This window comes from Medicago truncatula, chromosome 6, assembly GCF_003473485.1.
Source record: "Medicago truncatula cultivar Jemalong A17 chromosome 6, MtrunA17r5.0-ANR, whole genome shotgun sequence".
NCBI classification, from domain to species: Eukaryota; Viridiplantae; Streptophyta; class Magnoliopsida; order Fabales; family Fabaceae; genus Medicago; species Medicago truncatula.
The window spans coordinates 20,259,242-20,331,330 of NC_053047.1; the positions used below are offsets into that span (position 1 = coordinate 20,259,242).

Genomic DNA, 72,089 nt, shown 5'->3' on the forward strand with positions numbered 1-72,089 from the left:
ACACCTCCTTCTTAAATACTCCTCTATTTCGATATCCACTACATGCTCCATGGCCTCGGATTAACCTTATCCAGCGCCCTTACCTCTTTGTTCGAGTGGTTTTCCCCACTAGAGTTGTCAGCACCATTTTTTAAGGTCGACACAAGCTCAAGAATCGGTGATAGATTCTCCTCAAAAAAATACGACCTTGCTTCCTTCCTTTCCACCAGCTGCGTAAAAGGTTGATGAGGTATAACAACCTCTTTCTTCTTACCTTCGTTTGAATTGCACTCTTTATGTAAATCATTAACTAAATCATCAAGCTCCCACTCCCCTTGAACCTCATCTAAATCAACAACATTATTTTGTGGGGCTAAATCTGTCAGTGTAGAATCATGCTCAACCTCCGTCAAAAAAGCTTCCTCCCCTAAGTTACACCCTCATTCCTCCACCAACTTAATTACAAAATTACTCCCATCTATTATAATCTCGGAAGATATATTAACTATCTCAATATGAGGAGTTGAAACAAGAATACGTGCAAAATCCAATCGACCCTTGTCAACCGTACATTCATCTGCTCGAATAAACCTGCTAATTTCGATCACACAAAGTCTAAAAAATGCGTCATTCCACGCTTGAATGGGAACACCATAAACCTGTAACCAAGTACCACGTTCATACTTGACTTTCGTCGCCGACCACTTGTGAATATTAGAAAATAACATGCCAAAAAAAATTAAGTGCTCCATTAAAAAGTTGCCAAATATCTTCGTTATCAGTGCAATTAAGAAAAACTCTATCACCGCCCAAGGGAGTAACAACAATTTTCTAAAAACTTGCGTCCTCGACACATTGTTGTAATGCCAACGTCCAATCCCCATCATGGACCGTTGCAATCATACCAGAAGTCGCCCATTTTCTATCCTCCACTTTTGAATTATAAACCGGTAAAAAATGGAAAGTATTCTTACTAGGAGACTCCATATCCTTGGCATCCGCTGCTGACTCTTTCCCCTCCAACCGTTCCTTCACCTTGACACCACTAGTTCCCTTCCTCTCCGTAATCTTCCCAACGATTCCTTTCCCCTCCTCCCTCGACACCCCTAAATCACCTCCAACTCCCTCGACCAACCTCCTAACCTTCGGCTTCCTCCCCACCGACACCTCTACCTTCTGAATTCTCAACATATTATCTCGTTCAAACCGCCTCTCTTCTCCCTTCGGCACCAACCTTACATTTTTTACTCCCTCACCATGCCTAGTCACCACCGGCCTAACCACCTCTTCTTTGTTCAACAACAGCAGAGTCATTGTGTGCAAATCGATCGAAACGAGCTTCACGTGCCCAAACACGACAATCCCCAAACCACACATTATTCAAAGCCTGTGAAAGTTTAATCTTATTTTTCACATTTACAAACCTAACAAACCCAAATTCCTTACCTCTAGCATTCTAATGTCGTGCAACATAAACGTCAGATAGGATACCACATACTTCAAATGCTTGACGTATACGATACATAGGCAAATTACCCGGAAAGTTAGTAACATAAAAAGAAGCTTTAAAACCTTGTTTATTGTTTGTCAGAACCGCGCCTGTAGCATGCCATTCTGCTGATGCTATGCACCCTACCGCTTTGTAGCTTTAAAACCTTGTTTATTGTTTGTCAGAACCGCGCCTGTAGCATGCCATTCTGCTGATGCTATGCACCCTACCGCTTTGTTGGAAACATTACCGTCGCTTTCTCCTTTTGAAATAAACCAGTCGCTTCTGCCATCTGAACCTTTCCAGTCACGTCGCTCTCCCATGAAAACCCTTGTTGAAACCTGGTGTCGATCTTGTCCATAGCCCGTCGTCGTTCCTCGTTGCCCGTCTGAACCTCTTGACCTGTCTCGTCCTCTTTGTTCCTGTTCCGTCGATTTCCTCCTCCTAGACCTCACCGCAATCCAATTTCCCCTATCCCCCCCCCCCCCAATTTCTTCCTTCTTGGCTGGACCCCTATCCCCCCATGATGTCTCTCTGCCGGAGATATGCTCCGGAGCGGTTGCCCAAAGCTAACCCTAGAGCTTCCGCCTCTCTCTAAAGCCTGATGCCGCATCACATTTTTCCTTTAATCTTTGATATTGAGCAAGACACATACAAAATAGTGACCGACACATTTAGTAAATTAAAACAATTAATTGATGTGGCAATTCTGAATGTTTTGATTGGTTGTGTGTGCAAAATTGTTTTGGACCGTCAACCCATCACTATTAAGCTCATTTTTTTTTAATTTTACCGTTGGATTGTAGATTTATATCATATAGGTCATTTATCTAAAATTTACAAACATCTATAATAATTTGATATGCTTTTGAGATACACAAAGATTAATGGTATTATATAAAAGTGCATAAACCGTTAATTTTGATATATCTCAAATACATACCAAATGATTTTATATATATTTTTTTTTATTTTATAAAATTTCATGAATATGATCTACTTGATATTGTTGAATCAAAATGGGTTTTGTATGATGCCCCTGAAGTTTTGATGCTAACAAAGTATAAAAGAACAGTTTGATATATTTTAATGTGTGTTCAAGTGTGAACGACCAAATAATTAAAATTTAAAGTATCAAATCAAGTTTGAGTTATGAAAGAACAAGAAACAGAGCACACTTAAGAGCAATTGAATTTAACTTTGAATGATACAAGAATCTTAGGATTCAAACTCTCAAGGACTCAAACTGTAACACCCCGTTACCCAAAAGTAAATAAATAATAAATAATCATCAGAGTAATTCACCAGAACGGGTATGCTACATTGCAATATCAAAATTCTTAAATAGCATATGAAACTATTTAATTAAACCACTTAATAAAAATGAAAACATAGCAGTGGAATAGTTTTCAAATCCAACAACAGCCTACGACATTAAAGGCCTTAGCTTAATTCAACAACATTATTCAAAAGACAATAAAGGCTCCACATCAACAAGTTCCAAAATTCGATACATGGAAAAGAAACAACAACAATATAAATAACAGTTCTCATCCCACGTATCAGAGCCCTAGACACGACATTGAGCCACCACCAACTACTCAGGATCACCTGCAAGTTACCCATAGGAAGGGCAACATTTTCAAGCAGAAGGGGTGAGATTCACAACAATAAATATAGATATTAAGATCTTCAATTGAATCTAACACCCTAATCATCAAACACATCATCTTGTAAACATATATATGTGTATAAGTTACAAGCAACAACAACATCCACAATACACCATGATCACAATGAATACATATAAATGCATATTCAATACCAACAACATCCATCAGATAATAACTGAAACCAACAACCAAGACTCATGCAAATGACATGACCACTGCTAAGACACCATCTTAGACTTCTTAATGAAATGCAATATGCATGTGGTACCAAACAGGACCGAAGCCCTCACCGCTTTTGAATGGTTAAAGCATTCATCAGGACCGAAGCCCTCACCGCTGTTGAGCAACTAGTACTCCAGGACCGAAGCCCTCACCGCTGTTTTATGCATATGCCATGGACCTACTTATGTATATCTACATACAACTGACCATGCAATGCAACTCAATATGACTCCCCTTTAATAATATGTATGATTCAACAATTGGCATACATTTCAACCATCATCAGTAATCATTAATCAAGTAGTTCAATCAACCAAAATAATGCATAATTATATATAACCATGCTCAAAAACAACAACATCAACCACTACTATTCAAGCTAGCAAAACAACATTCAGGAACTGTGCAGCTCGCCTCGCGAGCACATCTGCTCGCCATGGCGAGTTCACAAAAACACTAGCTCGCCATGGCGAGTTCAAGGCGAACTCGAGGCGAGTGAAAATCAGGTGCTCTCAGGAAAAATGCCATTTTCTCACTCAAATCCAAATTCTAAGTTCCCTATTCATCTTTTTAGCCTAAAAATTCCACCATTCATCATTAATATCATCTAGGTACCTTAAACCACCCCCAAAACATCTTATAACAACTTTTCAAAAATCAAGTTTTAATTTGGGCTACTCACCATGGCGAGTTGGACTGCTCGCGAGGCGAGCTATGAAGTTGCTCACTCGCCATGGCGAGCACAGCTACTCGCGAGGCGAGCGATGAACTTCTGTACGGGCAGAAAACTGGTTTTTCCCAAAAATCCCATTTTCCTTCCAATCACTCCCCAAATCAGTTTACAGATGAGAATTGAATGTTTCTATGCAACCAAAACCAAATTCTAACATCAGAACAGCAGTATCTACCCCAAAAACCATAAATTCAATTAATACCCTATTCTTCAATTTCACTCCAAAACCTGTTAAAACCAAAATCAGACTTTAAAATCTACACTATTGAAGTAAACCTCACCCTTACCTTAGTTCAGAATGAAAATGCACAGCAAAAATGGATTCCCTTGGTTCTTCTCTCTTGTTCCTGGTTTTCTCTCCTTTGGCTTGGTTTCACGTAAACTGCTTCTGACATCTAATTCTCAACTTCCCTCTTACTTAACTCCCTAATATTTCCATTAGCTCCCCATTAATTTTAATAATTATTAAATAACTCCCCAAACTCCAAAATAACTAATATTTCATACTTATTCTAATTATTATTAAATAAACTATATAATAAAATAATACACCACATAAAACACTCAAAAATCACATATATATATATATATACTCCGCATAAATCACCAAACATCATATATAAAAATATATATACTCCACATACTTCAAATTAATTAAATAAACAACTAGGGCGTTACAACTCTCCCCAAATCACAGAATTTCATCCTCGAAATCTTACCTCAAGCAAACAACTCCGGATACGACTCCTGCATCCTACTCTCCAGCTCCCAAGTCAAACTTTCACCAGTCGCTCCACCCCAAACGACTCTCACAAGAGGTATCTCTTTACCTCTCAAGGACTTCACCTTTCTGTCATCAATCCTCAACGGCATAGTCTCCACAGTCAGGTTGTCCCTAACCTGCACATCATCCCTTGGAATCACATGAGAAGGATCCGCAACATACTTCCGAAGCTGAGAAACATGAAACACATCGTGCAAGTTCGAAAGATGTGGTGGCAAACCAACTCTATATGCCACTGTACCAACTCTCTCTGAAATCTGATACGGGCCAATGAACTTAGGAGTCAACTTTCTCGACTTCAGCGCACGACCAACACCCGTCAAAGGAGTGACCCTCAGAAAAACATGATCACCCTCCTGAAACTCAAGATCCTTTCTCCGCTTGTCATGGTAACTCTTCTGTCGACTCTGCGAAGCTTTCATCTTTTCTCTTATCAACCTGACTTTCTCAGTAGTCTCATGAACCAAGTCCGGTCCCAACACAATACTCTCACCCGACTCAAACCAGCATAAAGGAGTCCTACACCTCCGACCATACAAGGCTTCGAACGGTGCCATACCAATACTCGAGTGATAGCTGTTGTTATAAGTAAACTCAATCAAAGGCAAGTGACTATCCCAAGCTCCACCTTGTTCAAGCACACACACTCTCAACAAATCTTCCAACGATTGAATCGTCCTCTCCGACTGACCATCTGTTTGAGGATGATAAGCCGAACTCAACCTCAACTTCGAACCCAAGGCGTCCTGCAAACTCTTCCAGAACCTAGAAGTCAACCTCGGATCTCTATCCGACACAATACTCGACGGAACACCATGAAGTTTCACCACACTGTGAATATAAATCTCTGCTAACTGCGCTACCGGATAATTGATATTGATAGGAATGAAGTGTGCCGACTTTGTCAACCGGTCGACAACAACCCAAATAGTGTCATGCCCTCTCGGAGTGTTCGATAAACTCGTAACAAAATCCATAGATATACTGTCCCGCTTCCACTCCGGTACATCCAACGGTGTCAACAACCCTGCAGGCTTCTGATGCTCAACCTTGGACTTCTGACAGATCAAACAGGCATAAACGAACTGAGCAACATCTCTTTTCAAACCGGACCACCAAAACAGTTTCTTCAAATCATGGTACATTTTTGTAGCCCCCGGGTGAATACTCAACCTACTCTTGAGACTCTCCTCAAGAATCAACTTCTTCAACTCTTCATTATCAGGAATACAAACTCTACCTCTGAACCTCAGCACACCATGATCATCAACCTTAAAATCACTATCCTCGATATCATTACCTGAAGTCATCAAATCAACAAACTTCAAATCCACTTTCTGAGCTTCTCGGAGAATGTTCAAGAAGTCACTATCAATTTTCAACATTCCCAACTGTATACTCTGAGATGACAATTCACAGACAAGACTCATGTCTCTGAACTGTTCTAACAATTCAAATTCTTTTACCATTAAAGCAGACATATGCAAAGTTTTCCTGCTCAAAGCATCAGCAACAATGTTGGCCTTACCAGGATGGTAATTCAAGCCAAAATCATAATCTTTCAGTAACTCTAACCACCTCCTCTGTCTCATGTTCAGTTCCTTCTGGTCAAATAAATACTTCAAACTTTTATGATCACTGAACACCTCAAATCTGGAACCGTATAAATAATGCCTCCAAATTTTCAAAACAAAAACCACCGCAGCTAACTCCAGGTCATGTGTAGGATAATTCTTCTCATGAACACGCAACTGCCTAGAAGCATACGCTACCACCTTACCATCTTGCATCAGAACACCACCTAAGCCCAGCTTAGATGCATCACAGTACACAACAAACGGTTCTTCTAGTTTAGGCAAAATCAAAACAGGAGCAGTTGTCAATCTTTGCTTCAACTCATTGAAACTACTCTCACACTGAGCATCCCACACAAAAGATTTACCCTTACAGGTCAACTGTGTCAACGGAAGAGTCAATTTCGAAAACCCTTCTATGAACCTGCGGTAATAACCAGCCAAACCCAGAAAACTTCTGATCTCAGTTACCGACTTCGGAGTCTCCCATTGTGATACCGCATCAACCTTTGAAGGATCCACCGCAATACCACTACCAGAAATAATGTGACCCAGAAAGCTCACTTCACTTAACCAGAACTCACATTTCGACAACTTTGCATACAACCTCTTTTCCTTCAACACTTGCAATACAATTCTCAGGTGCTCTGCATGCTCCTCCTCATTCTTGGAATAGATTAAAATATCGTCAATAAACACCACAACAAACTTATCCAGAAAAGCATGGAAGATTCGATTCATGTACTCCATAAAAACACCAGGCGCGTTAGTAACACCGAAAGGCATCACTTTGTACTCGTAATGACCATAACGTGTCCTAAAGGCCGTCTTCTGCATATCTTCATCCTTCACCTTTATCTGATGATAACCAGACCTCAAATCAATCTTACTGAAAATCTTAGCACCAACCAACTGATCCATCAAGTCGTCAATTCTAGGAAGCGGATATCTGTTCTTGATCGTAACCTTGTTCAACTGACGGTAATCTATACACAGTCTCATACTACCATCCTTCTTCTTGACCAACAACACCGGTGCTCCCCAAGGTGAAACACTGGGTCTTACAAACTTCTTATCTAACAGGTCCTCCAACTGTTTCTTCGACTCAGCTAACTCATAAGCTGACATACGGTACGGTGCCATCGACACCGGCTTAGTTCCTGGAACAAGGTCAATTGAAAATTCAACCTCCCTCTCTGGTGGCACATCAGGAATCTCATCAGGAAACACTTCCGGAAATTCATTCACTACAGGTAACCCATCAATCACAGCTTGATTTTCTAACGACAATTGTGCCATTAGAGAATACATCAGAATTCCATCACGTTCAAACTGTTTCATCTGTTTCGTAGACAGAAGCTCAACTTCATCTTCTTCTTCAGCAGAAGAGAAATGCACCGTCTTATTATAGCAATTGATATGAACTCGGTTATACTCTAACCAATTCATTCCAAAGATCACATCCATACCCGTCAACGGCAGACAAACTAAATCAATCACAAAATCTCTACCAAACATAGATATAGGACACCGCAGACAAACAAGAGAAGTGGTTACTGAACCCTTAGCTGGAGTTTCAACAACCATTTCCCCTTTCATATCAGATACATCCAAACCCAACTTATATGCACATTCAATAGCAATAAAATAATGAGTAGCACCAGTATCTATAATAGCAATTAAAGGAGTACTATTAAAGAAACAAGTACCTCTGATAAGTCGGTCCTCATTAGGAGTCTGCGTACCAGTCAAAGCAAACACCTTTCCACCAGTTCTAGTCTTCTTCGGTTCAGGACACTGTGAACTAATATGACCTTCTCCATTGCAATTGTAACAGACAATGTCCCCACGCTTGCATTCAGCTAAACTGTGACCCTTCTGACCACACCTGAAGCACTTCCTATCATCTCTTCCACAAGCATTACTCTTGTGGCCTTTCTCACCACACTTGTAGCAAACAATCTCAACAGGAGCATCTCTCCTCTTGGGCCTCCTATCATCACCCATCTTTTGCTTTCCTTTGTCCGCAGGAGCACTGTAAGGCTTAGGACGATTCTGTTGTCCCTTACCCCTCCTCTCACTCATTATCTTGTAATGAGCTTTGGTGTCTTCTTCATAGATTCTACACCTGTTAACCAACTCAGAGAAGACTCTGATCTGCTGATATCCAATGGCTCTCTTGATGTCAGCCCTCAACCAATTCTCAAACTTGATACACTTGGAGAACTCAGCTGTCTCCGCACTGTAATGAGGATAGAATGTGGCAAGCTCCACAAACTTTGCAGCATACTCTGTGACAGACATGTCACCCTGTTTCAACTCCAGAAATTCAATCTCTTTCTTACCTCTGACATCCTCTGGAAAATACCTGCCCAGAAACTCCTTCCTGAACATGGCCCAGGTTACCACAGCATCATCCTGTTCCAACACAGGCAACATACTAATCCACCAATCATCGGCCTCTTCAGCTAGCATGTGCGTCCCAAACCGCACCTTTTGAACCTCAGAACACTGCATGACCCTGAATATCCTTTCAATCTCCTTCAGCCATTTCTGAGCACCGTCAGGATCATACCAACCCTTGAAAGTTGGTGGATGATTCCTCAAGAAAGTCTCTAGCATCCTGGTTCCATCGTTACCAGTCTCAACCTTAGGTTGTTGTTGAACAACTTGAGCTACAGCCTCAAGTGCAGCAACAAGGGCAGCATCACTACTTCCAGTCATCTCGAGATTCTACACGACAAACAACAACTCAGAACAACAACAAAAAGCAACATTAAAGTTGACACTCTATCCTAGGTGGCTCAACACGACTCTCCTACTTGGCCGGACGGACCAACCTGCTCTGATACCAAATTGTAACACCCCGTTACCCAAAAGTAAATAAATAATAAATAATCATCAGAGTAATTCACCAGAACGGGTATGCTACATTGCAATATCAAAATTCTTAAATAGCATATGAAACTATTTAATTAAACCACTTAATAAAAATGAAAACATAGCAGCAGAATAGTTTTCAAATCCAACAACAGCCTACGGCATTAAAGGCCTTAGCTTAATTCAACAACATTATTCAAAAGACAATAAAGGCTCCACATCAACAAGTACCAAAATTCGATACATGGAAAAGAAACAACAACAATATAAATAACAGTTCCCATCCCACGTATCAGAGCCCTAGACACGACATTGAGCCACCACCAACTACTCAGGATCACCTGCAAGTTACCCATAGGAAGGGCAACATTTTCAAGCAGAAGGGGTGAGATTCACAACAATAAATATAGATATTAAGATCTTCAATTGAATCTAACACCCTAATCATCAAACACATCATCTTGTAAACATATATATGTGTATAAGTTACAAGCAACAACAACATCCACAATACACCATGATCACAATGAATACATATAAATGCATATTCAATACCAACAACATCCATCAGATAATAACTGAAACCAACAACCAAGACTCATGCAAATGACATGACCACTGCTAAGACACCATCTTAGACTTCTTAATGAAATGCAATATGCATGTGGTACCAAACAGGACCGAAGCCCTCACCGCTTTTGAATGGTTAAAGCATTCATCAGGACCGAAGCCCTCACCGCTGTTGAGCAACTAGTACTCAAGGACCGAAGCCCTCACCGCTGTTTTATGCATATGCCATGGACCTACTTATGTATATCTACATACAACTGACCATGCAATGCAACTCAATATGACTCCCCTTTAATAATATGTATGATTCAACAATTGGCATACATTTCAACCATCATCAGTAATCATTAATCCAGTAGTTCAATCAACTAAAATAATGCATAATTATATATAACCATGCTCAAAAACAACAACATCAACCACTACTATTCAAGCTAGCAAAACAACATTCAGGAACTGTGCAGCTCGCCTCGCGAGCACATCTGCTCGCCATGGCGAGTTCACAAAAACACTAGCTCGCCATGGCGAGTTCAAGGCGAACTCGAGGCGAGTGAAAATCAGGTGCTCTCGGGAAAAATGCCATTTTCTCACTCAAATCCAAATTCTAAGTTCCCTATTCATCTTTTTAGCCTAAAAATTCCACCATTCATCATTAATATCATCTAGGTACCTTAAACCACCCCCAAAACATCTTATAACAACTTTTCAAAAATCAAGTTTTAATTTGGGCTACTCACCATGGCGAGTTGGACTGCTCGCGAGGCGAGCTATGAAGTTGCTCACTCGCCATGGCGAGCACAGCTACTCGCGAGGCGAGCGATGAACTTCTGTACGGGCAGAAAACTGGTTTTTCCCAAAAATCCCATTTTCCTTCCAATCACTCCCCAAATCAGTTTACAGATGAGAATTGAATGTTTCTATGCAACCAAAACCAAATTCTAACATCAGAACAGCAGTATCTACCCCAAAAACCATAAATTCAATTAATACCCTATTCTTCAATTTCACTCCAAAACCTGTTAAAACCAAAATCAGACTTTAAAATCTACACTATTGAAGTAAACCTCACCCTTACCTTAGTTCAGAATGAAAATGCACAGCAAAAATGGATTCCCTTGGTTCTTCTCTCTTGTTCCTGGTTTTCTCTCCCTTGGCTTGGTTTCACGTAAACTGCTTCTGACATCTAATTCTCAACTTCCCTCTTACTTAACTCCCTAATATTTCCATTAGCTCCCCATTAATTTTAATAATTATTAAATAACTCCCCAAACTCCAAAATAACTAATATTTCATACTTATTCTAATTATTATTAAACTAGCGTCCAGACGGGCACTCCCGTGCCCGTCTGTCCGCTTTTTCTACCGCGCTAACGCATGTATCTACACAAAAATGATAGGTTGGAAAATAAAATGCTACTTTTGAATAGTAGCTATTCTATGAATAAAGAGATATAAATAGACGGTAAGTGAATAAGAGAGGATTAGAACACACTATAATTGTTATTTATTAATTGAAATAGTTGTAAACATAAGATAATTGACATATCTCACATTTAACACACTTCATATACTATCAAATATGCACACAATAAAATAGAAATATAATGAAACATAAGAAAATTATAACATCAACTTGTTATCTAAAACCTTAATTTCATTGTGATTCCAAATGCACAATTAATCTCTTTAGCCCTTTGCCATTCAAAAAATAATTTCTTTAGCACTTTGCATCTCAGAAGCCTAAAATAAAGCTTTTTACATAATTACTTCATTAAAATATATTTTAGAACATGTATATAATTTACCTTTTGAACTTTCTCCCAACCCTTATATGGTTCTTATTCTCCACTCTATGGTTGAGGTTGGAATGAGTTTAGAGGTTGAATATGGGTAAAGTATACTTGAGTAACACAAAGTAAATATCATATAAGTCCAGAGGTACAAACACAAAAATTGTGTCTTTATTTATAGGTATATAGGAAGAAAAAAAAAACCACATAAAACATAAAACACTCAAAAATCACACACACACACACATATATATATATATATATATATATATATATATATATATATATATACTCCGCATAAATCACCAAACATCATATATAAAAATATATATACTCCACATACTTCAAATTAATTAAATAAACAACTAGGGCGTTACACAAACTTTGAAGACTTGGACTATAAAGTAATGAAGCTTCTTAAAGACTCGAACTCTGAAGGTCACGTTAACATTAGAAGATTATAGCCAGTTTTGTCATCTTTTGAATAGGTCGCTATCAGACTTTGATAGTACAATTTCTCTTTTTCTAACCACATGTAGAAACTGAAATTCTGGCATGTTAGACTTACGATGTTCTATGCGATGTTTCAACACAAGTTATAGAGAAACAGATGTTGAATAAAATGTTTCGAACACTAAGCTAACACAAGACAAGAGAAATGCAACGCGAAAAGTAAAAGGCACATTGAGTTTGTTAACCCAGTTCGGTGCAACGTCACCTACTCTAGGGATACCAAGCCAGGAAGGAAATCCACTAGTGTAGTCCGTATTCAATAGCTCTCAGCAAACTCCTCGTTTTCACTATATGACCTAGGACCTACCCGTACTAACTTCAACTTAGGAACTCCTAGATTTGAGATCCCATCTCACTCCCTTACAACTGATCACAGCCCTTGTGATACTCAAATAGAAAATACAATCAAAATGAAGTTACCTTCAAACAAAACAACTAAACACCATACTTCACAGCTTAGGTGCAGTTTACAAACTAACTAACTCTTTGCTTAAAAGCTTCAGAGTAGTGCACAAATTACAACTCAAACACAGTCTTAAACATGCATCAAGATGATACACGAAAGGCTCACATAAACAGACTCAAAACCCTAGATGATTTATTCTTCAAATGACGGCTTGAATAATTCTCTAAGTCTTCCTGACTTGTTTTAAATACTGAAGCAATACGGGTCAGAAGACTTGTTGGGCTTCAGAACAATCCGATGATCCAAATCACGTACAACAGAACCAGAAAAGGAAACTCCTAATATGTAGGCACACTATTAGGAACATCCTGATCACCTCCAAACTTTTCTAAGTAGATAACACAATCTTAGAAAATCACAAACCGATCTCATCCTGTGCTAAAAACACGCAGCTTGACCAACAAGAATAAAGGCGTGGGTTCCTTAAATAAAATAGCGCGTGCGTAAAATAAGGCAGGGTGCAGGTCAACTTAACCATGCCAGGATATTGGCACATCGTGTTCAACATCTCACATGAATATTTATTTTAGGCAAAAGTGAAGCCAATAGACAAATATCCAACAGAAACAAACAAAGAACTAGTATAGATTTCTCTCTCTCTCTCTCTCTCTCTCTCTCTCTCTCTTTCTTTCTCTCTTTGTCTCTTTCTCTCTATCTCTCTCTCCCTCTCTTTCCCTCCATCCCTCTCTCTTTGTGTCTGTTTTTAAACTGTTGCATTCATTACTAAATTTCAGACTCTAAACTGAAGCTTCAGACTTTGACCAGTTTAAACACTCAGAAAAAATTGAAAAAGCCAACACAGTTCAACTCCCCCTTCATGTGTTTTTCCTCACCTTCAGTTGGTATTAGAACATTGTCTTGTCTGTGCTCTGCAATTAACCGTGTCTTAGAAAAGAACATGAGAAAAACTTCAAAACATGTCTTCTGTCGAATCAAGCTCTGAAGGTACTAGTACTTGACTTCGTATTGGTTCACAAATACAATATGATTACAACAACACTTTTAGCTATAAAAAGAACAGTTATTCAGTCAGACCTCCATCATATAATGGAGATGTTGCTCATCATTTATGGTGGAAAAGTAAGATGTACAGTCATCATATAAGTTGATGATGAGCAATGATACAACATTGAATATGGTGTTGATTTTCTTGATGATCCTGAAGGAATGGTGGTGGATAGAAATAGTTTGACTGAGGCTCAGGAAAGATTTACAGAAATCAACATAATGTTCGTGGAATTCTGGTTGAAGCTCTGTCTTATTCAAAGTATACCAAGATTGTTAACAAATCCACTTCTAAGGTTATATTTGAATGACCATGTTCTACTTATGATCTTTTTAAAATGAAGGAAAATGAAGATATTGAAACAATGTTCTCAAGGTTTAAAACTCTTGTGAATGACCTTCAAGTTCTGAACAAAAGTTATATTGTACGTGACCATGTGAAGAATATTCTAAGGAGTCTCCCTGCCATGGAGACAAGAGGTTACTACCATTCAGTAAGCAAAGGGCCTGAACAAACTTAGCATTGAAAACCTGATAAGTTTTCCCAAGAGTGATGAACCTTATAAGAAGTCTAAGTCTATTACTCTGAATTATATGGGAAAATTTGTCAAATCTCCTCTAGCTGTTGAATCAGAAGAGTAGACTCCTAAGGGAGACTCTAAAGATGGTTCAGATGTTGAAGAGATAACAATTTTGACCAAATTTTTTTAGCACATGACTAAGAAGAAGAATAGGTTTCTTGGTAGATGAAATGGGTCAAAAGGATCCAACTACAAGGATAAGAAGTATGACCAGAAAGGTTGCTTCAACTGCAACAAATCTGACCATTTATTTGCTAACTGTTCAAAGTTGCAAAAGGATAGGTCAAAGAAAGAAAACTCTAAGAAGGAGAATTTCAGAAGCAGAGTCAAGAAAAGTCTCATGGCAACATGGGAAGATCTGTTGGTGTAACCCCTATAGTCCAATAGTTTATGTTAAATTTATGCTATGTATCATGACTTTTATTATTAAATAATATATGGCATTCTTTATTATATTTGTTGTAAGATTAATAAAGTCTCTAGAATAGATAGTTCGTGTAATAGAATATTAAGTGTGACTTAATCATGTGATTACATTATCATAAAGAATGCTATTCTTAAAGCATCAGTAGTCAAGCTTTAATATAAAGGGGATAATAATAAAGTGTAGAGACTATTATGTATGTAGACTGATGACCACACCTCATGGGTCATGAATATGAGATATTAAGTCTATACATATGTATAAATATTAGGAGTAAAATTTATATTGACCCACCGTGAGAATACTACATAGTATGTTATGAAAATTTCATAAGATATTCTCAGAATGATAATGATATATACTACTCTTAGACCTGAAACCACTATGATCCCTAAATTTGGACTCAAGTGTTTTATTGTCATTCAAACGTTGTTTGTAAAAGGCTAACCATAACTTTTGTTAATGAGTACTTGACGAATCATATTGAGGGACATGAGTGTCCAAGATAGGATTTGTTCCTCCTCATAATATGAGATATTTCTTTAAGTTTCTTGATGAAATATGACTATAAAATTGCATGGCCAGGCCAAATGAAGTCAATATCAGATATTGGGCTTATTCGTTATTCAGTATATTTTGGGATCAAGAAATATAAATATTGATCTATACAAGGTTGACAAAATCTATGTCATTTTTCTGAAAACCGTCTTGCAAAGGTTCTTAAACCAACAGTTTTTTGTAAGCCGTTGCCGTTTCTGAAGAAAAGCGTAGCTGAAGGCAAGCACAACGCCTCGGTTTGCCACGCCATTAAAACCATTCTGGTATCCAACCACAACCCTTTTTTTGCATTTTGTTATGGTTTTTTGGCGTAGCTATAGGCCCAATATGTTGTAGTGATTCTTGTCACTATATCGCTCATTGTTTATAATAGTAATTATTATATTTAATATTATTGCCAACGTGACTAGAACCTATAGGATCACACATAATAGAATGGTCAAAAGGATAAATATAAGTTGGACTTATAATGGGTGCGTTTAGCAAATAACGCTAATTAGTTAGTAAAAGACTAAACGAGTTAATGGGCTTACGAAAGTCCAATAGTAAATTCTGACTTGCAGAACACACTTGGAGTTCTATAAATAGAACCCTTGTGCTGAAGTCAGATGACACACGTTTTCAGAAATCCTAATTCTCCCAAACCTCTACTTTTTTCTTTGCTCTGATTGAGATTCTTTTCTGCACTTACATTCTAATCACTGATCATTTCAAATTCGTAAGATCCAAGGAAAGAAAAATTGAAATTTTCATTCCGCTGCCTGTTTATGTAATCGATTTTCCTTCAAGATCTTGATGAAGAAGAAGCCAAGCTGGCATTGATGGCTTCAACATCCTCTGATGTAGAATTTGAAGCTGATTCTAAAGATGAGGATGACTTATTTTCTGAACTTTCTCGTGAAGAATTGATGCATGCTATTAAAGATCTCATTAGCCACTGTCACTCTAAAACAAAAAACAAAAATTAAATTTTTGCAAAAACAATATGATTTAGTGACAGAAGAAGCTAAACACTAAACATAGTAAATGAAAATCTCATAATAAGGAATGAAATTATGTAGAAAGATCAACTTTTCTATGTTCATAAGAGATCTGATAAACCACTTGATAAGCATGAATTTGCTCTTCAACAATTTATCATAAACAACATTGAGAGACGCAAGTAATTAGATGCTATGATTTATGGTGTACACAGGAATAGAGGATAATGAGTTGGATTCTCATAACATACACCCAATCAGAGTATGAAAGCTTCTTGTTCTGATTGTGCACAAATAGGATTGTATTCCCACTTTATGCCAGAAGCTTCAAAAGCTAAGATTTTGAACCAATCAAAACCAAAGGCTTCAGAGTCTAAGTTTCTGAACAAATCAAAACCAAATACTTCAGAGTCCAAGGTTCTGAAGAGTTCAAAACCTAAAGCTATGAAGAATTCAAGATCAAAAACCTTCAAATTGGTAAACAAACAAAAAGCTCAAAATTAGGTAACAAATCTCAAACAAAAAATTGGGCTATGCCACTAGAGTTGAAGATCAAAAGCCAAAACATTGTTTTTCTCTTTCAACCATAGGAATATTAAAAGTTTTACTTTGTCAATAAGATGATGGATCAAAACCTGCTTATGCTTAAATATGTGAGAATTTTACTTTTTCTTTTCTTCAAATAACCTCATAAATTGCCAAATTGGTCCAAACATGAAAATGTATTTACTTTGTCATTATATTATCATTATTTTCGGTACAAATATCGATTACGTATATGTTTAATTTTCTTTTAGTGTCTATATAGAGAAAGACTCACATATTTTGTTCTTTTTAAAAGAAAAAAATGAATAACTAAATAGTATAAAAGATATTCAACCCATCAAATGGTTTAAAATATAATAATATCATTAATGAATTGGTCTAAGTGGTAACGAATTTACACCTAGGTATGGCTATAAACGTTCTTGTTTTCTTGTTTTAGGCCTACCATAAAAAAATATGTTAGATTTTGCAAACAAAAAGGTCACGTATATCCAGACAATTATTAAATTTTATTTTAAACCTCCCTACTATTGAGAATAATTGGCCGGTATTTGGCATGAGGTGCAATCTATGATTCTTGTTTATCAAAAAAAATTATTGGAAATGTTGAACCTACTCATGCATTTTACAGATAAAAATTGATATTTCCACATCAAAGATTGTTAGGAAACACTACGAAATTATTAATATAACCTCATCGACAGTTAAATGCCGATGAATTTTAATCGATGATCGTTAATTTTTTATGAAATTTAGAGTTAAATTTGTCATTTCATGATATTTCTTAGCATGGTGTGATAGACAATTTTCTTTACATATTTCACGACGGAGATCAATCACGGTTAAACGGTACTGAAAACTTTTTAAAAAGCCATAATTACAAGCTACCGTGTCTACACATACCACCTGTAAAATAAAGTATCTCGCTACACTCTTAGTTATTATTGTTTTAACTTTTTAGAAATAAACAAAACTAAGTGTGTATCAAAAATAAAAACTAAACGCGGGTGTGCTAAATATGGAACAAAACAAACAAATATGGGAGGAAGCAAAGCAATCAAAAACTATAATCGTGACCTATCAAAAGGAACAAAACAAACATATATGGGAGGAGGCAAATCAATCAATAAAAATTATAATTGTGACCTGTCAATATCATGTGATCGATATGAACTCATTGAGATTTGAGAGACTACTTTTTGTTAACTATAAAACAATACAAAAATAGACCAGCAATATAATGTCTAAACTATCACAATATTTTTTATTTTAATGAATCACACTCTCTTTATTAAGTTTGTCTAATATATAAATATTATAAATAATTCTAGATGATTGACGTCGGATTAAAACCTTAGGGTATATGCTCCCATGAGTTTAACTCATTTGGTGAAGAATAATGCATAACATGTGCAGGGGCTGAGGTTCGAACTCCAGACACCCCATTTGTTCATTTTTAAGGTGAATTTCTCTAGCCACTAGATTACTTGACAAAAATAAAATAAAATCTTAGAGTATGCTAGTTAGAAAGTCTGAAGTTTAATTCTTTTCATACCAATTTAATGGACTAGTTTAACTTCTTTAAAAAAAAAAAACAAAACTTTCTGACGTACCTTGTGTTAAGAAGGACACTTTGATTTGGTAATATATTCCATTTAGCCTTTTAAAAAAAACTTCTTTAAAAAATATTTTAAATTGTGTAACATTTTTTAATTTAATTCTTGTTACAAAAATGTTTAAGGGACAAAACTGACAACTATATATAGAAATTCAATCGGTGGTGGAAAAAACTATATTTATACAATCGGTGGTTGAAAAAAAAAAATTATTCCATGTAAGACTTTATTTTTTTTTAATACACCCCCTCATGTGAGTCACGTCCAATATTGACATTGGGCTTTATTCACTATATAACTTTCATCCCTACAAAATCAATTTGTAATTGGAGCATGACACTTTTAGAATTCTGCTCTTTAGCTAACACAAAACGCTCGCGCTCAACTGAATTGACCATTATACTCCTGCGTTGGTTAACTCACGCACCTTATGATTCTGCGTGACTTAACTTACGCTGCGTGCGGAACTTAAGTCATTTAACAGCAACACAGAAACACAAGCGCACATTTTCCAACTTCTGCTCTTGCGATTTTTCCCCCTCCAAATTCGAATTTCATCATTCTTGCGCCATTCAAAGCCAATTTCACCCACAATATAAAATAAGTAATGATTATCCTACTTCATTGCAATTTTTTAGTTGAAATTTTTGATTTTTTGAAGAAATTAGACATTTTGAGGTTTTTAGAAATTTGGCTTGCATGTTAGTTTTTAGGATTGTTAGTGATGAATTAAGTTAGGAATTATAGTTTAGATGTTGTTTAGAGTGATATGTGGTAGTTTAGGGTTTAGAAATTAATTGTTATATTTCTTAATTATATAAAAATTGCACTCTATGTGTTTGGTAAAATGTCTCAATGATTTTTTTGTTTTTGTTTTTTTGAATTGCTAATGATGAAATTAGTTAGAATATGATTTGCTAATGTTGATTATAGTATGTTTGCTGCAATGTGGTAGTTTACGGATTGAAATGACATTGCCGAAATATAAGGGTTGTTGTTGTTGTTGAATTGTTGTGCAGATACGTCTCGGAGGGATATGTCTCAGAGGCCTGAGGAGAGGACTGACAGATTTAGGTTAGGGAGAGTGCAGTCCTCTACTAGTAGTGCACGGAGGGAAAAAGGATGCAATACACCCTCCTTTGGCTGGTCTCGGAGAGGGGGCGCAAGACTTGGTAAGGTTGATACTGCGGGGGATCATCGTCACAAACGGGTGCATCCCAGACGGTGGACCCAACACGATATCTGCATAAGCAGCAACATTATCAAGAGTATTAACAGGCACATAATCAGCCTTATTATGAGGAGCCTCAACAATATCATTTTGATGCGTATCAGCAGCATCAGTATGAGGCGTATCGGCAGCAGGATCATCAGTATAAGCCTGATATTGAGAAGGAGCAGCCTTATATGGAGCAGCCTCAGCAACAGGAGAGTGGGGGTCAGGATCAGGGGGTGCCAGCTGTGGAGTACGAGGCTGGACCGGAGGGCTATGGAGGGGGGCCTTCTGTGCCCAAGCTTTTACCTCGCTTTGGTGGACACATGGCATGTACGGTATGGCACGATGCCAATGTAAGTATATTTAATGGTTATTTTACTTATTTTAATGTTTATTTAACTTATTATAATGATTATTTTACTTATTTTATGTTAGAATATATTTAATGTTTATTTTACTTATGATTTATTCAACGGTGCTGTTTGTTTTTTTTTTTTTTTTTGTTTCTGTATTTCAGTTTCAAAAAAAGTGTAGGGTGAAAGGTGTTTCGCACGAGAAGAAGTTGAGCCTTAATAGCTTAACGTTGCCTCAGCCGGGAATACAAAATGACTTGTTTTGGGACGAAGTGAATGCTTCTGGTTTAAGGCCCCTCCTTCTCACTGGTACGATAACAACTTATTTTATGAGCATCTTTACTTTACTATCATATCTTTGTGTTGAAATTTGTATTTAATATTTATACATCGATCATATGATTGTTTTTTACATATTCTTCCTATCAAATCAATTTTTGGTGTATTTATGAAAACTTCAATGATATCTTGTCCCCAATTGAGAGAAAGGTAGGATTGAGAGAGCTTAGGTACTATCAATGGATTTCAGGCAACAACTATGAATGTCAATCTTGTTGATATTCATATGGAGGGTTATCCATTTATATGGTTCAAGAGCTTAGGTACAATTAGAGTTTTTGAAGAAAAATATGATCGTGCTTTGACATATGATAGTTGCTATAATATGTGTCCTAATGTTATGGTGGAGAACTTATTGTCAAATGTGTTCGATCACTGTCCTATTTTTCTAGTTTCTGATCTAATATCCTGCAATAGGAGACTACATTTCCGCTTCAAGTTTGAGAATGGTTGGCTTGTCGATACTTATTTGGTAACTTTGTTTGCGGAAAATGGGTTACTTATGAGGATCAACTAAGTATTCATAAATTGTGTCATATATGATGATGATAATGATGAGGATAACCTTCATGTATTTTTTTTTAATGCCCCGGTAGGTGCAATATTTGGAAAAATTGCTCTCTCTCATCTACTGTGAATACATCCATGAATCAAAATCTCAGGTATGTCAGGTATAATATTTCATATTTTTCAAAATATAATTGTTTATGAAGGTGCGTTGTTTGCATGTACTTTTATGGAGTCTATGGAAGCAAAGGAACAATAAAATATGAAATAATGTGATTGATGCTCAATCTTGTTGTCCAACACGTTCTTAATACTCTAGATTTGGCTCATGATGGGAGCCATCATGTGACATGGAGTAAGCCATTATAAAAAAAGGTCAAATGTAATATAGATGCTTCATATTTAGCTAATCACAATAGAGTGGAATTGGTGTTTGTATTAAGGATGAATGTAATGTTTTTGTTTTCCCTAAAACAAAGTGATTTTTTGTGATGTAGAAGCTACCTAAAACTTTTTGTTTGGGCAAATTGATTTTGGGTTAGATTCTAAGATAGAGATTTTGAGATAAGAATTCAAAAGAGAAAACAATTTATAAGTTTTATGCTGTAATGGTTTATTTTTAAAATTTCAATGTGTTGAAATACAATATTCTCAAAATAAAAGTTCTTTTTTTGACCTTAACAAGTACAATAAGGATATTTGTTAATATTTTTGATAGTTTTATCAAGTCTAAGCTTGGTATTAGCGAAGTTGGTACTGTCATATCTCATTGTAAATCTATATTCTCTCATTACTATAGAAATTAAACACTATTGTTAGATTTGTACGAAGACAATCAAATGAGATTATCCATTAATTCACAAAGACAATCACAATATCAGCTAGTTTACAAATATACCAAACTGTATTAAACACATTTAAATAATTTTTTCAAAAAAATAGTAATAAAATGTTAGGATCCTTTTTACTTAAACAAAACTCAGTCTATAAATCCGATTATATACAGCAGCAGGGCAAAATAAAAAATGGCTTGGGTGGACCACTAAATTATGAAGGTTTTTTTTTTTTTTTTTTTTTAGTACAAACGTTAATTGGAACAATTTTTAGTTGACTGACAACCAAGCTGAGACATGACAAAATTTACGTATACTACTTGTGGAACCGGAAAATAGATTAAAATCTCACAAAATGGATCTATGATTTTTACGGAGATTTAGATGTGCCGAAAACAAAAAACGTCATAAAATTATTTTAAATCTTGCAAAATGAATTGATAATTATCTATTTTTTAATTTTTTGGGTGGACCATAATCTACAAAATACTTCTTCGGATCTCTTTTATAAAAAGAACAACTTTTTAAATTTATTAAATAACTATTATCTCTAATCTTTAATATAATCAAAATACACATGTTCAACATACTTATACATAAAAACATAAAGTAGCTAAGTCGGACGTCATGATCAGGGTTTGAATCCGGATACATTCACTTTATATGTGTGAGTTTATGATGATTTTACCATCTCGTCTATCTATAAAAAAAAAATAGAATGTAGTTTATGATTAAAACCGGAGAAATTATAAATTAATATTAATACTATTAAAAAAAGAATGAGTCCCATCAAATTAAAACTCACTTCCTAGAGAGAGTATAAGAAATGGCGGCTAATAAGACGCTGAATCTCTAACAGAATCTATTTTCAATATTTCTGCCTCCATTTTTTTTATGTATTTTTTTCCACCACTCCTTTTCTTTCCAATCATTTTCCTTCTTTAATTTGGACGACAACAACAATAATTGAAATAAAATTATTCCCTTCTAAACTTTCTTAATTTATGTTTTCTTTGACCAATTTCACTCTTTCTTTTACTTTCTTAATAACTATTCCTTTATTTATTTTTTTATAATTTTTTGGCTACTAAGAAAAGAGGAATATAATCTGAAATTCTATCGAGAAGTAAATAAAGTTTAACTGAATTTATTTACCAAAAATAAAAGTTGAATCTTCAAAAGAATTCTTATATTCACTCTCCTCTACTCCTAAAATAAGAGGCACAATAATCTAAAATTTTATGGAGAAGTAAATAAAATATAATTATAATTATTTAAATAAAATATCGAACTCAAGTTCTTTTAAATACGTTTATATTCATTTTATAAGCTTGTTATTGTGACTTTTTGGTTTCATTTTTAAATAAATAAATATTTATATTTGTAACATTTAAGGTGTTAGCTCTTTAACTTTAAGGTGTTGAGTTCAAACTCCCATACAATTGTAATGTGACCATAAATGTCACTTAAATAAATAAAATATTTACTTTTTAAAACAAGATCTAAAACTAACAAGGCCATAAAAAAGTGAAGTGTAGTATACAGGTTGCAATGCGTACAACTATACACACATGCGTCCACTTCCAATAAAAAGTTGTAAAGTTTACAGAATTATTTTAAAAAAATTCACGATTTAATCGTACAAAGAACGTAAACTAATAAAATATTTAAAGCAGAATGATTGAGTTAAAATTTTTGATTTATTTGAAAGATAATAAATTATAAAATAACCAAATAAATAATAAAATAAATATTTCTTTTTTTTGTTAATTTGTTTTTTTTTTTGGTAAGCTTTGTTTTTTTTTTGAACAATCAAAAATGGAATTAAATTAACAACAAGAGTCTCAATAGCACAAGATGTGCCACAAAGACTACTACAGAGTTCAGTACAATAACAAAAACAAGTTAGCCAATACCCAAACATTGTAACGGGTTTGACCACCAACTAAAAGTGCCAAACAAAAAAGAAGCGTTTCTAGCTTTCAACCAACCTAGAGACAAATATTTAACTTTGTCAAGCAACCTGAGTAAAGGAGTAATAGAAGCATTGAAACACATATTGTTACGTTCAGTCCATAAAACCCAAGCACAAAGAAGCCAAATAAGCTGGAGAAAAGACTGAGAAGCCTTATTGCCACCTGTTGAGTGAACAAACTGAACAAAGTGATCAGACAAAACATTAGTGTCCACTCCAACAAAACCAATCCAATCACGAACCAACGACCAAAGTGAAGCAAAATACGAACAAGAGAGAAACAAATGTTGTGCCGATTCCAAGGCACCGCAACCAGAAACACACAAACCAGCTTCTGTTGGAATTACACCTCTATAGATCAGATTCGATTTGGTAGGCAACCGATCACGAAGAAGCCGCCAAGCAAAGACGGATACCTTCAAAGGAACCTGTCTGTGCCAAATCATCTCCGCAGCCGAGTCCACCAACGGTAAATCATTAGAAGTCAACACGGCATAAGCCCCCCGAACAGAGTAACCATGTGAGGGTTCCGGGAGCCACAACCATTGATCTGAAACATTAACAAGCAAAAAAACATCAAGCAGAAAAGCCCTACACTCCACTAACATCTCCTCCTCCCACGCCCACAATCTCCGCCTCCACTGCCACGCCTCACCACCCTCCTCAAAACCAAGAGAAAACATATCTGACACTGAAACATATTTATTAACAAAAAGCTCAAACAACCTACGGAAACGAACACACAAAGGAATCGACCCCAACCAAGTATCAATCCAAAAAAGAGTATCAATACCATTCCCCACCTTCTTGCTAACACAATCCTTAAACCAATCCCCCCCAACACCACCATCCCCATCCCTAATCCTCCCCACCTCCCGCCACCAAGAAGAACAACTCTGGCCCCCAACCTCCAACCTCCCACACACCTCGCCATAACGGGCGACTAAAACTCTATACCAAAAACCACCCCTATCCACTAACATCCTCCAACACCATTTCCCTAGTAATGCAACATTAAACTCCTTCAACTGTCTAACCAGAAGTAAATAAAGTCTAACTAAATTTATTCACAAAAATAAAACTTGAATCTTCAAAACAATTCTTATATTCACTCTCCTCTTCAAATCCTAAAAAAGAGGCACAATAATCTGGAATTTTATCAAAAAGTAAATTAAAGATAACTATAATTATTTAAACAAAATATCTTTTTTATTTTGAAGAAACCAAAATAAAATTTTATAATCACAATATAGTAGTCCCGAAAGCACAAGGCGTGCTTAGAGACTACTCAAAGAAACCAAGAGTATCAGAGTTACAACACAAGCACCATCAGTTTTAGCCGATATCGAAACAAACAATATGGTTCGACCACCACGGTTGAGTACCATACACAAAAATAGGTTTTATAGCTTTCAACCATCCTAAAGACAACATATTAACCTTGTCTAATAAACGGGGAATAGACGTAACAACATTATTAAAGAGGCAATTATTTCGTTCATTCCAAACAACCTAGACACACAGAAGCCAAATGAGTTGCATAAAAGAGCGTCTAGCTTTACCAGCCCCTGTCAGAAGAGTACATTGCAAAAAATGATCTGAAATGTTATGATTATCTACCCCGCAACAACCAATCCAATCACGCACCATATGCCATAAAGAACCAAAAGTATTACACACAAAAAAAGGTGTTGTGCCGTTTCAGGAAGACCGTAACCAGCGACACACAAAGTTGTCTCAAGCGGAATAACCCCTCTAGTCGCCAAATTATGCTTTGTGGGAAGTCGATCACGAAGAAGCCTCCACACAAAGACTGATACCTTCATAGAAACCTGTTTATGCCACACGAAATCCAATGTTGGATCCGTATCCAATGCTTCACGAGTAGTTATTAAATTGTAAGCACCTCGAACTGTATAAACCCCTGTCGGGTCTGGGAGCCACACCCATCTATCTGAAATGCCTGGATACAAGAAACATCAAAAAGTAAAACCCTATCATAAAAAGGAACTCCGCCTAACCACCTATCATACCAAAACGATGTAGCAGTCCCGTCACCCACCCTTCGCCTCACATTCTCATCAAACCACAAACTACCACCAACACCGCCCCATTCCCTAATCCTACCAACCTCCTGCCACCAACAAGAATCACTCCGGCCCCCAACCTCCAATGTAACACCCCGTTTTCCCAACATGAAAAATAATGCATAATAATCAGAGTATTCAACTTAAACAGGATGTCACACTTCTTTAAAAGATAAATAGAGTAAAATTACTATTTATTTAAAACATCTTTTATCAATAATTCAAATTACAACGCAGCGGAAAAACATTTCATTATTCAATAAATTGATACTACGACCTCAACATAAACAACTTCTTAAATTTAATTTGGTGGATTACCACTTCTTAAATTTGGCAGACGTCATGACCCAGATTCGACCCTAGAACCTTACAATTGTGTGTAAATTTAATTTGGTGGATTACCACTTTATAAAAAAAAAAAACTAAATAAATAAACATTCACATTTCTCACACTTAATTAGTTCTATAGCTTCAAGGTGTTGAGTTGAAACTCCTTCCAATACAATCATAATATAATCATGAATGTCACTTTAATAAATAAAATATTATATTTTTAAACAAGATCTAATGCCAACAAAGCTATATAAAAGCGCACTACCAAAAAAAATCAATCGCTACCAGAAAAGCTATAATAAAGCGAAGTGTAACATACTTGTGAGGTTGTAAGGCAAGTACAACCACTAATACTCACACGTGTCCACATCAAACAAATTATTCAAAAAAAAAATCATGATTTAGTTGTATAATGAAGATAAACATTCACCCTGACCGAAAAAAAAAGAAGATAAACATTCACATTTCTCACGTCAAACATTCTATTTAATTTTAGATTATTTGAAAAAAAATTAATAATATAATTAAAAACAAAATGATAGAGTTTAATTTGCTAATGAATTCCATCAAAAAAGAATTAATTATGATCATACTTTATTTACTTTTCAACTGACTTCAATTACTTATTTCTTCATTTTTTTTTAAATGAGAAAGTTAACCAAAAAAAAATGTTTGATTTATTTTTTATTTTTTTAAACAAAAAATGCTTGATTTATTTGAAAGGTAAAATTAGTGAAAAAAATATCCATATTTTTTACACAAAAAAAAATGATATTTCAACATCTTTTTAATGATAAATTTTAAATAATTTTACCTCATACTCACATTTTAATGATATCTCTCTTTGTTTTTCACTCTAAAAGAGAAAAAAAAAATATTCATAAAAAATTGTTAGAAATGGTCGTACAAATATCACTGCTTTTTTTATATTTATATGGATATACATAAATATATAGATTATGGTTGTTGTCACATTTTTTTTTTTTTGTAATTGGTTGTTGTCACATGCTATATGCTCGGTGGTGTTCTGTTATCTAGTGTTGATTCATTCATGTTCCTTTCTCTCTCTCTCTCACTCTCTTTTTTCTGTTTGTTTAGTTTATATAATAAATAAGCTTCTACACAAAAATTACACGACAATATTAAAACCAATCCGAAAGAGAAAAACTTTCTCGTTCCTAAGCTGGAAAGACACAACAGAACACCAGTATGTATGATTGTTTCATTCGATCTCAATTACTTTTGATTTTCAATTCATTCATTCTTTTCATGTTTTTGGTTCATATGTTTCAATTCTTACATCATGTGTCTTTTGTTAATGTTTGTGAATTTGTTCCATGAATATCTTATTTTTAAACTGGTATCTGGCTCGAGGACCGACTAATATGAAGGGACCAATTTATAGCCAGAGTGAAGTTTTGTATGGACTATGAATGTTATTTATGAATGAAAATGACTTGTTGAGGTATGAATATTTGCAGATTCATATTTTGGAGGATCAAAGTGGTTGCTGCAGCTGGTGTTGTGATTCAAAAGCTTAATTTTTGATACAGCAACCTTTGTAAGTGTTGTATGTTAGTCATGAATTAATTAATATCATGTTATGTTGTGTTTTGTATGATTGAAATAGTTGATTGTGAAGTGAAATTGTTATGGAGTGTATTTTTTTATTTTTTTTCATTAATAAAATGAGAGACCCTTTTTATTTTTATTGGTCTTTAACTCTCCGGTTTCTGCGGAAAGGGACTATGGTAAACTGGAGTTCTCCTAGGGGTAAATAAAGTGTGACTAATGATTATTTTTGCCCGGATTCAAACCTTAACTGAAACTTATTAACCACTTGAGTTCAAACACCTCGTTTGAGAGACCATTTTTAATTGGTTATTGATTTAATTTACTTTCATTGAGAAAAGCCGTTTTCGATGATTGCAGGAAGAGATGGTTGCCTTTGGGAAGAAGTTGAAAGATAGACAGATTCAAGAATGGCAAGGGTATGTATCATGTTTGCTCTTGTGTTTTTGAGGGTTTAATTTTTTTTTGTTGAATATTAGTCTTAAAGTAATGTTACATTAGATTCATAAGTTTGATTTTCTTTTTTTTGTTATGATAGATATTACATAAACTACAAACTCATGAAGAAGCGAGTAAGGCAATATGCTCAACAAATTCAACATGGGACACTAGATCGGCGACATGTTCTCAAGGATTTCTCACGAATGCTGGATAATCAGGTTTTTGTTATTTCCTTTGTTGAATGCTTTATGATGAAATTGTAGAGCTCAAATTGAATTCTGCTTATATGAGTAAATATCATATCCGAGTAAAATGAATCATAGCTGTTGCCTGACATTAATTTTGCTATATGTTGCTGCGAATCGTTTAATTTATATTTGTTTCAATAATTTTTTTTTTTTTTTTTTTTTACTTTTGTAAAAATTCAGATTGAGAAGATTGTCCTTTTCCTGTTGGAGCAACAAGGGCTTTTGGCAAGCAGGATAGCAAAGCTTGGAGAAATGCATAATGATTTGCAGGAGGAGCCTGAGATACACAAAATAGCTGAACTAAGAGAATCTTATAGAACAGTTGGACAAGAACTACTAAACCTACTCTATTTCGTAGAGATCAATGCTGTTGGGTTGCGTAAGATATTGAAGAAGTTTGATAAGCGCTTTGGTTATAGATTCACTGATTACTATGTCAAAACTCGTGCAAATCATCCTTATTCTCAGCTGCAACAAGTGTTCAAGCATGTGGTAATATATCCAGTTCTAAAATGGCTTTCACATAATTATATTCAGAAACCGAGAAATTCTCTAATACATATTTATTATAAATATAAAAATTTGTTTTTATGAACGAAAATCGACTGAAGGATATGCAATTTGTAGGGAATAGGTGCTGTTGTGGGAGCCTTATCTCGCAATCTTCATGAGCTTCAGGATCGTCAAGGGAGCTACCTATCAATCTACGATCAGCCTGCTCTTCCTCTCCAGGTTTTTATTCTCATATCCTTGTCCTCAAAACACTAATCTTGTTTTATATTTTCTTTTCCACTTGGTGCGTGTTTGGTTGTGCGGTGACAAAAAATGATTTTGAATGATTTGGTTCTGTAAAATTGATTCTGGCTAAAATTGAGTTGAATATAAAGGGATTTATGTTTAAATACTGTATGTAAAAGTAGGTTGAACAATAAACTTGAGGCTAGAAATGAATTGTAGAAGGCTAAGCTCAAAATTCTTGCTTCAAGTTTGAATAAGCTCTAGATACCAAATCAATTCATCTCGAGAACATCCAAACATGTCAAAATCAATTCAACACTTCTGGAATCAGCTCTAGATACCAAATCATTCTTCTCGAGAACATACAAACATGTCAAAATCAATTCAACACTTCTGGGCTCCTCTAAAAATAGAACCAAATATACACTTGATCTGTTAATGCATGCTTTATTAACTGGTTAGGGAACAGCACAAGCTTGGTGTTGATTATGCATCATCTTTACTTGGTTTTATATGCAGGATCCTGTGGTTGATAAGATAAACGCAGCTGTTGATAGGTTATCCAACTCAACAAACTTTCTTAACTTTTTGGCACAACATGCACTCATTATGCAAGACGACCTTCCTACCCCTTCTGAGGAACATGTTGATGATGAAAAATACCATTTTATGTCTCTTCTGCTGAACTTGGCAAACACATTTTTGTATATGATCAATACATATATCATTGTTCCTACAGCAGATGATTACTCTACAAGCCTTGGTGCTGCGCCAACGGTTTGCGGTATTGTTATTGGGGCAATGGCTGTTGCACAAGTGTTTTCTTCTGTGTATTTTAGTGCATGGTCGAACAAATCGTACTTTAGGCCTCTTGTGTTCAGTAGCGTGGCTCTTTTCGTCGGAAACATCTTTTATGCATGTGCATATGATGTTCATTCAATATGGATTCTCTTACTCGGCCGTCTTTTTTGTGGGTAAGCAATATTCTATTGTCTTAATTTTCTTCCTGTCATTACCTGATGAACATAATTTATCATAATGTTCCTTTTTCCTTTTAAATATCTTAAATTTCTCTCAGCTCATCACTAGTTTTATTATAATTTTCAGTAACCCTTAATAAGACACCTCATTTAATTAACTCCAAGGAAAAGCTCATCACAATTGGAATTTTGAAAAAGGATAAAAGAGAGGTTTCAAAACAGGAATCTTAATCTCAGAAGCACGAACATGGACACTAGCACGACACCGACACTGACACGTTGATGTTGATATTAATTTGAGAAAATGAAAGTTGACGTAATGTAACATGTGTCGATATTGTGTTGGTGTCAGACTCTAACACGTGTCGGAAACCGGACACGGCTTCAATCTGAATTGTCCGTGGTACATAGATTTTATATACCATTATTTTACTGGTACATGAAAGTTATGCTCTTTGCTTGATATGAGTTCCAAATGCACTGATCTGTGTATGACATTATAATCACATTGAAGACCTTTTTTATGATGCTGAAAACACTTGATTTCTTGTGCAGATTGGGTTCTGCCAGAGCTGTTAACCGGCGTTATATTAGTGATTGTGTTCCACTGAAAATCCGCATGCAAGCATCAGCCGGTTTTGTTAGTGCTAGTGCTCTCGGAATGGCATGCGGTCCTGCATTAGCTGGCATACTCCAGACTAATTTTAAGATTTACAATCTTACATTTAATCAAAATACCTTGCCTGGGTGGGTTATGGCTGTTGCTTGGCTGGTATATCTAGTATGGTTATGGATCTCTTTTCAGGAACCTTCTCATTTTGCTGAAGAGAACCGTACACCAAATCAGTCAAATGTTGGTATGTACTTTTATTGCCTCTACATGTTGATTATTGTTTAACATTTTTATTAAATTTCTCCTTGTATGATTACATCATCTTAGACGACGTTCTGTTTCATTCGGTACTACTCTGACTACCTCTCTAATACATTTACTTCTAAATCAATTGAATGGTTAATTTTGTCGGGATTTAGAAGTTCAAGTATGGTTTCTTTTTGTTGAAAATGGTAGTCAACAAGTCATTGTTGTCACCTAAATCAACGACCTTTACTATCCATATCTATAGAATTATACTTTTTCGATTTGTATGTGAATTGGTCCTTGACTACCTTAAGCATTTTTTTGACACATCATCCTTGTAACATAGCAGGCATATTGTTTTGGTTGCTGCACAAAATTTCTGATTTCATTATTCAATTTACTCGCTACTCGAGACTATTCATTGTGATGACTTATAAGATGTTTTGTTAGTTTATACTCTTTGTCAAGTTTGCTCTTATTTTTTTAGTTTTTATTGGTGTTTGTTGTTCAATTTTGATATGCTCCACAGCAGTTCTAAAACCCGTAATACTAACTTTTTAAGATGTTGTTCTTTAACACATACACTACTTTTATACAATGTTGTCAGTCGCGGATAGCAGATTGTTAAAATTCCGCTATGCAATAGTGCTATAGCCACAATTAGACAACATTTGTACGAAAAGTGTATCCCATAACAGAACAATAAAATGAATTTAACCCATATATAAATTATAATACTTTCTGCGTGCTCTTCCCTAAACCATACCGTGATGGGAGCATCATTAGGTTGCCTTTTTTTGAGTTCTATGATTCTGTTGAATAGCAAAATAAAAAATAAAACTTTTTTTCTCCCTGTGCAGTAGACAATGGTGCAGTAGACAATAGTGCACTAGAAAAAGGCCTAAAACAACCATTATTAATTACTTCGGATGATAAGATAGACGAAGACATTGACCAAGATTATGATGATAGTGAGGAAGCTCCAGAGGAATCTCGCCTTCCGGCCAATTCAATTGGATCGGCATACCGACTCCTTACACCTTCTGTAAAGGTTTGTCAACTCATTCTCGCTTTTATGATATTGGACTTCTATAAAGTAATAATGATTTCATTAGATACACAATTTTCTAATCATTTTTGAATTGATTACTGGTCCCTTCAGTGTGCTGATTATTTATTTTAGGTTTTTTTTTACAAGATTACCATGTTTTATATAAGATTTCTTGCAGTGCTATTTATTATATAAAATTCACCATGTTCCAATGGAAGATGATGATTGGATGAAATGGAATGTTAAATGCTTTACCTGACCAAAGTTTTGTAAAAACTGCAGGTTCAGTTATTGATATATTTCATGCTTAAATATGTAATGGAGATTTTACTATCTGAATCTAGTGTCGTCACAACATACTACTTCAACTGGTCAACCAGCACAGTTGCAGTTTTTCTTGCTTGCCTTGGCTTGACAGTTCTTCCTGTAAACATTGTTGTTGGAAACTACATAAGCAACATGTTTGAGGACAGGTAATCTTTTCTAAATCATCGCATACAATTTTGTAACTTCCATTTCTTTTTTTGAGAAATTATAAATTATAGATCGAGAACAGCGGACAAACAGGCATGTCTTCGCACTAGTTTCTAATGAAGTCCATGATTCATTTGATTGTCATATATAATCACGTTTCTTCTGTAATTGAATTTACCTAAAGATGTGTTGTGATGCATAATGCATACCAATGATCGCTAAAAAAGCGAAGGAAAAAGAAAACACCCTATAGAGATTATAATGTTTACTCTTTTCAAAAAAATGAAAGAACCATGAAGAGCCTTAATGTGGTTGAAAATTGTATTATTTTTCATATTGGTCTGAGCGGTCATATTTTCTATCTGTTTTAGGCAAATTCTGTTGACATCAGAAATAATGGTTTGCATAGGAGTTCTACTCAGCTTCCATGTAATCTTTCCGTATTCTGAGCCGCAATACATCTGTTCGGGTCTCCTTCTATTTGTTTCTGCTGAAGTACTGGAAGGTAATCTCTTATTTTTCCTTATATTTTAAGATTTTACGCCAGATTATATTGTAAAGGTGCAAAGAAAACATGAAATCTTGTCCCAACAAGTGAAACCAGTAACTATAGTGATGGACCAAAATGACTACTTTAACATACGGGACTATTTTGACTAACATAGTGCATAATCAGAGACTATTTTAAAATTTCGATACATTAGAGACTATTGTGACTACTCGTTACACATTCAAGGACGTAAATGACTATTACCCTATTTTTTCATTATTGTGATTGATATGGTTAAAATGATATTGTAGTTAGGAACTGATTTGATTTGTTTCGATTATTTTTCTGGTTTTTCTTGAGTAAAGCATAATTTGACAATATATCATTGATTCTAGGTGTGAACTTGTCACTGCTTTCACGTGTCATGTCATCGAGGCTTTCTCGCGGAACCTACAATGGCGGTCTTCTGTCTACCGAGGCCGGAACAATTGCTAGAGTAATTGCTGATGCTACCATTACCTTGGCTGGATTTTTGGGTCAAAGTAGGCTCCTTAATGTCACCTTGCTTCCTTCACTCTTCATTTCAGTATTCTCTATCATAGCAACCTGCTATACCTACAATTCCTTATACTGATCTTTCTCAACAAGACCTCATTCCCTGTCATTCAAGTCTTTTATGGCTCAAAAAATTTGGAAAAAGTATCTAGGTTGTTATTTATGTAGGTTGTTTCAATGTGAATTTTGGTAAAATGGATTGTTCAGTTGTCACTTTAATTTTTCTTTGATGATTTGTTACTTTTGTTGTTTGAGTTATACTTATGTTTCTTTTTCATCCTTTTTGTGATAGTTAGGTTTAGGATGAATTAGGGATGTAAATGAATTGATGCTAGCTATTCATGAATTAATAAATTTGTTTTTGTTTTCTCAACTAGCTTTTTATTTTTTTTTGGTGATGTTCAGAGTTTGAACCCCGGACCTTGCATATTTTATGCATTGTCTTTACCGACTGAAGTAAGCTCACGATGACTTTCCCTTGCATATTTTATGCATTGTCTTTACCAACTGAGGTAAGCCCACGATGACTTTCTCAAGTAGTTTGAGATAAGCGTTAAAGGAGTTGGATTTCTTAATTCAAGCAATTAATTATTAACACTTTCCGTTAAAAAAAAAAAAACTTATTTTGTTTTGGTAGAGGTAAAGAGATTCAAGTGTGACCAAATCTTCACTTAAAGATTAATATAATAGAGTAATGTTATTTGTACACATTGTCAAACATTAAATGTGAACAGATTTGTTACGTTATGGGAGTTAGTTAATTCCACCGGACCCAACCCTTCTTGATAGGGAATACTATTTTGTTATCTCAATCAATGTAACTTTTTTCTTGACAAGTTATTTTTTATTTTTTTAAAATTAATTAACATCTAACCTTCACTTATTATTTCTTATTTCTTACTTTTATTTCTTTATTATTCTTGTAGCATCTAGCTTTTTTACTTACAGTTAAATAGAAAAGTTGCTTTGTGTAAACAAGGTTTTTCCCAAGTTGTCTTGTCTTTGAAAATTGTGAGTAATATATTCAATCTCTAGTAAGATTTACCCAAATTAGTAAATTTATAAGTGTGGTAAAAGTTAATTTGTGAGTATCACTGATAAATTTATTCATGCAACTAATTTTTATTGATTATGTATAAATTATTCACAATTCTTCAAAGAAAACGTAGTTCATAAAAAAAAAAATCAAAATATAAATGGCATGCATGTGACTTGACTTCAGAAGAAAACAAAAACCTAAAATATGGACACTTATATTTTGCTTATTATTGCCATGTTCTTGCCCCATCATGCATGTTGTTTCTTTTTTGGTTGAGACCAAATCCCCCAATAATTGACACTGAGATATGCTTGTCATTGCCATGATCTGATAAAGCTTGAAAATTATTTTCTAATTTTTAATTTTCCATACCTTTTCGATATATGCAACATATTTTCCAATACTCTTTTTTCAACATATTTCTTTGGCAAAATGTTTCATGAACATCTAATTTTCCACATGTGAAATCTGGTTAATCATGGACAATACAAGAATATGGTTGATTGAGTATAATATATGATTAATATAGAACACTTTAAAAATTATGACATTAATTGTGGTTGAGAGATTATGTAGTTGAATTAACCACATATTTAACCATGAATTTTCCTTAAAAAAAACCATGAATTCAATCAATCACATACTCGTCTGAATTAACCACGTTTTAGAACGTGATTAACTAGATGACACATGTAGAAAAAAAATACGTATAAATTATTGAGAATGATTGAATTTTATCCAAATGATTTAATAGATGTGTCGGAAGTGGCGTTACGCCATCAACTTAAAAATTATGTTACAAATGTTCGATTTGACCCAAAATTTGCTAAATTAAAAGGGCTTTCAGATCTTTATGCAAAACTTGTGAAAACAAATTAATGCAGCACATATGCTATGATTATTATATCAAATAATGTTATTTCTTATTTTTAATATAGTTTACATTATTTATTTTTTTGAGGGAAATAAAATTTACATTATTGTTTCTTTAAAAATTTAGCCGCATATGTATCAAAACTCTGGATCCGTCCCTGCTCACTCTATTCACAATTAATGTTTGTGAGATAACCATCAAATATTGTTAGATTAATAAATGTAATTTTTAATCAAATCAAGAAAATTAAACGCATTTAACAAGTATTATTGTTAACAAGTGGGAAATAATGTTTTTTTTTTTAATTATAATCAAGGTCTGTGAATGTGGATGAAAGTGAGTGTATGGTTTACTGGTGTTGGTTAATGACATAATAATGTAGACATCTACTCTCTTTTGATTTTGACAAACATTTATGTGATACAAAATTGATCATTAATGAGTGACCACATATGTAACTAACTAATACAGACAGGGACGGAGCCACATTTGGGTCCAGCCAGGGGATGCAAAGTACTATTATTTGTTTATGGCTAAAATATGGTTTTGGTCCCTGTAAATATGCTTCGTTTTGGTTTTAGTCCCTGTGAAAAAAATTTGCTGTTTTTGGTCCTTGCAAAATATTTTGTTTTTGAAAATAGTCCCTCCAGGGACTATTTTCAAAAGTAAAATATTTTGCAGGGACCTTTTTAAAAATCAAAAGATTTTGCAAGGACTATTTTTCTAATAAATGAGTTCAGTTATCATGTGCCACAAAAGTGGGGTCAGGGACCAAAACCAAAATGAGACATATTTGCAGGGACCAAAAACAAACAAAAAATTACAGGGACTAAAACCAAAATGGGACATATTTACAGGAACCAAAACCATATTTTAGCCTTTGTTTATATGTAAGATTTAATTTAACTAACAATGAAGAAATTGTTAAGTTTATTTTCAGAAGTTATCTGGGTTGGAATTCATAATTTTTCCTTTATATATAAGTTTTAAGATAGTATTTATCACTTTACCTACTAATTATGCATTCTCTGATTCAAGATCCTGACTACACCACAGACAGAAGCTATAGATTTGTAATTATCGATAAAATAATAGTGTATTAGGAGAAATATACTATTGATTTTCGAAGGGAGCAAACAAAGGAGATGTTCTATAATTTTTTAACTATCAATAAGTTGAAACATTCATTTACAGCACTTGTTAACATTTTCCATATTTAAATTATTATGTTTTATGGTAACGAGTGAAATAGAAAGAGTCCAATTTTTTTTTAACTAAAGGTTATAAGTTATTGAAAATTGCTTTTTTCACATTGATAAGTTTACATTGACACAAATAAAATACTTAAAAGCTCCTAGTGGCAGTTAACAACCGTTTACCAAGCCGGCAACAGTTAACTGCCAATGGGTTCAACGGTAATTAACTGCCGCCTGCGTGTCTGAAACATTTTCCAGTAACTCATTTTCCAGTGTCTGGCAAATTTGTTCCTAACCAAATCCTTTGATAACTAAACAAATTCATCTAAAATTTTCATCCAATAACCAAATCCTTTGATACATAAACAAATGCATCCAATATTTAACAGGAACAAGATAAAATTAAAACGCAAGAAATAATATAAAAGGTACATCCGAAAATGTCATAGAAATACGAAAATGTACGGAACATGTCATAATTATACATCACCATCATCATAGTCAAAAAATACATAAAAAAAAAGCCTAATCAGAATCAACCCTGCTGCCTACCATGCCTCTGCCCCCTGCGCCGCCTGGCAATCTGATACGTATGGGCAGGGCGACCAGTACTGGCTATCTGAATCACCTCTTGGACAATCTCCTCTTTAATCATCTCGTCGTTCCTTGCCACAATATCATCAGCTATATGCACCACATCTCAGATGATCGTCAGTGTGTCACGTGTCTCTCTGGCATGCTCGTCCTCTATGATTTGCTCCACGTTCACCGGCCTGGGAGGAGATCCTTCATCAGGTAGGAGAATACAAGGGTGAGAGACTTTGGCATACCAAGCCATGTAGCCATGATCATGCTTCCATGCTCTCTAACACCTATGTACCCAATCAGGGTAGAACCACACTTGAGCGTCTAGCAACACAGTGTTTAGCAACTACGTAGGCATCTGAGCTACAGATGACGGATGTATGGGAACGTCTTGTACAAACTCAAACTGCCTCTATACCCGCTCAGGTAAATGACGGTACACCCTCTCATTCCTGCACATCATCCATCCCGAGTAAGTGCACAGAAGCTGAACAGGGCGCACTCCTCTATGATCACCATAAGTACAAAACCTCACATCATTCACCTCTAAGCGATCAAGCCATAAGCGGTAATGGTGCATATCATTATTCCCTCTGCTAGTAAGCCATTTCCCAGCACAAACCTGGCAAATGCTCCAAAATCCATCCCTGCAACAAAAAAATAATACACAAAAATAAGTATTCGAGTTAAATATTAAATAAATCTAATACATTATAAAAGCTTCACACAAATATTTAAATTAAATCCTAAATAAATGTAGTCGAACTTAGGAAAAAAATAATCTAACATGATGATAAAAATTATAAAAGAAATTCATAATTAATCGAGATAAATATTATATTATTACCATAAGAACAGCCGTACAACCGGCCATCGTTCTGTTATTCAAAGAACAGAATCATCCAGATAATCGTTGATGGGATAAAACCGCAAGTGCACGGTCTTACCGAAGTAGTAAAAAGATGAATATCGTTCCGACAGGGAGTTATGAATTCAATTAACTTTAAATAATAATTAGACCGAAGGTTTAGAATGTAGAAAAGTTTGTATTTTTAATTAAAAGAAAAATAACAAAAGAAAAGATAAAAGTCTTGGCATTAGTGGTTCATCTAAATAACAAGTCCTTCACAAACCAAACTATAAGCTTATAACTTTATGTTAGACCTAATTTCTCAAGACAGTTTCTCTTTTGTTCCTTTAGCAACCAAGCCTATTTCGCTAACTTGATTACTATTAGATTTTGGTTCCTCTAACAACCAAGCCTATTTCGCTGACTTGATCATTATTAGTTCCCTTGAAGATCGAAACTATATGTCTCAAAGATTTCAAAGACTATTTCGTTGCCTTTGAAATCCTTGTCTAAATTCACTTGTTCGAATATCAAAGCTCCACTTTCGTTTTATGAATTGATATTTGAGATGATGGATAAATAATTATCAAACCCTCTACTTTCGTTTCCACAGTTTGATAATGGTTGATCCATGTTAAAGCGGTGAATTTAGATAAGAAATTAGGGTTACATAAGATTAAAACTTAGAGCTTGGTTTGATTAGGATTATGTCATTTAGACTTATCCAACAATCCCAAGACAAAGAGAAGTCTACTCACTAATGTTCATCGTAGACATGGAGAAGAAGAGAGAAAACATAAAAGTAAATAACAAGAAAGTAAAAGGAACTTTTCTTAGAAAGACAATTGTCACATATTGCATTCCAAGAAAAGATGAATATTTGTGATGGCTAGCTACTCTATTTATAGTTTACATTCGACTTAAAATTTAAGCAATCACTAGAATGTTCCACAAGTAAACTAAAACAGAGTAGCTTAAAATCTAAGCAAAAGCAGCAAAAGCGATTCTGGAGGGTGGCACGGCCGTGCCAATGCTAGCATGGGCCGTGCCAATGCTAGCACGGGCCGTGCCAAGCTTCTGACTTTGGGGAGACATATTTTGTCTTCGAATCTTCCTATTTTCGTACCGAATCAGCTCCAAATCCCTTTCTTTTGCTCCAAGACTCAATCCATCAAATATTCTTTCTTGAAATATAATAAAATGCAATTTGTAGTAAACTATCTCAAAAAGAAAATAATACTAATATAAAATAGAATAAAATCTAATTAAAACTAAACTAAATAACATATAAAAACAGATAATAAATGACTCATCAAACTCCCCCACACTTGAATCTTTGCTTGTCTTCAAGCAAAAGGCATAAACATGGTAGCTTAAACAAGATTACTTCATGACAATTTAATTAAAACACATGTCTCCTCAAAGGCTTTAATTTCAAGTGTACACTAATCACAAACTCAAGCATTCTTTGTAATCCTTTTTCAACCCAACAATCAAGTTTCAAGTGAGTGTGTGTGTAGTCCAACCCTTTTCTTGCTCCTGTATAAGATAGATATTATGACATGTTCTAATCCTATTACTAAACCAACCAATAAAAACTCTTTCTTTATTTCATATAAGAGAGATGAGAGTATTTGTGATCCTTTGATCTTTGCCATTTACACATTTCAACACACTTTATTTAAGGAAACAACACCTTCACGTAGGAAGTCGGAGGGCCTACCCCCTTCCCCAATCTAGATTCAATGTTGCCCCTTAAAACGTCATCTTCACGTAGGAAGTCGGAGGGCCTACCCCCTTCCCCAATCTATATTCAATGACGCTTTTTAAAGTTTCTCAAGATAACACCACCTTCACGTAGGAAGTCGGAGGGCCTACCCCCTTCCCCAATCTAGATCCAATGATGCAACCTTGAAATCAATTTGGCTTTTTGGCTTTTTATAAACTCTCTTATACTAACTTATACAACTTTTACTTTGAGAATTTTTAAAGGTCAACATACCACTAAAATTAAAATGCATTTCCTTAAAATACCTATTCATACACTTACTCAAGGGAAGCAACTTTGTGTTTTTTCTCATTGGAGAATTTATTCGCGTTAAAACAAGATGTGGGTATATCAAGAAAAATTAAAACATAAGAGTTTACTTTCATGTACAAGAATTAACCAATTAAGAGGAAACAATAAAAAATTTATGTCATGATATTTTTCAATAAAAATAAGCTACTTAACCATGCCTTTCACAATAAAACAGAACAAAAGAATAAAGTTCAAGGGAGTTTGGAAACACTACGACTAAAGACACTTTATTAGGCTCCCCCCACACTTAGGAGAAGCATTGTCCTCAATGATTCAAAATAAGAGAAATAAAGAAGAAGAAGAAGAAGAAGAAGAAGAAGAAGAAGAAGAAGAAGAAGCAGAAGAAGGAGGAGGAGGAGGAGGAGGAGGAGGAGGAGGAGAAGAGAGGAGGAGGAAAGCTCACATTTTTCATTAAGTTCTATAGGGAGGACCTTGGAGGTGAAAATGGTGCATCATGTTCCGAAACATTTGGTTATTTTCTTCGGATATGCGGTTGCCCCTTAGGACATTATTCCTTAGTCCCGAAAATTCAACACCTTGCCTTAGTTGCTCGGTGCTTATCCTCTCGACCTCGGTATGCATCCATGTCCATCTTGCATTTTCATTGGTTTCTCCGGCATCATGGTCATGGTGCTCCTCATCATGGTGCAATTATGCACCTTCCTCTTCTTGGTGCACATGTGCATCTTCCTCGCCTTCATCATCGTGTTATCATGTACCTGTGGATCATCAACAACATACAACAAATTTTCTTCCACCTCGGTGTTAGTCCGAGATGGGTTAGAAAGTATAATCAAAATAGGCACATTGAGTTTGACTGTGTAGGACATGGGTGGACGGGGCTTAATGAAGTTCATAAAGATAAGGGTCTTTATGTTAAGCCTATTGTTTCCCTCAATTTTGGTAATCCCTTGGTCCTCACCCACTCCCAATTGCCTAGCTATGTATGTGATGATACCACCCACAACTATCTCTCCCCTACTATCAGACCTATTACCAACATGGGAAAGGTAATCAAGCAAGTAAAAGCATGTGTTAATGGGGTGGTTTGTTAAGCATGGCCCAAGACATGAAGAGTTCATTCGTCCTAGTGGTCCCCAATTCGGTCCTACCCCAAATAGTGCAAGTCATTACCCTTTGAAGGGATCTTTGTTTCAACGTGTGTTAAACTGCCTAAGCTCGGTGATATGTTCCCAAAAGGTGGCGGGTTGATAGTCAGCCGGCTTAAGACTTTGATTCCAAGAGTCGTGGATGAGCCCCGCGTTAGTGAAGCCCATCTCATCACAAAAGTGTTGAAGAGACATCTCGTAATCAATGTTCATAAGCCGGAAAGAGATTCTATGATTAGGGTTATCAAAATTCATCCTATCCTTTGTAAAAACAATTGAACTTAAAAACTCATAGGTGAAATTTTCATAACCCTGCATAGGTCGTAACTTAGCAACCCACCCTAATCGTCCTAGAAATTTAAACACATTGTCTCGAAGGCCTAGTGTAACCAAGTCATAATTATCAGGGTACCTGCAAGGATGTAAAAGGTTTAGAGATGAGATTTTTATACCTATCCCTTTGCTTGTTGTCCTTGAATATTATGCCATGATTCTTTGCCGGTACTTGCTTCTTTGGGGGAGGTCCTCTTGAAGATTTTGCAACTTCTTTTCAACTTCTTTTGGAAGCCATAGCCTTGACCTTGGTTGGAGTTGGTGTGGTTTTGGTGAAGGTTGGGTTTAGTGATTGTTTTTGGTGGAAGAGGTTGGTTTAGTGACGAGAGAAGGTTTAAGTGAGTTTTATGGGTTGGGTTGTGGAAATTGGTGATGAAGTTGTGGGTTTTGGGTGAGGTTAATGGGGGCTATGAATTTGGATGATTTTTGGATTGAGTGGATGAAAGTTGTTTTTTGAATGAAAGGTTGTGGTTGGAATGGTTTTAGTGGTTATGAAGGTTTTAGAGAGAATATGGAAGGATGAAAGATGTTTGGTTTGGGGAATGAGGGAAGAAAAATGAGGTTTAACCTTACCTGGGGTCTCGCACGGCCGTGTTGAGGTTGGCACGGGCCGTGCCAAGTTCCTGGAATTGGCTTGGTTTTGGAGAGGCAAGGTATGGCACTGCCGTGCCAGTGTGAGCACGGGCCGTGCCAAGGTTCTAGGCTCCGGGATTTCAAAATTTTTCATTTTCTTGAATCGTTCTTGGACAATTACCTACAAAATAAAAATAAAAAAAATAAAAAAAAACAAATAAAACAAAAGCAATTAAATGTGTGGGTTGCCTCCCACGAAGCGCTCGTTTAAAGTTATTAGCTTGACGATCAAAGGGTTTCTCTATCCTATACCCAATCTTTCACAAAGGGACAATGGCATCAAATTGACATTCTCCCCCAAGTCGCACATGACTCTTTCTATAATCTCGGATCCTATGACACATGGTATGGAAAAATTCTTGGATCTTTAAGTTTAGATGGCAAATTGGCTTGAATGATTTCAATAAATTTCCTAACCTGCCCATCTAGCTTGAACTCATCAAACCCTTGTGGGAAAGGAATTTTTGGTTCATACTGTGGTGATTTGTTAGGCTTTTCACTCTCTGTCACAACTTTCTCACTTTGTGGCTTTTCACTCTCTACCTCTAATTGTTTACCATCCCTAAGTGTAACATCATTCGGTTGACCCTTTGGTTTAGCCTTAGGTTGGCTCGGAAGGATTATGGAGGTTTGGGAGGGAGAGGCTACTTGATGGCCTACGTGAGGGATTTGAATCTCTATCATTTTGTTGTGAGTACAAAGAGAATCTGCTTTTGAGGAAAGCCTATCGAGAGAGTCCTTCAAATTTCTAGCTTGGATTTCAAATTCTTTGTTGTGCCTAGAGTTATCTAATACACGATTTTCTAGCAAAAGTTCCAAGTTGGATCTTTGAGGGACTCCTTGGTTATTTTCAAAACTAGGTGGTGTTGTTTGTTGTCCAAAAAGATTTTGAGGGGTTGGAAAAAATGATCATTTCTAAACCCTTGATTATATTGAGCATAGTTTACTTGCTCAGGACGTCTAACAATACTACCTAGTTGACCAGTATGATCAAATATTTCATAACAAGGAGGCAAAACAGGGGAAGGAGTCCAAGGATAGTAGTTTTGAGCCATGCCTGAAATTAGAACGGTTCAAAAACAAAGAATAATAAAATAAAATAAAAGAGAATAGGATGGATATATATATATATATATATATATATATATATATATATATAGAGAGAGAGAGAGAGATAAATATTATAGCTGAAAAAATAAAATAAAAAATAAAAAAAAATAAAGAAATAAAAAATAAAAATAGAATTAAAAGTAAAAATGGATAAGAAAAGGAAATAAAATAATATATATATATATTTTTTTTATTTATTTTATATATATATATATATATATTTTTTTTTTTTTCTAGACTAACCACTATTAAAATGTTAATCTAATTACAATAACTCCTCGGCAGCGGCGCCAAAAACTTGATGGGATAAAACCGCAAGTGCACGGTCTTACCGAAGTAGTAAAAAGATGAGTATCGTTCCGACAGGGAGTTATGAATTCAATTAACTTTAAATAATAATTAGACTGAAGGTTTAGAATGTAGAAAAGTTTGTATTTTTAATTAAAAGAAAAATAACAAAAGAAAAGATAAAAGTCTTGGCATTATTGGTTCATCTAAATGACAAGTCCTTCACAAACCAAACTATAAGCTTATAACTTTTTGTTAGACCTAATTTCTCAAGACAGTTTCTCTTTTGTTCCTTTAACAACCAAGCCTATTTCGCTGAGTTGATTACTATTAGATTTTGGTTCCTCTAACAACCAAGCCTATTTCGCTGACTTGATCATTATAAGTTCCCTTGAAGATCGAAACTATAGCCGTGCCAATGCTAGCACGGGCCGTGCCAAGCTTCTGACTTTATTTTGTCTTCGAATCTTCCTATTTTCGTACCGAATCAGCTCCAAATCCCTTTCTTTTGCTCCAAGACTCAATCCGTCAAATATTCTTTCCTGAAATATAATAAAATGCAATTTATAGTAAACTATCTCAAAAAGGAAATAATACTAATATAAAATAGAATAAAATCTAATTAAAACTAAACTAAATAACATATAAAAACAGATAATAAATGACTCGTCAATCGTACAGGTAAGCTAAGGTCATCCCTCCCCACGACCACTTCCCCAATCGAATTCTGGGTCACTGTCTCCTGTGTCTACATAGGCAACTTTCTCCCTTTTTGGGAACCTATTTGTTCGGGCTTTCTCAGCCTTAAGCCTTTCGACTTGTCGAACTATATCTGCTAATTGTGCCATATCCCTAAGGTATTGAGTATCCATATTCTTTCGAACGAAATAATCAAGGCCACCAGCGGCCATCTCAACCAATTCATGTTCTGGCACTGAAGTGAAACATCTAGCCATAAGAAGACGAAATCTATTTAGATAATCGTCAATTGACTCGTGCGTTTTTCGTCGAACGCTGGCTAGTTCCTTCAAACTATTCTTAGATTGGCCCATGTAGAACTACTCATGGAAAACTTTTTCTAATTGATTCCAACTAAAAATGGAATGAGGAGGCAATGTTGTAAACCAAGTTAAAGCATTTTTTGTCAAAGAACTTGGGAAATATTTCTGTTTCAAATTTTCATTATTTTCCATCTCACCGGCTTCCATAAGATATCGAGCAGTGTTCGACTATCGACTCATTAGTCTCCCCAGCAAATTTAGTGAATTTGGGGACTTTCCAATTTCTCGGCAAGTCAGTCTCTAACACATATTCAGATAAAGCCGATACAAAATTGATGTAAACCCATGTTAAAACCGTTCTGGGCTAATAAGGCCTCGACCACATTGGCTATGTTATTTTGGCCCTCATAATTGTTTCGACGTGCCTGCATGAACACTTGATCTGCATCTTGGTGCCTATTCACCACTATTGGTGGCCTTTCAGGCTCCTATTGGGCCTGTGGTTGTATCCTTTGTGGTTGTGCTTGATTTTCAGGCACTTGGTTAACTTGCCTAACTGTAGGGTTTTCCACCGCCACAACATTTGTATTTTGAGGCACTAGTGTAGTTCGCGCTGCAGGAGCACCAAAGAAATTGGCAATTCGCTCCATTTGGGCGGACAACGCTTGGTAATTGTTATTGGTGTCTCGAATTAATGGGTTGATTATTGCACCCAATTGTTGAGTCACCAGGTTGACCATTTCATGGTTAGTTTCTTCCATTTGTTGCCTTAAAGCGGCCAAGGAAGCATTAGTTAGTGATCGTTGCGGCGTTCAATAAGAAACGCTCACTCCAGGATCAAACAACTGGGTCATTGACACGCTCAAATTCTCCGAAAAAGTGGATGGGTTCGTTTGTAAGCCTTGCATTAAGGAGGTCGGCATACCATAAGCCATATTTCTACGACTCGTGCCAAAATTCCAAAGGCCCTGTGTTGATGTATTTCCTAATGCTGGGATAGCCTGCGAAGTCTGTGCCGCAATCGAAGCCGGCGGAATGGCCTGAGTGGTTTGTGCGGCCATCGTCGATCCTACCGGTTCTATTACGATTTCTATTGTACTAGTTTGGATCGATTGTGTACCACCTGGTGGTACTGGTGGGTTGGTTGTTGAACTGGTGGCATTTGATGCCGCTGCGCCCGGAGGGGGAGAAGGACGCGACATTTCAGGAAGTTGTTTTTTATTCCTCAATCGCATACACAATGCAGACCAACAATATTACTAGTTTAAATTTCAAAAGAAAATTTCTAAACAAAATCACAAAATGTCCCACCGGGTGTGCCAATTTGTTTACACTGAAATTTGGTAAACAACCGCTGGTTTAAAAATATTTACTTGCAAGATCAATCAGTAAATCTTAAGGACATATTGTGTTTGTTATTTTCCAGAAATTTAGTATTGTTCTTGAAGAACTTGATAAAAGAAAGTAAAAAGCAATCGAATTCAACCCAATCGAATTCAATCGGAGTTATGTAAAACGAAAGTAAAATAGATTGCTCAAAAGAAACAAGTAAATTGTAAAGACGTTTAAGAAAATAAACTTAAATTGCATTGATTGAATGTAAATTGGTACACATGTTCATACATGCAACTTGTGACTCGTTTCTCTCTTCCATGCAGATAATTTGAGTGTAAGTTTTGTGTATGATTGGATTGTGACCGTTTTCTCTTGCGAGAAACTACTATTTATACTAATAGACATAACTACCTATGTTTGAATTTAAAACTACAACTGCTATAAACTAACCAACACCCATATATTCGATTTGAATTTTCGAATATGCGCGCCTTGGAAATATCTGCTTATTTGCCCTTATCCGAGAAAAACTGCTCTTAGATAATCCATTGGACTGAAACGCGTGTATCGAACAAATCCAGTAAGCCCAACTTCGATTAAGAGCCAGAAAGTATTTCTTCACTTCTTCGATTATAAGTTCAACTTTAGTTTGACTGCATTTATGATAGCCTTTTAAAATATTGGCTAACACATGCCCAACAACTTGGTCATCAAATCAATCCCATGGTCCCGGTCCATTGCCTCGTCATGTTCCAGCATGCGGCCCTGAATAGGAATGTGGAGGAGATTATACACATCGTCCAAAGTGATCGTCATCTCCCCCACAAGTCACTGCTGCTCATCCTCATTCCTAGCAATATCTGTACAAAACAATTTAAAAATAACATAAATACGTGGACAATGTAATTAGGCATTTCCTAAAAAGTATATACTTTTTAGTATATACTTTTTAGGCATTGAACATAGCATAAAAATCCAAACAAGTAACATGTAACATATCACAAATTAAACTTAGGCATTCATACAAATCCACACTTAGAATCATTCAACAACTTAGACATTTATGTAACATACCACATTATTTCATTCTTCAAACTTGCCAAAAAAAGCAAAATCCAAACTTATAATCATTATAACTTATATACATTATAAATTTAACCAATTTGCAAAAAAATAACACAAAAAAAAAAAAGCAAGAATATCTCACTTAGGCATTTCATCAAACACCTTATGTGCATTCTAAATTAGGAGCACAATTAGTGTTATTTGAACATCTAAACAACTACATTGTACCTAAACCTACTCTAAACAACAATTCCAGCATAAACAATACATTAAAACATCTAAATTATGCTTAATTTTCAATTTTCTAACCTAACCTGAAACTACCTAAAACTAACATTTTGCTCAAAATTATAAACCCTAAACAAACTACATTGCATGTAAATATGAAGGAAAAAACTTACTTGTGAATTAATTGAAGAAATTGGGCTCAAATTTGATCAAATGAAGTTTGGAGAAATTTGGAAGAGTGTTTTTAGTGTTTGTGTTTCTAGAAAATGGAAAAGTGATGATTCTTGTCTTGTTTATTTGCATAACTCAACGGTAGTTAACTATCGCTTAGTGCCAACGGCAGTTAATTGATGCCGGTTTGTAGAACGGTAGTTAACTACCGTTGCAGGCTGTAAGGTCATTTACTTGTGTAAAAATGACGTTTTTAAAGTCAGAAGAGCAATTTTCTAAGTTATTTAGGCCAGAAAAGCCCATATTTTTAGACATAATAGAAAGAAAATTGTTCTTTAGCTCCCTTGGATTGCTTACAAACCCCTCAAAAATATGAAAATGTTTCCTCGAATCCTAACCCTCAAACCTACGCTGTAACTTTTGCTAGATGTTGAACCTATAAAAAGTTCGGATACAAGTTTCAGTCTTTTTGCGAAACTTGTATCTCAAATCACCATACCGCGATTGATAAAAACTTTCTACACCTATTTCGCATCAAAGAACATGTAATACATCTTTTAAACCAATCTCGTTGTCATTTTGCCATTTTTGAACGCGTAGTGAGACAAATTTGGCGTTATGATCTGATACACCATCAAGTCGTAACTTCTGATCAATCCATACTAACATGGAAATATAATATTTTCTCTGCAATGCCAATTCTAAAACACTAGATACTTCATCACAAACAACTGTGTTTCAAGAAACACTTAATTTATTAAACTGGAATTAAAGTAATTAAAATAGATAAATTGCAATATTGGTGCCTGTAACATAAAAGTACATATACTTTTGGATATTCTATTTAATTAAATTCATGCTGAAATCCCAAAGTTTCTTTGCCAAATCAGTGTCTTTTCCCAGTGAGCTTGGTTCAGCCACATTACTGTCACAAAAAAACTTTCCACTAATACCCTTCACTTTTGGGTTCAATGCTACATAGCATGTTGTTGCTGCTCCCTACAATGAGGTTAAAATTGAAACATTAATGTAGACAAAAAAAAAACCACAAATTGAATAGATTATCAATAATATTCAATAGATCAAATTACACTGTTGAAATACCTGTTGGATAGTTTTAACTACAATTTTCCCTAGGCTTTTTCGTAGATCTGTATGATTCAGAGAGAAACATAAAAATCAAACTTAGCAACTTACATAAACTGAACGGAAAAATAGTGCAAGAAAGCAATATCAATAAAAATAATCTTGTAGACAACAGAAGCTGATACCAATTGAGGGAGATGGGAATTTATTTAAAAAAATTTGATAATTGATAAAAACTAAATGGTAGTATTAGATTTTAATGAACTTCGATTAAGATCGAATCAACCAGTATATATGAGTTTGATCTCTTGCTGAAACATCATTGATTAAACTTTACTTACGTTTCCTTAGCAAGAGCCCTACCCCCTATATACTAGAGGATAAATAATGACCGGATAAATCTATTCTAATCTATTTTATTCTTTTATAAAATAAGGGCAAAAATATGGTTTTAGGCTCTGCAGATATGTTTCGTTTTGGTTTTAGTTAATGTAAATTTTTTTGTAGTTTTTGGTCCCTACAAAATATTTTTGTAGTCATCATGTACCATGTGTGCAAATCATCATAAAAATGGGACCAGAGACTAAAACCAAAACGAGACATATTTGCAGGGACCAAAAACTAAAAAAAAAAATTACAGAGACTAAAACCAAAACGAATTTGCATGGACTAAAACCATATTTTAGAAACAGATGGCATTTTGAACAGAACAACCTGTAGGGATATTTACCTAGCGGCATAGTTTGACCAACCTCACGACTTACAATATTGGTGCCAATACATCCTGGATGAAGAGAATTTGCAGTAATACCAACCCCATCTTCCTAATCAAGATGAAACAATTAGATATATTAGTATTTTAAAGAAAGTGAATGAAGCAAAATCAGAGAACTAATTTTACACAAATAAAAGAAAAGAGAGTCGTCCCCTAAGTTTAGTTCAGTTGACAGAGGTCGAAGTTCGAACACTGGACACTCCAACCTGATTTAAACACTTGCGGGATTGTTCGATATAGATTATAGAAATAATTTATGACATGTCCACAAGCTGATTTCGGTTTATTTCCATAAGCTCTTCATGATAGCTTATGAAAACAGTTTATAGTATATAGGCTAAAATATGGTTTTAGTCCCTGTAAAAAAAAAAAAGTTTTTGGTCCTTGCAAAATTTTTTGTTTTGACTATTTTCAAAAACAAAAATTTTTGAGGGACCTTTTTAAAAAACAAAATATTTTAAAAAACAAAATATTTTGCAGGGACCAAAAACTACAAAATAGGTTCAGTCATCATGTGCCACGTATGCAAATCATCACAAAAATGGGGTCAGGGACTATTTTAAAAAACAAAATTTTGCAGGGACCAAAAACAATTTTTTTTTTTACAGGGACTAAAACCAAAATGAGGTATATTTGTAGGGACTAAAACTATATTTTAACCTAGTATATATATGAAAATACTTATAAACACGTGCTAAAAGCAGTCAATTACTTTATTTAACCAAACATTACCTAATAGATTATGAAGCTACTTATAGAACCGGTAATGTAGAGTGCAGAAGACCATAATTCAAACTTTACAATGGCATGATCATATTGTGGTACATACATAAAATGCAAGCAATATTATCATACCTTGAAATTTCTTGCAAGTTCATTGGCATGTAAAATGTTAGCAAGCTTAGATTGACCATATGCCCTCCATCTTTGGTAACTGGACAAAAGGAAGCAAAAATAATGAATTATTAAATTGTATTTCTTCTTACTAAACACACCACTATAATTGCATCTTCATGCTTAATTAATTTCTGCATTCAACTAACGTTTGCATAAGTCTATACTACTAAACTATATCCTTTCAAGGTTGAACTAGGCTATGATAAAACTAATTAGGGAGTCTAAGGAGCATGCGAGCAACAACGAGTTAGCGACGGGCATGCATGTTTGGAATCATGCACGTTGGTCTTGACGAAATCATGGTGGCTTACTGCGATTCTGTCAAATTCACTGCAAATCCAAATTAACATGATCCGAGTGACTTTGACTCAACCTTGAATTTTTCACAACTGGTTTCAGGTAGAGACTTTCCCTTATAACCTTATATCAGCGACATGGGACAACAATAAATTTATGCAAAGTAAGCCAAAATGTAACATCATTTGTTTAACTCATTCCTAGTTGATGTCAACAAAAATGAATAATATAAACCTAAAATTGACAATAACTTTTTTATATGTTAATGATTTGTTTTGCCCCGGTCACAAGATCAACCGCACGTCAACACGTGGCCAAAGATACACAGCCTTAGGACTCCACACTCAAAGGAGCACGCCAGCACGCGTGCACTGTGCCACACAAGAGTGCGCCTTGCACGAGGATCACCACACATGTATCCTGCTCCGCTCCTAATCATACGCCGCATAACCAGAGACGGTTATGACCAAAGCGCGCCTATATAAGGGTGAACTTGCTTCACCCTCAAGGTACACATCACTTTTCACAACACTTCTTACACACTCTTTCTCATTTCCATTACTCACGAGCGACTTGAGCGTCGGAGTTCTAGCTGTCTGCAGGCACCTTTTGTTCCACCGGAAAGACTCATCGCCGCCGTACCGGAAACCGTTACCGTCACATCGAAGCATTCTCAGCCGCCGTTGCTACTCAAACATTCTCACCGGCCAGATCATTATTAACAAATATTTGAGCACAAGTTCCAATAGTATGTATTAAGGATTCCTATTTTCTTACCTTGATTCATCATTAATGTTATCAAAAAGGATTCCTTCATCATATGTATAACCGTGACCATCAGATGAGACATTAATAATTCTTCCTTCTTTCTTGCTTTCATTTGCTGTTTTCTTCATAGTGTCTAACAAAAGGTTTGTTAAAAGAAAATGACCTGTGAAATAAATAATAAAAATTAAATAAGATTGTTTTCACTCTTCTCAGATTATACATCAAAAGTCCTCGTGAACTTAACTCAGTTGATAGGAACAATGCATAATATAGGTAAGGTTCAGGGTTCGAACCTCGGCCACAAAAAAAAAAGATTATGCATTAAAAAAAAACATTAAAAGAGTTATATAACTAAATATGAGTCAATTCTTACATACCTAAATGATTTGTGGCAAATTGTAGTTCAATGTTGTCTTTGGAGAGTGTGAAAGGTGGTGCACAAATTCCTGCATTGTTTCTGAGAATTACAACAAAAAAATAAAAACAGAAAACCATTACTACATGTATTTCTTTGAATAATCATAATCAAGGTGTAAAAGGAGAGACTAACTTCCTTAAGAAAAACTAAAAGCTACATTACAACTCTGTCACATATAGCCTCTTTTGTCATTTTCACATGATTAAGAAAAGTAAGTACTGTATTTCTTAAGGGAAATACTAACGAGTGTTCCAGAATACTTCTTAAGTATCTTAAGTGCGTGTTTGGATGGAGGGTTTAGGAGGGGAAGGAAGGAGAGAGTTTACTTTTCATTTTTAAATTACTGACACTATAAAATATTTTTTAAAAAGTTGACATATATATTAACATGATAAACGATCATATGATACTTCAATCAGACTAAATTTATTTTAGAAAAACATGTTATATAGTCCGTAATTTAAAAAAGAAAATAAACCCTCCCCTCCCTTCCCCTCCTAAACTCTCAATCCAAACACACTTAAATGGTAAGACCCATAAACAAAACATGTTTAACATTGATAGTAAAGCTCATGTAATAGTTTTCTTACATGAGAATGTTCAATGGAAGAGAAGAGGAATTGAATTCTGATGCAAATTTTCTAACAGATGCCATTGAACTTAAATCTAACTCCATTACATCAACTTTAGCTTTAGGAATCTCCTTAAGTATTTCTTCTCTAACAATTTTTCCAGCATTAATATTTCTCACTCCCATAATCACATGAACACCACGCAAGGCAAGAACTCTTGCAGTCTCAATGCCAATACCATGTGTTGTTCCTGTATCAAAAAAATATGTAATTAAGGGGGTAGTTAACTTGATTAATAATACTATTTGTGCATTTGGACCAAAATTTGTTAATTGTTATTTTGATGAACTTGATTTTGAAAATTTGACATGGTTATAATACGTTGGTAGTGAATTTATTTATTGTTGGAAGTATTTAATCTTTTATAAGCTTTTTTTTGTTCTTGTTAAGTAAAGTTTGGAAGCATAATAGAGTTTGTCCACAGTAATCAATAGCAGAAATTGAAAGATTTGGAATAGATTATTACCATTATTATTATTTTTTTAATCTTTAACAAGTGTCTTTAGAATGCTAAAACATACACTAACATGACCCGTAAAATAGAACCGACTCTTTTAAATAGTAGACTTAATTGAATGTTTGATGAACTATTATGTTTATTTTAGGTTTTAAGTTGATCCTCTATATTTTAAAGTGTCAAGTTGACATCTTCCATTTTAAAGGTTTTAAGTTGGTATAAAACGTTACTCACGTTGGAATAAGTTAGTCCGTTCCATGACATAATATTGAGTTTAATAAAGCATAAAAAATTAAAAAAAAAATTAAAATTGATTTTTTAATAAGTTATATTCCCTCACACATGTTGACCTTTAAACGGCAAGTTACAGAAGGGACTAACTTATTTATTTCTAAGTGAGTAACGTTTGAACTAATTTAAAACTTTTAAAACAAAAGAGACCACCTTCAAACTCTTAAAACAAAGGGGACTAACTTAAAACTTTTAAAACATAAAATACTAACTTAAAATCTAAAATAAACATTACGAACCAAACATGCAATTAAACTTAAATAGTAATTTAAGGTTCGAAAGGGAAGCAAGATAACAAAATTAAATGGTGTCCCGTGAGCATAGCTCAGTTGATAGAAGCATTATTATATGCAGGGGCCGGAGTTCGAACCTCGGACACCCCACTTATTCACCTTATAAGATAAATTCTAGAAGCTAGGCTACCTGACAAAAAAAAATAAAAAAATAAATTGTAAGTAGAAATGTAGATGTAAACCTGTAACAATCGCAGCAAGACCACTTCCATCGATCCCATGAGTAACTTCCTCTGCAGTGGAAGATAATGTAAACTCAGAAGGAATAACTTCTTCTGCAGAGGATGATAATGTAAACTCAGAAGGACTCATGTTGTGTGTAAGGTATGTGAAGAGTGAGAGTGGATAAAAATAACAATGTTGTATTCTACTTAGTTATGTTTTGCTAGCAAGAAACCAAATTTAATATGACCGGTCCAATTTAATGTGAAGTGCTGCTAGCGTGTAACCCGTGGAACGCATGCAAGGAAAATAACGCTAACAACTTCCCCAAGAAATAATGATAAGGACAAATATTTTTTTTTTTTTTTTTTTTTTAAGGATGATAAAGGCACTTGTTAAGCACATTCAAAACATTCAAAAAAGTGAAATAATTGTTAAATTTCTTGTAAGAAAATTGCTTTTTAATCTTTCAATATATTGAATACATAATTTTTAAGATAAAATTACTATTCTAAACATCTTATCAAATGTTTAAGAGCGCTTGTTAGCATTTATTTATATATATATATATATATATATATATATATATATATGAGGTATGCTACAACACACCTTCTCATTTTTTTGAAGGTGTGTATTAGCAAGATACAACTTCATAAGTCGGACAAAAACACCATTGCTTCTAAATTAAAAATAAATAAAATTAAGGATAGGAATGTAATTGTGCTTCTTTTGTATCCTCTCTCTCGCTTCTCTTCTTCCCCAATACAACATTGTTAGCTTGCTATCTAACATATCAGGAGCTTACTACTATTCACGAGCAAAAAAAGATGAAGATCACTCTTTTAAGTTATGAATTTAAAACGAGAAACTAATCAAGATGCCGAGTTCATGACTATTTTTTGTCTCTGAACTAACTAATTAAAAAAAAAAAAAATCTGAATCCACTTTTAATAACAAAATTCTGGATCTGAGTGAACCGTGTTCAATTTCTCCCAGCAATCGACATTAGCAGTTCCGGTAACGGCTTTGGTGACGCCGAATCGGAGATATGTGTGAGGAGTGTGTGCGTCAGAAGAGGGAGGATTGTTCCGAGGAAAAGAACCAGACATCTGTTATGTGTCTGAGTTAGCGTCCTTCTTTTCCAAGAAAGATGACACAGGACATCTGAGAAGAGAATTAGCTTTTCGATGGCAAGATGTGTGGCGGCGGCGTTAACTCACCGAATCTCCGGTAGTCTCCGTTATTTCATCAGTGCATTTTGAAGAAATGGGAGGGATGAGAAGTGAGAGAGAGGATACAAAAAGAAGCAAAATTACATTGCTACCCTTAATTTTATTTATTTTTAATTTAAAAGCAATGGTGTTTTTGTCCAACTTATGAAGGTGTGTATCTTGCTAATACACACCTTCATAAAAATGAGAAGGTGTGTTGTAGCATTCCCATATATATATATATATAGTGACAACTAGGCTACCTATGAAAGAATGGTGGGTAATTTACCCCAACCAATACACATTAGCCACATAAGCATATTTTTAAGTGATATTCATGAACTATCTTGACCCCACCAACAAATTGCTCATTTTTATTGGTTGGTGGGCAAATTACCCACCATTCTTCAAAGGTAATCTAGAAAAAACCATATATATATAGAGAGAGATAGAGGGCATTTCAAATGAGGGGCGCGGTTATGGTGCATAAGGAAATCCTTGTGCACCCTGCATAAATTCAGAAATGCTTTCTATAAGTTGTACTCCAAAACCATTAGATGTACTTAATGGTTTTCAGCACCCTGCATAAGAATTTCCAACACCCTGCATAAAATTATGCCAAAACCATTTTGCTGTGAAAATAGTTTCTGTGAGTTGTACTCCAAAACTATTTTTAGATTTATGCAGGGTGCATAAGGGCACCATAACCGCACCCTGTATTAACCTCATTAAATTATCAAGGAGAGTTTACTACAAACTCTATATGATTGAATGAATGAACAAAAACAATTTTATAACAAGCAAAGTCGTCAAGGTAAAAGAAATGAAATATTACCACCATTTTCTCCATTGATAAATTCAAGTAAATCCTCGATTGGGCGTTTATCGTCCTGTCTCTCCACCACCTTAACGTCCGAAAACACATGAAGTCATTTAATATAATTTAAAAAGAGTGTTCGAAAGAGAGTGTAGATAGCATTACTCGATCCAGTAAAATATATTTTTCACCAATGCAAGTCCATGTCGCCATCAATATCAACGGAATTAAAAAGGTAAAACATACCTTACATAGATTTCTCTGTCTTACTCGTAGAAAAATCATAGCCGTCAAGTGTCAATGTTTGTGTTTTTGGTTATGATCATATACCTCATGGATCTCATCATTGTGTATGTTAAATATATCAGAAATCTCTTCACGAGTTTCTCTTTCAGTTTTTTTGAAGGAAAAGCAAGTTCTTTGCAAATCATGTCTTCCAAAAGCAGCAGTTTAAGGTATACAGCGGCAGTTCCTAGCTTTACTAGCGTCTTTGGATCTTTTGAAGAAATTATTTCATCAAATACTTTGCACTCATATCATAGTAGCAATTAAATGCAAATAGTCTGTTTATTAAGTTTTGCTACTACAAAAAATTTAAGGCTAAACTTCATTTTCGTCTCCTAAGTTTTAAAATATTTCGATTTTGTCCCCTATTAAAAAAATGATAAAATTTCGTCCCAAAATTGCTGAGAAGAAGTCACATGTCCAAAAAGGGGTCATAATCGCAACTTTTTGAAAAGATAAGGGGTCAAAATGCATATTTCCCTTATGTTAGGAGTTCAAAATAGCATATTTACTTAAACATAAGGGGTCACTTTTGTCATTTTTTTTAATAGGGGTCAAAATTGCAATATTTTAAAACTTACGGGACGAAAAGTACAGTTTAGCCAATTTAACTATCAACAAAAATGATAATAAAAAGAAAATTAGCTAGTTTGTAATTTTGATATTATATGAAAGTTGGCAACATCCCATACCTTTTTCTTGTATAACCTACAATAATCAAGTATCAAATCCAAACTTGTTGAAGTGACACAAGGTGTAAGTAACACAGCACAATTTTCTGAAAATCCCTTTCCATTTAAAACAACTTCCGAACAAATCATTGCTACTTCTTTCTCTACTTGTTGAGAATAGCCATCCAAAGTTTTAATCCAAACATATGATTTAATATATGCATTATAAGGGAAAATAAAATCAATAAACTTTAGGTAATGAGAAATCACTAAACTAGTCATTCAATAAGTGACATTTGAAATCAATGTATATCTCACCACTTAAATTCTAAAACTTTGTATAAATTTCGAAATACATAATTGTGGGAGAGAGATATACTCATCGGTACTGAACTGTTTTAATGTGTGTGTCTATATATATATATATAGACACATATAACTGTTTTCTGATAAAATTACATTTGTCGTCCCTTAACCTAATTTTAAATAACAATTTCATTCTTTATCTTTTTTCACTAGTTTTTGTGGTAAAATTGCATATGGATTTTCAAGCATCAAATTTAAAATTCATGTTAAAGCATGAATGAAGGACCATATATTCGAACATTAAAAGCTCATAAAAGAATTTCTTTAAAAAAAAAAGAAGAGTTCATTCAAAATATAACTATAAATTTAAATCTTAAATATCATATGCAATTTCATCAAGAAGACAAAAATAACCTCAAAAATATATAAATGACGAAATTATCATGTGAAATTAAGTTAAGGGAAGAGTAATTTTGCCTTCTTTTTTTTCAAAATATATACATGACACCATGAAAGACATGGATGCGGATCAAGTTAATAACAATATTTTTGCTAATAACAAATTAAACGCAGACACAATGTCTTATTCGTCGGGCCTTATTTAGATGAAGACAGTCATAGATGATATTGAGAAAATCGAAAAAGCTTGGGCAGTGTATATTCAGTGGCGGAGCCAACAATATTTTTATGGAGGGACCATGTATTTTGGGTGTATTTATTTTATTTTTTTGAAATAAGTGTATCTATAAATATATTATCGTAATAAAAATATATATAAAAAACCTATTCCCCCTTTTTTTGAAATAAGTGTATCTATAAATATTTATTTTCTTATTGGGGTAACAACCTATTCTCCTTATTTCCCCTTTTTTTAATAATATTTATGAGTGCATCACATATGATTAGAGATTATAAGGTAAGGGCATACGTGCTTGGTTGAAATGTCTTACGACCTCTTTGATGCCATTAAATTCTTAATTCAGCAAAAAGAAATAAATGTAAATAATAACAGAAGTTTTTTTTTTTTTTTTTTTCATGAAGTGATACTTGACCAAGATTAATTTATTATTAAACAGAAAATCTTCAACAAAAAAAAACCTACCATTAAGTGATATCACACAACAGAGAAAATCCAAAGGAAAATCTACATAAATATTTAAAGAATATAACATGCAATTTTTTCCAAGATATAATATCAAACTAAAATCTACATAAAAATTAATAAAACTAGTAAATCAAACAAGGTAAATACCTCTTTTCGTTCATGTAATATTAGCGAATTCCAGTTTTAGTCCACGTAAAATAAAAGATTTAGATTTTGTCCCTGTAATTTCAGATTCTTCCACTTTTGGTCCCTCCTTTCATCATGTCAACATAAATAAAGGTAGTAAAAAATAGAATTAATCCTAACCATTAATTTGATCTAATGGCCATTATGTACTCCTCTCACCCTCTCATTTAAATAACCCTCTCATTTGAGGGTGCGGTTATGGTGCATAAGGAAATCCTTATGCACCCTGCATAAATCTAAAAATGGTTTTGGAGTACAACTCATAAAAATAGTATTACATAACTAGAATGAACTATAATAGGAATTTGGCAAGAATCCAAACCAAAAAATATCGGATTAAATGTTGGTCACCAAAGGTTCCTCCTTTGGAGACGAACTTAATTTAAACTTTATTTTAGGGAAGTAACCTGTTAATTAGGTCCATGATCATTATAAAAATAGTATTACATAACTAGAATGAACTAAAATAGGAATTTGGCAAGTATCCAAACCAAAAAATATCGGATTAAATTTTGGTCACCAAAGGTTCCTCCTTTGGAGACGAACTTAATTTAAACTTTATTTTAGGGAAGTAACTTGTTAATTAGGTCCATAATCATCATAAAATTAGTATTAGATAACTAGAATGAACTATAATAGGAATTTAGCAAGAATCCAAACCAAAAAATATCGGATTAAATTTTGGTCACCAAAGGTTCCTCCTTTGGAAACGAACTTAATTTAAACTTTATTTTAGGGAAGTAACCTGTTAATTAGGTCCATAATCATTATAAAAATAGTATGACATAACTAGAATGAACTATAATAGGAATTTGGCAAGTATCCAAACCAAAAAATATCGGATTAAATTTTGGTCACCAAAGCTTCCTCCTTTGGAGACGAACTTAATTTAAACTTTATTTTAGGGAAGTAACTTGTTAATTAGGTCCATAATCATCATAAAATTAGTATTAAATTACTAGAATGAACTATTATAGGAATTTGGCAAGAATCCAAACCAAAAAATATCGGATTAAATGTTGGTCACCAAAGGTTCCTCCTTTGGAGACGAACTTAATTTAAACTTTATTTTAGGGAAGTAACTTGTTAATTAGGTCCATAATCATTATAAAAATAGTATGACATAACTAGAATGAACTATAATAGGAATTTGGCAAGTATCCAAACCAAAAAATATCGGATTAAATTTTGGTCACCAAAGCTTCCTCCTTTGGAGACGAACTTAATTTAAACTTTATTTTAGGGAAGTAACTTGTTAATTAGGTCCATAATCATCATAAAATTAGTATTAAATTACTAGAATGAACTATTATAGGAATTTGGCAAGAATCCAAACCAAAAAATATCGGATTAAATGTTGGTCACCAAAGGTTCCTCCTTTGGAGACGAACTTAATTTAAACTTTATTTTAGGGAAGTAACCTGTTAATTAGGTCCATAATCATCATAAAAATAGTATTACATAACTAGAATGAACTATATTAGGCATTTGGCAAGAATCCAAGCCAAAAAAGGTAGGATAAATTTTGGTCACCAAAATTCCTCCTTTGGAGACGAACTTAATTTAAACTTTATTTTAGGGAAGTAACTTGTTAATTAGGTCCATAATCATCATTAAATTAGTATTAGATAACTAGAATGAACTATAATAGGAATTTGGCAAGTATCCAAACCAAAAAATATCGGATTAAATTTTGGTCACCAAAGGTTCCTCCTTTGGAGACGAACTTAATTTAAACTTTATTTTAGGGAAGTAACTTGTTAATTATGTCCATAATGATCATAAAAATAGTATTACATAACTAGAATGAACTATAATAGGAATTTGGCAAGAATCCAAACCAAAAAATATCGGATTAAATGTTGGTCACCAAAGGTTCCTCCTTTGGAGACGAACTTAATTTAAACTTTATTTTAGGGAAGTAACCTGTTAATTAGGTCCATAATCATTATAAAAATAGTATGACATAACTAGAATGAACTATAATAGGAATTTGGCAAGTATCCAAACCAAAAAATATCGGATTAAATTTTGGTCACCAAAGCTTCCTCCTTTGGAGACGAACTTAATTTAAACTTTATTTTAGGGAAGTAACTTGTTAATTAGGTCCATAATCATCATAAAAATAGTATTCATAACTAGAATGAACTATAATAGGAATTTGGCAAGAATCCAAACCAAAAAATATCGGATTAAATGCTGGTCACCAAAGGTTCCTCCTTTGGAGACGAACTTAATTTAAACTTTATTTTAGGGAAGTAACTTGTTAATTAGGTCCATAATCATCATAAAATAGTACTACATAACTAGAATGAACTATATTAGGCATTTGGCATGAATCCAAGCCAAAAAAGGTAGGATAAATTTTGGTCACCAAAATTCCTCCTTTGGAGACGAACTTAATTTAAACTTTATTTTAGGGAAGTAACTTGTTAATTAGGTCCATAATCATCATAAAATTATTATTACAAAACTAGAATGAACAATTATAGGAATTTGGCAAGAATCCAAACCAAAAAATATCGGATTAAATTTTGGTCACCAAAGCTTCCTCCTTTGGAGACGAACTTAATTTAAACTTTATTTTAGGGAAGTAACTTGTTAATTAGGTCCATAATCATCATAAAAATAGTATTACATAACTAGAATGAACTATAATAGGAATTTAGCAAGAATCCAAACCAAAAAATATCGGATTAAATTTTGGTCACCAAAGGTTCCTCCTTTGGAAACGAACTTAATTTAAACTTTATTTTAGGGAAGTAACTTTTTAATTAGATCCATAATCATTATAAAAATAGTATGACATAACTAGAATGAACTATAATAGGAATTTGGCAAGTATCCAAACCAAAAAATATCGGATTAAATTTTGGTCACCAAAGGTTCCTCCTTTGGAGACGAACTTAATTTAAACATTATTTTGGGAAGTAACATGTTAATTAGGTCCATAATCATCATAAAATTATTATTACAAACTAGAATGAACAATTATAGGAATTTGGCAAGAATCCAAACCAAAAAATATCGGATTAAATGTTGATCACCAAAGGTTCCTCCTTTGGAGACGAACTTAATTTAAACTTTATTTTAGGGAAGTAACTTGTTAATTAGGTCCATAATCATCATAAAAATAGTATTACATAACTAGAATGAACTATAATAGGAATTTGGCAAGTATCCAAACCAACAAATATCGGATTAAATTTTGGTCACCAAAGGTTCCTCCTTTGAAGACGAACTTAATTTAAACATTATTTTGGGAATAACTTGTTAATTAGGTCCATAATCATCATAAAATTAGTATTACAAAACTAGAACGAACAATTATAGGAATTTGGCAAGAATCCAAACCAAAAAATATCGGATTAAATTTTGGTCACCAAAGCTTCCTCCTTTGGAGACGAACTTAATTTAAACTTTATTTTAGGGAAGTAACTTGTTAATTAGGTCCATAATAATCATAAAAATAGTATTACATAACTAGAATGAACTATAATAGGAATTTGGCAAGTATCCAAACCAAAAAATATCGGATTAAATTTTGGTCACCAAAGGTTCCTCCTTTGGAGACGAACTTAATTTAAACTTTATTTTAGGGAAGTAACTTGTTAATTAGGTCCATAATCATCATAAAATAGTATTACATAACTAGAATGAACTATAATAGGAATTTGGCAAGTATCCAAAACAACAAATATCAGATTAAATTTTGGTCACCAAAGGTTCCTCCTTTGGAGACGAACTTAATTTAAACATTATTTTGGGAAGTAACTTGTTAATTAGGTCCATAATCATCATAAAATTAGTATTACAAAACTAGAACGAACAATTATAGGAATTTGGCAAGAATCCAAACCAAAAAATATCGGATTAAATTTTGGTCACCAAAGCTTCCTCCGATGGAGACGAACTTCATTTAAACTTTATTATAGGGAAGTAACTTGTTAATTAGGTCCATAATCATCATAAAAATAGTATTACATAACTAGAATGAACTATAATAGAAATTTGGCAAGAATCCAAACCAAAAAATATCGGATTAAATTTGGTCACCAAAGGTTCCTCCTTTGGAGACGAACTTAATTTAAACTTTATTTTAGGGAAGTAACTTGTTAATTAGGTCCATAATCATTATAAAAATAGTATGACATAACTAGAATGAACTATAATAGGAATTTGGCAAGTATCCAAACCAAAAAATATCGGATTAAATTTTGGTCACCAAAATTCCTCCTTTGGAGACGAACTTAATTTAAACTTTATTTTAGGGAAGTAACTTGTTAATTAGGTCCATAATCATCATAAAAATAGTATTACATAACTAGAATGAACTATAATAGGAATTTGGCAAGTATCCAAACCAAAAAATATCGGATTAAATTTTGGTCACCAAAGGTTCCTCCTTTGGAGACGAACTTAATTTAAACTTTATTTTAGGGAAGTAACTTGTTAATTAGGTCCATAATCATCATAAAAATAGTATTACATAACTAGAATGAACTATAATAGGAATTTGGCAAGTATCCAAACCAAAAATATCGGATTAAATTTTGGTCACCAAAGGTTCCTCCTTTGGAGACGAACTTAATTTAAACTTTATTTTAGGGAAGTAACTTGTTAATTAGGTCCAAATCATCATAAAATAGTATTACATAACTAGAATGAACTATAATAGGAATTTGGCAAGAATCCAAACCAAAAAATATCGGATTAAATGTTGGTCACCAAAGGTTCCTCCTTTGGAGACGAACTTAATTTAAACTTTATTTTAGGGAAGTAACTTGTTAATTAGGTCCATAATCATTATAAAAATAGTATGACATAACTAGAATGAACTATAATAGGAATTTGGCAAGTATCCAAACCAAAAAATATCGGATTAAATTTTGGTCACCAAAGGTTCCTCCTTTGGAGACGAACTTAATTTAAACTTTATTTTAGGGAAGTAACTTGTTAATTAGGTCCATAATCATCATAAAATAGTATTACATAACTAGAATGAACTATTATAGGAATTTGGCAAGAATCCAAACCAAAAAATATCGGATTAAATTTGGTCACCAAAGGTTCCTCCTTTGGAGACGAACTTAATTTAAACTTTATTTTAGGGAAGTAACTTGTTAATTAGGTCCATAATCATCATAAAAATAGTATTACATAACTAGAATGAACTATAATAGGAATTTGGCAAGAATCCAAACCAAAAATATCGGATTAAATTTTGGTCACCAAAGGTTCCTCCTTTGGAGACGAACTTAATTTAAACTTTATTTTAGGGAAGTAACTTGTTAATTAGGTCCATAATCATCATAAAAATAGTATTACATAACTAGAATGAACTATAATAGGAATTTGGCAAGAATCCAAACCAAAAAATATCGGATTAAATGTTGGTCACCAAAGGTTCTCCTTTGGAGACGAACTTAATTTAAACTTTATTTTAGGGAAGTAACTGTTAATTAGGTCCATAATCATCATAAAATAGTATACATAACTAGAATGAACTATATAGGCATTTGGCAAGAATCCAACCAAAAAATAGGATAAATTTTGGTCACCAAAATTCCTCCTTTGGAGACGAACTTAATTTAAACTTTATTTTAGGGAAGTAACTTGTTAATTAGGTCATAATCATCATAAAATATTATTACAAAACTAGAATGAACAATTATAGGAATTTGGCAAGAATCCAAACCAAAAAATATCGGATTAAATGTTGGTCCCCAAAGGTTCCTCCTTTGGAGACGAACTTAATTTAAACTTTATTTAGGGAAGTAACTTGTTAATTAGGTCCATAATCATCATAAAATAGTATTACAAACTAGAAGAACTATATAGGAATTTGGCAAGAATCAAACCAAAAAATATCGGATTAAATTTTGGTCACCAAAGTTCTCCTTTGGAGACGAACTTAATTTAAACTTTATTTTAGGGAAGTAACTTGTTAATTAGGTCCATAATCATCATAAAATATATTACATAACTAGAATGAACTATAATAGGAATTTGGCAAGTATCCAAACCAAAAAATATCGGATTAAATTTTGGTCACTAAAGATTCCTCCTTTGGAGACGAACTTAATTTAAACTTTATTTTAGGGAAGTAACTTGTTAATTAGGTCCATAATCATCATAAAATAGTATTACATAACTAGAATGAACTATAATAGGAATTTAGCAAGAATCCAAACCAAAAAATATCGGATTAAATTTTGGTCACCAAAGGTTCCTCCTTTGGAAACGAACTTAATTTAAACTTTATTTTAGGGAAGTAACTTGTTAATTAGGTCCATAATCATATAAAATAGTATTACATAACTAGAATGAACTATAATAGGAATTTGGCAAGTATCCAAACAAAAATATCGGATTAAATTTTGGTCACCAAAGGTTCCTCCTTTGGAGACGAACTTAATTTAAACATTATTTTGGGGAAGTAACTTATTAATTAGGTCCATAATATCATAAAATATATTACAAACTAGAATGAACATATAGGAATTTGGCAAGAATCCAAACCAAAAAATATCGGATTAAATTTGGTCCCAAAGGTTCCTCCTTTGGAGACGAACTTAATTTAAATTTATTTTAGGGAAGTAACTTGTTAATTAGGTCCATAATCATCATAAAATAGTATTACATAACTAGAATGAACTATAATAGGAATTTGGCAAGTATCCAAACCAAAAATATCGGATTAAATTTTGGTCACCAAAGGTTCCTCCTTTGGAGAGAACTTAATTTAAACATTATTTTTGGGAAGTAACTTGTTAATTAGGTCCATAATCATCATAAAATTAGTATTACAAAACTAGAACGAACAATTATAGGAATTTGGCAAGAATCCAAACCAAAAAATATCGGATTAAATTTTGGTCACCAAAGCTTCCTCCTTTGGAGACGAACTTAATTTAAACTTTATTTTAGGGAAGTAACTTGTTAATTAGGTCCATAATCATCATAAAATATATTACATAACTAGAATGAACTATAATAGGAATTTGGCAAGTATCCAAACCAAAAAATATCGGATTAAATTTTGGTCACCAAAGGTTCCTCCTTTGGAGACGAACTTAATTTAAACTTTATTTTAGGGAAGTAACTTGTTAATTAGGTCCATAATCATCATAAAAATAGTATTACATAACTAGAATGAACTATAATAGGAATTTGCAAGAATCCAAACAAAAAATATCGGATTAAATTTTGGTCACCAAAGGTTCCTCCTTTGGAAACGAACTTAATTTAAACTTTATTTTAGGGAAGTAACTTGTTAATTAGGTCCATAATCATCATAATAACTAGAATGAACTATAATAGGAATTTGGCAAGAATCCAAACCAAAAAATTCGGATTAAATTTTGGTCACCAAAGGTTCCTCCTTTGGAACGAACTTAATTTAAACTTTATTTTAGGGAAGTAACTTGTTAATTAGGTCCATAATCATATAAAAATAGTATACATAACTAGAATGAACTATAATAGGAATTTGGCAAGTATCCAAACCAAAAAATATCGGATTAAATTTTGGTCACCAAAGGTTCCTCCTTTGGAGACGAACTTAATTTAAACTTATTTTGGGAAGTAACTGTAATTAGGTCCATAATCATCATAAAATATATTACAAACTAGAATGAACAATATAGGAATTTGGCAAGAATCCAAGCCAAAAAATATCGGATTAAATTTGGTCACCAAAGGTTCCTCCTTTGGAGACGAACTTAATTTAAACTTTATTTTAGGGAAGTAACTTGTTAATTAGGTCCATAATCATCATAAAAATAGTATTACATAACTAGAATGAACTATAATAGGAATTTGGCAAGTATCCAAACCAAAAAATATCGGATTAAATTTTGGTCACCAAAGGTTCCTCCTTTGGAGACGAACTTAATTTAAACTTTATTTTAGGGAAGTAACTTGTTAATTAGGTCCATAATCATCATAAAATAGTATTACATAACTAGAATGAACTATAATAGGAATTTGGCAAGAATCCAAACCAAAAAATATCGGATTAAATTTTGGTCACCAAAGGTTCCTCCTTTGGAGACGAACTTAATTTAAACTTTATTTTAGGGAAGTAACTGTTAATTAGGTCCATAATCATCATAAAATAGTATTACATAACTAGAATGAACTATATAGGATTTGGCAAGAATCCAACCAAAAAATAGGATAAATTTTGGTCACCAAAATTCCTCCTTTGGAGACGAACTTAATTTAAACTTTATTTTAGGGAAGTAACTTGTTAATTAGGTCCATAATCATATAAAAATAGTATACATAACTAGAATGAACTATAATAGGAATTTGGCAAGATCCAAACCAAAAAATATCGGATTAAATTTTGGTCACCAAAGGTTCCTCCTTTGGAGACGAACTTAATTTAAACTTTATTTTAGGGAAGTAACATGTTAATTAGGTCCATAATCATCATAAAATTAGTATTACATAACTAGAATGAACAATATAGGAATTTGGCAAGTATCCAAACCAAAAAATATCGGATTAAATTTTGGTCACCAAAGGTTCCTCCTTTGGAGACGAACTTAATTTAAACTTTATTTTAGGGAAGTAACTTGTTAATTAGGTCCATAATCATCATAAAATAGTATTACATAACTAGAATGAACTATAATAGGAATTTGGCAAGTATCCAAACCAAAAAATATCGGATTAAATTTTGGTCACCAAAGGTTCCTCCTTTGGAGACGAACTTAATTTAAACTTTATTTTAGGGAAGTAACTTGTTAATTAGGTCCATAATCATCATAAAATAGTATTACATAACTAGAATGAACTATAATAGGAATTTGGCAAGAATCCAAACCAAAAAATATCGGATTAAATTTTGGTCACCAAAGGTTCCTCCTTTGGAGACGAACTTAATTTAAACTTTATTTTAGGGAAGTAACTTGTTAATTAGGTCCATAATCATCATAAAATAGTATTACATAACTAGAATGAACTATATAGGAATTTGGCAAGAATCCAAACCAAAAAATATGGATTAAATTTTGGTCACCAAAATTCCTCCTTTGGAGACGAACTTAATTTAAACTTTATTTTAGGGAAGTAACTTGTTAATTAGGTCCATAATCATCATAAAATAGTATTACATAACTAGAATGAACATATAGGAATTTGGCAAGAATCCAAACCAAAAAATATCGGATTAAATTTTGGTCCCAAAGGTTCCTCCTTTGGAGACGAACTTAATTTAAACTTTATTTTAGGGAAGTAACTTGTTAATTAGGTCCATAATCATCATAAAATAGTATTACAAACTAGAATGAACTATATTAGGCATTTGGCAAGAATCCAAACCAAAAAATATCGGATAAATTTTGGTCACCAAAATTCCTCCTTTGGAGACGAACTTAATTTAAACTTTATTTTAGGGAAGTAACTTGTTAATTAGGTCCATAATCATCATAAAATTAGTATTACATAACTAGAATGAACTATATAGGAATTTGGCAAGTATCCAAACCAAAAAATATCGGATTAAATTTTGGTCACCAAAGGTTCCTCCTTTGGAGACGAACTTAATTTAAACTTTATTTTAGGGAAGTAACTTGTTAATTAGGTCCATAATCATCATAAAATAGTATTACATAACTAGAATGAACTATAATAGGAATTTTGCAAGAATCCAAACCAAAAAATATCGGATTAAATTTTGGTCACCAAAGGTTCCTCCTTTGGAGACGAACTTAATTTAAACTTTATTTTAGGGAAGTAACTTGTTAATTAGGTCCATAATCATCATAAAATAGTATTACATAACTAGAATGAACTATAATAGGAATTTGGCAAGAATCCAAACCAAAAAATATCGGATTAAATTTTGGTCACCAAAGGTTCCTCCTTTGGAGACGAACTTAATTTAAACTTTATTTTAGGGAAGTAACTTGTTAATTAGGTCCATAATCATCATAAAATAGTATTACATAACTAGAATGAACTATATAGGAATTTGGCAAGAATCCAAACCAAAAAATATCGGATTAAATTTTGGTCACCAAAGGTTCCTCCTTTGGAGACGAACTTAATTTAAACTTTATTTTAGGGAAGTAACTTGTTAATTAGGTCCATAATCATCATAAAAATAGTATTACATAACTAGAATGAACTATAATAGGAATTTGGCAAGAATCCAAACCAAAAAATATCGGATTAAATTTTGGTCACCAAAGGTTCCTCCTTTGGAGACGAACTTAATTTAAACATTATTTTGGGGAAGTAACTTGTTAATTAGGTCCATAATCATCATAAAATTAGTATTACAAACTAGAATGAACAATATAGGAATTTGGCAAGAATCCAAACCAAAAAATATCGGATTAAATTTTGGTCACCAAAGGTTCCTCCTTTGGAGACGAACTTAATTTAAACTTTATTTTAGGGAAGTAACTTGTTAATTAGGTCCATAATCATCATAAAATAGTATTACATAACTAGAATGAACTATAATAGGAATTTGGCAAGAATCCAAACCAAAAAATATCGGATTAAATTTTGGTCACCAAAGGTTCCTCCTTTGGAGACGAACTTAATTTAAACTTTATTTTAGGGAAGTAACTTGTTAATTAGGTCCATAATCATCATAAAATAGTATTACATAACTAGAATGAACTATATAGGAATTTGGCAAGAATCCAAACCAAAAAAGTTCGGATTAAATTTTGGTCACCAAAGGTTCCTCCTTTGGAGACGAACTTAATTTAAACTTTATTTTAGGGAAGTAACTTGTTAATTAGGTCCATAATCATCATAAAATAGTATTACATAACTAGAATGAACTATAATAGGAATTTGGCAAGAATCCAAACCAAAAAATATCGGATTAAATTTTGGTCACCAAAGGTTCCTCCTTTGGAGACGAACTTAATTTAAACTTTATTTTAGGGAAGTAACTTGTTAATTAGGTCCATAATCATCATAAAATAGTATTACATAACTAGAATGAACTATAATAGGAATTTGGCAAGAATCCAAACCAAAAAATATCGGATTAAATTTTGGTCACCAAAGGTTCCTCCTTTGGAGACGAACTTAATTTAAACTTTATTTTAGGGAAGTAACTTGTTAATTAGGTCCATAATCATCATAAAATAGTATTACATAACTAGAATGAACTATATAGGAATTTGGCAAGAATCCAAACCAAAAAATATCGGATTAAATTTTGGTCACCAAAGGTTCCTCCTTTGGAGACGAACTTAATTTAAACTTTATTTTAGGGAAGTAACTTGTTAATTAGGTCCATAATCATCATAAAATAGTATTACATAACTAGAATGAACTATAATAGGAATTTGGCAAGATCCAAACCAAAAAATATCGGATTAAATTTTGGTCACCAAAGGTTCCTCCTTTGGAGACGAACTTAATTTAAACTTTATTTTAGGGAAGTAACTTGTTAATTAGGTCCATAATCATCATAAAATAGTATTACATAACTAGAATGAACTATATAGGAATTTGGCAAGAATCCAAACCAAAAAATATCGGATTAAATTTTGGTCACCAAAGGTTCCTCCTTTGGAGACGAACTTAATTTAAACTTTATTTTAGGGAAGTAACTTGTTAATTAGGTCCATAATCATCATAAAATAGTATTACATAACTAGAATGAACTATATAGGAATTTGGCAAGAATCCAAACCAAAAAATATCGGATTAAATTTTGGTCACCAAAGGTTCCTCCTTTGGAGACGAACTTAATTTAAACTTTATTTTAGGGAAGTAACTTGTTAATTAGGTCCATAATCATCATAAAATAGTATTACATAACTAGAATGAACTATAATAGGAATTTGGCAAGAATCCAAACCAAAAAATATCGGATTAAATTTTGGTCACCAAAGGTTCCTCCTTTGGAGACGAACTTAATTTAAACTTTATTTTAGGGAAGTAACTTGTTAATTAGGTCCATAATCATCATAAAATAGTATTACATAACTAGAATGAACTATATAGGAATTTGGCAAGAATCCAAACCAAAAAATATCGGATTAAATTTTGGTCACCAAAGGTTCCTCCTTTGGAGACGAACTTAATTTAAACTTTATTTTAGGGAAGTAACTTGTTAATTAGGTCCATAATCATCATAAAATAGTATTACATAACTAGAATGAACTATAATAGGAATTTGGCAAGAATCCAAACCAAAAAATATCGGATTAAATTTTGGTCACCAAAGGTTCCTCCTTTGGAGACGAACTTAATTTAAACTTTATTTTAGGGAAGTAACTTGTTAATTAGGTCCATAATCATCATAAAATAGTATTACATAACTAGAATGAACTATATAGGAATTTGGCAAGAATCCAAACCAAAAAATATCGGATTAAATTTTGGTCACCAAAGGTTCCTCCTTTGGAGACGAACTTAATTTAAACTTTATTTTAGGGAAGTAACTTGTTAATTAGGTCCATAATCATCATAAAATAGTATTACATAACTAGAATGAACTATAATAGGAATTTGGCAAGAATCCAAACCAAAAAATATCGGATTAAATTTTGGTCACCAAAGGTTCCTCCTTTGGAGACGAACTTAATTTAAACTTTATTTTAGGGAAGTAACTTGTTAATTAGGTCCATAATCATCATAAAATAGTATTACATAACTAGAATGAACTATAATAGGAATTTGGCAAGAATCCAAACCAAAAAATATCGGATTAAATTTTGGTCACCAAAGGTTCCTCCTTTGGAGACGAACTTAATTTAAACTTTATTTTAGGGAAGTAACTTGTTAATTAGGTCCATAATCATCATAAAATAGTATTACATAACTAGAATGAACTATAATAGGAATTTGGCAAGATCCAAACCAAAAAATATCGGATTAAATTTTGGTCACCAAAGGTTCCTCCTTTGGAGACGAACTTAATTTAAACTTTATTTTAGGGAAGTAACTTGTTAATTAGGTCCATAATCATCATAAAATAGTATTACATAACTAGAATGAACTATATAGGAATTTGGCAAGAATCCAAACCAAAAAATATCGGATTAAATTTTGGTCACCAAAGGTTCCTCCTTTGGAGACGAACTTAATTTAAACTTTATTTTAGGGAAGTAACTTGTTAATTAGGTCCATAATCATCATAAAATAGTATTACATAACTAGAATGAACTATATAGGAATTTGGCAAGAATCCAAACCAAAAAATATCGGATTAAATTTTGGTCACCAAAGGTTCCTCCTTTGGAGACGAACTTAATTTAAACTTTATTTTAGGGAAGTAACTTGTTAATTAGGTCCATAATCATCATAAAATAGTATTACATAACTAGAATGAACTATAATAGGAATTTGGCAAGAATCCAAACCAAAAAATATCGGATTAAATTTTGGTCACCAAAGGTTCCTCCTTTGGAGACGAACTTAATTTAAACTTTATTTTAGGGAAGTAACTTGTTAATTAGGTCCATAATCATCATAAAATAGTATTACATAACTAGAATGAACTATATAGGAATTTGGCAAGAATCCAAACCAAAAAATATCGGATTAAATTTTGGTCACCAAAGGTTCCTCCTTTGGAGACGAACTTAATTTAAACTTTATTTTAGGGAAGTAACTTGTTAATTAGGTCCATAATCATCATAAAATAGTATTACATAACTAGAATGAACTATATAGGAATTTGGCAAGAATCCAAACCAAAAAATATCGGATTAAATTTTGGTCACCAAAGGTTCCTCCTTTGGAGACGAACTTAATTTAAACTTTATTTTAGGGAAGTAACTTGTTAATTAGGTCCATAATCATCATAAAATAGTATTACATAACTAGAATGAACTATAATAGGAATTTGGCAAGAATCCAAACCAAAAAATATCGGATTAAATTTTGGTCACCAAAGGTTCCTCCTTTGGAGACGAACTTAATTTAAACTTTATTTTAGGGAAGTAACTTGTTAATTAGGTCCATAATCATCATAAAATAGTATTACATAACTAGAATGAACTATAATAGGAATTTGGCAAGAATCCAAACCAAAAAATATCGGATTAAATTTTGGTCACCAAAGGTTCCTCCTTTGGAGACGAACTTAATTTAAACTTTATTTTAG

The 72,089-nt window shown here is 33.6% G+C and overlaps 2 protein-coding genes across 4 annotated transcripts; one reads left to right on the forward strand and one right to left on the reverse strand.

The window, feature by feature from the left end:
* Positions 1–27,069: 27,069 nt before the first annotated feature.
* Positions 27,070–33,788, forward strand: LOC25496524 (SPX domain-containing membrane protein At4g22990). Of its 3 annotated transcripts, none has more exons than XM_013596903.3 (12): positions 27,070–27,233; positions 27,508–27,587; positions 27,959–28,017; positions 28,137–28,257; positions 28,468–28,779; positions 28,915–29,019; positions 29,545–29,999; positions 30,561–30,862; positions 31,728–31,915; positions 32,198–32,388; positions 32,761–32,894; positions 33,275–33,788. In XM_013596903.3, the coding sequence occupies exons 3-12, from the start codon at positions 27,965–27,967 to the stop codon at positions 33,511–33,513; spliced, it is 2,100 nt and encodes a 699-aa protein (XP_013452357.1). In that variant the 5' UTR covers positions 27,070–27,233; positions 27,508–27,587; positions 27,959–27,964; the 3' UTR covers positions 33,514–33,788. The 3 variants fall into 3 exon arrangements, with proteins under 3 accessions (XP_013452357.1, XP_024641274.1, XP_013452356.1); XM_024785506.2 differs by having other exon boundaries at positions 27,071–27,237; positions 31,725–31,915; XM_013596902.3 differs by having other exon boundaries at positions 27,071–27,233; positions 31,725–31,915.
* A 14,138-nt stretch (positions 33,789–47,926) lies between these two features.
* Positions 47,927–53,639, reverse strand: LOC25496525 (short-chain dehydrogenase TIC 32, chloroplastic). The gene is made up of 8 exons (XM_013596904.3): positions 53,428–53,639; positions 52,163–52,394; positions 51,532–51,611; positions 51,164–51,317; positions 50,048–50,126; positions 49,148–49,241; positions 48,436–48,482; positions 47,927–48,330 (listed from the first exon to the last, which is right to left on the reverse strand). Exons 1-8 carry the CDS (start codon positions 53,555–53,557, stop codon positions 48,172–48,174), a joined length of 975 nt encoding a protein of 324 aa, XP_013452358.1. The 5' UTR covers positions 53,558–53,639; the 3' UTR covers positions 47,927–48,171.
* Positions 53,640–72,089: the final 18,450 nt, after the last annotated feature.

Coding starts and splice junctions, on each gene's coding strand:
- LOC25496524 (XM_024785506.2), top strand. CDS start 27,965: ATGGTTGCCTTTGGGAAGAAGTTGAAAGATAGACAGATTCAAGAATGG. Junction 29,020..29,544: donor AGCCTGCTCTTCCTCTCCAG/GTTTTTATTCTC, acceptor TTTTATATGCAG/GATCCTGTGGTTGATAAGAT. Junction 32,389..32,760: donor AGCAACATGTTTGAGGACAG/GTAATCTTTTCT, acceptor TATCTGTTTTAG/GCAAATTCTGTTGACATCAG.
- LOC25496525 (XM_013596904.3), bottom strand. CDS start 53,557: ATGAGTCCTTCTGAGTTTACATTATCATCCTCTGCAGAAGAAGTTATT. Junction 51,612..52,162: donor CTTCCATTGAACATTCTCAT/GTAAGAAAACTA, acceptor TGTAATTCTCAG/AAACAATGCAGGAATTTGTG. Junction 49,242..50,047: donor AACTTGCAAGAAATTTCAAG/GTATGATAATAT, acceptor CATCTTGATTAG/GAAGATGGGGTTGGTATTAC.